The sequence below is a fragment of the Salarias fasciatus genome, chromosome 15 (assembly GCF_902148845.1).
Source record: "Salarias fasciatus chromosome 15, fSalaFa1.1, whole genome shotgun sequence".
NCBI classification, from domain to species: Eukaryota; Metazoa; Chordata; class Actinopteri; order Blenniiformes; family Blenniidae; genus Salarias; species Salarias fasciatus.
Genome location: NC_043759.1, coordinates 28,859,951 through 28,932,039, shown reverse-complemented (window position 1 = coordinate 28,932,039; position 72,089 = coordinate 28,859,951). Strand labels below are relative to the sequence as shown.

Genomic DNA, 72,089 nt, shown 5'->3' with positions numbered 1-72,089 from the left:
GGTACAGGTGACCCCGATAGCAGAAGGTGGAGCTGCTACCAGCCTGGCTTCTCCAGCGGATTCACTGAACTGCTCCGCTTTCCTGGAATTTCATGAAAAGTAAGTAAAGTCAAATGTTGCAAAAACAGGGCTCACAGTGCACCGACAATTTGAAATGAATCAATTCTGAAAATTCAACATTGCTATTAGTTGTTATGATTAGCAGTAGAGATGAGCCAAATACTCGTTTTAAACGAGTACTCGTTACGGATAATGCATTTTTTCCAAATCCGAGTACAGCCCGAGCATTGTCCGTCATTATTCGTCCTCGTGCTGATGGGAGATCCTCATTGGTCCTTCATTCTGCTCCTGCTCCACTGAGACGACAGGATCCTGGTGAGAGAAGCCAATCGGAGCTGATAAATCAAAAATGCGGTATTTTATTTCTTTGTAGCTGCATTGTGCCTGAGGAAAACCTCATAAGGTCGAAACGTCGGGCGATTGTGCATGCTCGGGGTTTTTTTTTTCGGGGGTTTTTAAGTTTCGTTTTCCCTCGCGTTTTTTTTTTTTCCTTTTTTTTCTCTTATTTTTCATAATAATTTGGGCTTGTGCTCCACTGGGAGGCTGTGATCTGTGGGAGAGAGATGATAACTGGACCGAGGTCCACTATGATCGGCGCTGCAGCGGCGGACAGGACCAGGAAGCTCAGCAGGGGGGATGAGAGGTTTCCCTGGACGCCGGGGAGATTCCGGTGGGGGTCGTGGGGGGAGGCATTCATACAATTAAAATATTCATGTTCTGACTCAATAAAAAATACTTGTTCTGTAAATAGTTCCTTGTGACCAAAAATATTCAAATTTTATTTCTGAGGCTTTTGTGTGAATAAATAATCATTTATGTAACTTTAAAAATATTCATGTTCTGACTAAAATAAAAAAAAAATCAGTACATTGCATCACTGAGACTGTTCTGTAAATAGTTTTCAAATGAAGAATCAATATAGCAACTTCTGAGCAATCCATATCAATTTCAGACTTAAAATAATGCACCAATTTCTGCCCCAGCCCGTTTCCTGTTAAACCACGCCCACTTCCGGTTTAGACCACGCCCCCTCAGAGTACAGATACGGATACAGATCATTTGGATGGGTAAACAGATACAGATACAGATAGTGGTGTACTCGCTCATCCCTAATTAGCAGGTTCTCCAGAAGCAACATTGCGTAGAGTTTTTTGACTGCTGCCATGTATCCAGCTCTACCCGGCTCTCCTCTCTGTCCTCTCCTGGCCGTCAAAGTCCTCAGGGACCTTCCTCCTCCCTGGTGAGGTGGAGGCGGTGGACGGGGGAGGTGGTGTCAGCCTGTCTGCTCTGGGAGGTCGGCTGAGCTGCACTGTTCCGTCTGTCAGCCTTCCGATCGCAGGCCTCCATCATCTTCAAGCAAGACGCGGCACTGAAAAAGAAATTAATCCTTCTATTAGCCACATTCTTTTTCCATGTAAGAGGAAGGCAGTGAAAACACTCACTGCTTTAAGATGACAGCTTTTACTTACTAGGAACTGGGGGATTCCCCTGAAATGTGACTCATGGTGATGAACTGATGCTGCACCACCTGACGGGGGGTCAACCGCCACCCAGCATCCAGGTGAAGCAGTCCTTTGAGCATCTCAGCGAACATGTTGAGATCGTGTACTTTGTCACAGGTAGCCTCAATGTCGATCGGGAAGCAACAACACTTACGGTCAGACTGTATCTTCGGTGACCTGCATCCTGCAGCAACAACTTGAAGACGTGACCGTGAAGATTGTGTTTAAAACAAAATGTTCCGATGTAAAGGAATGCAGCGATGCAGCCCAGGGACCAGACGTCAGCGGTGAAGGTGTACGGCAGTGCCAGCCCTGAGATGAATCAAACAAACGAGAATAGGTTAACTCCCCGCCATCACAGCTTCAGTGACTCACCTGAAGTGAAGTGTCTGGACAGATGCCTTCACCTGGCAGTGGAGATTTTATGAGCCAAACCAAAGTCGATGACTTTGACTCAATAAGGCTGCCGTCTCTGGTCCACCAGCATCAATTGTGGGGCTTCAGGTCGGCGTGGACGATGTCCAGACTGTTGGGGTGGTGCAGTGCTGTTGCGACCTGTAAAGACACGGTATTGTGACAATTTAATGTGAGGAATATTTTATCAGCATATTATTAAAGTGCAGATGAGTGAATCTGTGCACAGCTGTTGGATGGTGGGTCTGATAACCTCTAGACTGAGGGGTCTGAAATGTCTTTCGGCCATAAAGTCCCAGAGACTTTTGTCCAAGCACTCAAATGCCAGACAAATGTGGCGTGTGTTCTGGAAGGCTTGGTACCACCGGACCAAGTTACACTTGTCTGGGTCGAGAGCTCGCAGACTTTCCAGCATATTAATCTGAGGGTACAGGATTAAAACACGTGAATTCCATCATGTCGGTTCTTATTTCCTGCAGCAATTTTGAGTTGAATAGACTAATCACGGAGTAGAACTCAAACTCTGGTATCTCCTACCTGTAGAAAAGGCCACAAAGTTTGTACAGTGTGTTGAATGAATGTATTTAGTTGCCACACAGGGTTTAGTTTAGTTTAGTTTATTAAGATTCCCATTAGCTGCTGAAATCTCAGTAGCTATTCTTCCTGGGGTCTATTCAAATTCATTACATACATTGTATTATAATATAGGTGCGCACACACACACACACACACACACACACACACACACACACAGACACACACACACAGACACACACACACCTTGAATATGAAAGCCCAATGTTAATCCTGATCCCATTATTTTCCAACTCTATGGACACACGATATACACAAAACATAAAGCATCAAATACAAAATATAATACAGCTCATTTTAAATATGTAAATACATGTAGCTCTCATTAAAATACATAACAATAACAAAATTAATCAGATCATTGTATAAATAGGAAAAGTATCAACTTTTTCTGAAATAATAATATAATAAGATTCATGAAGATGTTTAAGTCACTCCGCCACGCACCCCTCCACACCTGTAGTTCAGTACTGACACTCTGGAGAAGCAGTGCATGGACAGAGGGATCCATCAAAGAGTTTGTGTGCGTCATTGACAAAGCAAGTTCTCTTACCACTCATTCACTACCGTCGGCTCATGATGTCTGTTGTTGAATGTTAGAGTTTTTACCTGACGGGTCGGCATCTGAGTCAAGAAGTTAGGTTTGTGCCGGGTGTATCTCGGCTCTGGGTACATGAAGTTAGGTTTGCGCCGGGCGTATTGCAGCTAACTGTTAGAACCGCTCAGACGAGCTGCTGTTTTCCTGCTGTTTGTTGTTGGCTTCCGATCATGATCCGAGTCCCAAGTACGATTGCTGCCTTGCTGCACGATCGCTATTTGTATGGAGTCATCCACTGGCATTTGTGGATGACTGACAAGCAACGCGCTAATGGCAATATGATATCCGGTGCCCTTCAAAGTAAAGCACCGTGCCTGTGTAAACATGAGCACCAGTTTATTTGTATAATTGTATTTCCTGTGGTGCTACGGATGCTGTAACTTGATGTTATTGTGCACATTAGACACCTTTATCGCAGCTTTGTTAATTGTTTATTTCTTTCCTTTCTGTTCTAGAACCCCCCCCCCCCCACACACACACACACACACACGCACACAGCTACAGATACAGTTTTTATCTTGCCTGCAACTGTAAGTAAAGCCCCTTTTTCACCTGCAACCGGCGTCTTCATTACTCCTCACCTCTGAAGTGGCCTCAAGTGGTGTTCTGGCCGACACACCTGACATGAACTCAAGATAATCCCAGAACTAGTCCTGACACCAACCGGGATTCCTCCACTACATTTGATGGTCCTTCGTGCCGGATTATCATTGTGTTTATGTTCAAAATGGATCAAGAGTATGAGGAGTATGGCGCACGCCCTAAACGGCTTGTTTGTCTTCCCGCCCGCTACGCTGACTATGAAATGGGCCCACCATATAGAAAGGACACAGAGACGGCTCACATGAAGGCGCAGCCAGGAAGGCCCCCTTCATCCCTCCGATGCTTCTTCCCCGCAAAGTCACAGGCAGAGGCGGGATGCTGTTCTCCAAGAGATGGACATGTGTTACGGAGCTGAGAGCCAACTACACAGCCAGGAAAACGAGCGAGCCCCCATGCTCTCCCTCAAGAGCTCATATCAGGATCAGCTGCATGAGCACTTTATGCACCTACCTTCAGTATGGCCCCCAAGAGACCGACTCGAGGACCTTAAAGCAGAGTAAGACGACATTCGTCGTGAGAGACATCTCCTTCAGCAAACACAGCGGCGCATGTCATCGGATGTGGCAGAAATGAGGACGCTACACCAGGAAATGAGGCAGCTAATCCATGCTGTCCAGAAACTGCAGAGCCTATCTCCCACTCCTGCCAGTAAACCAGAGTCGGTGGCAAAGTCTCAACTGCCACCAGCTAAGACCCAACCCGATGAGGAGGACGAGGATGAGTGGCCTGCACCCCCACCATGGCCAGGTCCCATCGATGACGGATTACAGCCTACTCATCCACAACAGCCTGAGCCCCCTGCCATCCAACCGCTGCCACATCCACCTCCTGAGCCCCCCTGGGTCAGACACGAGTACGCCACCCCAGCACCAGCCATTCTCGTGTTCCAAAGCCAGTAGATGATGCTGCTCATTCCCTCCGTCCCTGGTTTTGACCGATTCAGCAACGAAGTCAGTCCCCAGCTGAGCACAAGCACCCCCCTTCACGCGACGCTCCTGGGAGTGATGTTCATGGCAGTCCATCACCCCCTCAACTACCTCCGAACACACCCTGGATGCAGCCGCCACCACCCAAAGCCCTATGGTTATACACCCATCACTCCCGAGTCGAGCTACTACGGGCCACGACCCACAATCCCCAACTTCTCGAACCGCGACCCAAGTGAGTTCGCCCGCCTTAAGATCTCACTTGAGAATCTGCTCCCCCGCGGCGCAACCGAGTTGCTCAAGTACCAAGTGCTGGTTGATCATCTGCACCCGGAGGATGCTAAGCTGATCGCCGATGCTTACCTCCACTCTCCAACCCCCTTCACTGACACGATGACTGCTTTGAATGATAGGTACTCCCAACCGCACCAGATAGCCCTGAGGCACATCGCTGCGGTGATGGACTCTTCAGACATCAGACGTGGGGATCTCGTAGCATTCGAGAGGTTTGCACTCCACATACAGTCACTTGTGGGGATGTTAAGTACCCTGGGCACTGAGGGAGAAGTGGAGTTGCGGTGTGGCTCCCATGTGGCTCTGTGGGATGTGTCCATGTGGGATTCCTCCACTACACTACCTCTGCTGCAGCTCCCCAAATGTTGTCAGGCTCCTTGTTCAACATTTTGATAGCGACAGGTGTTGAGTCACTCTTCCTTCGGCATTTCATGACTCTCCCAAAGGTTCCCTGCCCCAGAACAGACTCAAAGGTGAAGTCATGTCACGATGTCGACTGAGGGACCTTCTGAAGTGCTCACCACGATGTCGGTGCAGCCATTGCTAAAGAATTCAAATATTGGTGTGTGTTGAAATGTGGATTACAGTCTGGTCGGCACCAATCCAAGTCGGCCCTGGCCAACTCGGCACCGCCCCCGAGATTACAGTGAAGTCGGCATCAAGCCAAGTTGGCATCTAGCCAAGACGGCCTCGCGGAGGGGCTCTCACGTGGCCGAGTTGGTCAGTGCCGACTTGACTGTAAGCTGCTTGCCAACTCGGCCAAAAGCCTCTTTTTTTTGAATCACGATGTGGCTGCAGTTTTTGACGATCTGTTTGAACCGAGTAGCTTAGCTACGAGTGCGCAGCGCGAGCGGCTGTCTGGTCATGTGACCGGTCCCCAAGGCATTCTGGGAATCGTAGTGCAACGATGGCGGCTGCAGCGCGACGATTTTCACAGTTTTTTTCGTGCCAGCTACGCCGCTTCTCCTCACGTAGCAGGCGGGGGACTGGAGGACAGACTGTGTGATGATGGTGACTGACAGGTTAGAGGTGGAGAATGGACCTGGAGCTTCATGTTTGACGTTCTGTTTGAACCAAGTAGCTTAGCTACGAGCGCGCAGCGCGAGTGGCTGTCTCGTCATGTGACCAGATCATGTGAACAGGCGGCGTTTGATCAAACCAGTCGCCTGCATTATAATTATGAAACTGTGCAAATCGACGCACCGCAGCCGGCATCAGCTCCAGGAGTTATAGTTATAATTATAGTGAAAAGCGACTGGTTTGATCAAACGCTGCCGATCACTGAGTGCCCCGTGGCAGCGACCGGCTCACATTTCCCTGGTTCTGCTGTTTCTTCAGGCAGCCAACAGCCCTGTGACCCGCCTCCCCACAGATGAAGCAATGGCCACCGTCTTGACGGTTGTGCTCAACACATGCTGGACAGCCATAAGGCCTCTCCCTTCTGTCTTTGGCTCTGTTCTTGGAATAGGACTTCACATGATCTGGGGGTTGAGCCTTACTTTGTTGTTGCATTCTTTCAACCAGACTTGTAAGCTTAGCCACTTTATCTGTGAGTTCATTGGTTGAGGTCTGTCTTTGCTTTAGGAACTTGACTCTCTTGCTTCCGTTGGTCTTGGATTGTGTTAAGTTCCAGCTGAGCACTATGGGTACTTGCAGGCTGTCTACGAGACGACCCCATCCTCTTTTGTCTCTCACTTTCGTTGCTTGTGATCCTCATCACATGACGCAGGATGGTTTCATCACTCACCTCACAGTTTGATGCTAGAGGTTTTAGCTCCCGTCGAATATCACTGTTTGTATCCTAACCCCTGGTAAACAGTGTGTCGGAAGACATCTTGGACAGTTGCTACATTATAATTCACACCTGCATCTGACAGATGTGAATAAGACTCGCTGTTTCAGCCCAATGACACAGAACAGGAACTGCTGTGGTGTTTCGTTTTCGTCTTGTATGGCACACATCAGTTCCTGAAACAACCTTGTACTGTTTTTCTCTCTCAGGTATGCCTGGAGGGGATTACAGTCAGGTCGGCACCAATCCAAGTCGGCCCTGGCCAACTCGGCACTGCCCCCAGGATACAGTCAAGTCGGCATCAAAGCCAAGTCAGCCTCGCGGGGGGGAGGGGGGGGCCGAGTTGGTCGGTGCCGACTTCACTGTAAGCTGCTTACCAACTCGGCCAAAAGCCTCTTTTTTGTTTTAATCACGATGGGGCTGCAGCGCGTCGATTTGCACAGTTTTTTGACGATGCACTCGGATGTAGGTTTTACCGTTTGTTTTTTGCCGCGGCGAGAGCACAGAGTTGCATTTGCACCAACCTAGTTGTGTCCGTGTGTCTGGCTGCACAAGGTTAAGGCCTCAGTATGCTTCCCCGTCGCTGCGACATCGTTCCTACGACGTCTACGCCGTAGCCCTATGTCGGGCTACGCTAGGGCTTGACGCGCACCTCCCAAAAATCCTAACTTTGTGTCGAGGCGACGCGTGGTGATGTGAACGTCGAGGGGTGTGATTGCTCCGCTTTCGCGTTGTTTGTAGAATGAAGTAGAACTCACCCCGAATGCTTTTCTGATCTGAACAGTGCTTCAGGAGAAATTTAGATCCAAAATTGAGCGGCGCACATCCCTATACTGTTAGCAGACAGGGCTACGTGTATAGCCGCTCCTAAAATGGCTTTAATCATCCAAAAACTCATTAATTTCACCAATATTTCATCATGGTCCGCGCACGCCTCTCCTCCACCACAGCCCGATGTCGCCAGATATGTCATATATGCAGATATATGTTCGGTAAGTGCACGCGTGTCTATAGATCTATGTCTATAGATCTATGTCTAGGTAGCTAGGTAGCTTGTTGCCGATTGCGAAATAAAGACATCGCCACGCCACCAGCGGCTTGGCGGGGAAATTGCAGAGGAGGGCGTTCCCTTGACGCAGAAGCAAGATATGTTCAGTGGCGGCGTAGGGCTGCCGGCGTATGAACGACGTCGCTGCGACGGAAAAGCATACTGAGGCCTTAACTCAGCATCCCCTTTAACTTCTTATGACAACGTAACATCACGTTCCTCAATTACAGCATCAATACAATCTTTTAGCATCAGCAAATGCACCATCCCTCCATCCTCTAATTCTAACAAGTCCTTACTGTACAGGAAAGAACTGATGTAATCAAAGCAGCTTTCCAGATCTTCCTTCTCGAGCTTGGGCTGATCGTGATCTGGCAGTGGACCCACTTGTCTGGTGATTCTGAGGAGCTCTCTCGCTGATAAGGTGAACAGGCTCTTCCAGATGTCCCACACTAGGCTCTTCCTCCCACTCTTCATCGTGGCATTCACTCCGCTCAGCTCAGCAATGGTCCAGCTCACTGCTCTCTCTGCTCACAGTCGTTCTGGTCTAGGTCCCAGATGTCATCCAGGGATCAGCTCCAAACCAGCAGGTGGCGCCGATCCCGGGCGAGCCCCCAAGATTTGTTACGGGTCCCAGCGAATTGGCCGCAGTAACAAAAATAATGCCAACCGACCGGCCGACCTGTTTACAACGGGTTAGAGAGAGAGGAGTCACTAACAGTCTTTCCTCGTGTCCTCCCAGGCTGCATCTATGGATTTATCCTCAAACATGTCAAAACAACAATAATATATAGCTCATAACTTTCATTTTCTTAGGACAGTTCAGTTAAGGTTTGCTGTTCATCTCCTTTCAATTTCCATTTCACATCACTTTACAATAAATGAATTCACATTTCCCCATGTCTTCTCATTTTAAAATCATGGCTGTAAATCCATGATCATCTATCTCAATAAACCAGTAAAATGAATTTATCATTAATGTTTCGCTCAGCACAAACTGAATAAACCTGATATACTATACTGAATAGTGTTAAAACCTTTGCTCATGAATCGGTCTGTCTCTGTCAAAGAGCGTCAAATATCTGAAATAAATGTGCTTATCTTACGCCGGGAACGCACTGGACGTGGAAGGGTAGCGGAGGCTCCGCGCCGGCGCTTGGCTGTTCGCACTGGAGGCGTATCTGCTGCCTGCTCTCCGCTGGTCACATCGGCTGCTCTCGGCTGATCCGGCTGCTCTCGGTTTTCACGTCTGTTCCCTCTGTCTCGCTCTGCCAGGATGGATGTGTGTGTTCTGGTGACCGGTGGAGAGACTTTTTCTGCATCACGTTAATGTCTGTCGCTGTGTGTGTGTGTGTGTGTGTGTGTGTTTGTTTGATTGGGTGCGTACGTGTCTGTTTGTGTGTCCATCTCTCTTGTGATTAGACCCAAGTGACAAATTATAGATGGACGAGCAACACCATCCGTAACTAATCGTCATTTATTTTATTTTATTTTGAAAAGTGACCGGATTCTCTTGCCTTTTCTGTTTCCGACTTCCTGTCTGGTCCGATCTGCTTGATCCAGCTTGACATACGGCGCTCTCGCGTGAAAAATAGAACGAAGCGGAGCGGGCGCTGCAGAGCGCGAGCCGCGGCGCGCTGCGGCGCTCCCCTGCGCGTTGTGTGCGTCCGGTCAGATAGGTTAACATGGGAGGCGATCAGAAGCGCCAGGCACGGTGCTACCGTGCGCGGCGCTTCCGCGTCCAGTGTGTTCGGGCCGTTACTGTTCTTTTCCTTTTCATACACTTTTAATCAAAACTTTAATGAACATACACCAGGCAATAAACAAATACATACATTAGCTAAAACAGAGCGTACAGGAGATCATTGCCATTTTTTTCTATTATATATGATGCAACTGCAACCCGATCCAAAATGGCGGCCGCCTGGGAAAACCATCCGACTCATTAAACTTATTTAACTAAACATAAGCCTTGAAAACATCGTGAAAACTTCAAATAAATATCGGGGGTAATGTCAGGACTGCTTACCAACCTGTTTAAATGGGTTAGATAGAGAGGAGTCACACAGTCACGTGTCTTCCCAGGCCACATCTGAGGATACGGGAGGGACCGCTTCCCTTTAATAGCTTCCCAGTGCAACTGGTCCGACCACAAACGTTCCCCCCTTTCGCTGTTAGCATAAAAATAGCAACTCTGTGCCCAAAATACTCATTAAAAAATAAATAAATATTAACAAAATTAGCTGTCATGTTCAAAATGAAATAAAACCAGTCTAAATTGTGGTTCCCAATTTTGGGGGTGCCACAGTAATATGAAGGAATTTTAACGCTTTTTTCCCCCCGGGGTTTTTCTGTTTTCTCCTCAATGCATTTCGTTCAGGAAGTGGGGAAGTTGTGCATAGAGTCCATTGTGGGTACAACAATTCTTGGCCGATATCTAGGAAGTTTGCTCCATTTCAGAAAGCTTCAACAGTCCGAAAATCAGGATGGCCACCTTTCACCTTCGAACCGATACGGTACCCAGAACTCGTGACGGCTGATCAAGCCTTTGTGGATGCTTCGGCGCTTGATTCAAAAATGGTTTTATTACTATTGGAGACTTCACTGACACAGACCTGTAGAGCTCAGTAAAATGAAGTTCTAATTTATTTTGTTTGGGATTTGACTCACCATGCACATCCTGTTCAACTACACTACCTGGTTGTTAGAAACGCCAGAGAAACTAAACAATTTTTCCCGTTTTTGACATGTTTGTGTTTACTGGTTGTTGTTTCCAATAAAGAAAACTGATTAAAAACACATAATAAAATAATTTGAAGTACAGAAGTAACCAGAGATTTGCAGATGACAAGGGTACACTATTCACACAATAACATTAAAAAAGCAAACACCGGTTTAATTCCCGCTGTGGAGGATCACAGTACCTGCAGCCGTACCACAGACTTGACAGAGGATCACCCCCATTTTACACCGGACGCGTCAGCTGGAGGACGCACTGCGATGTCTGGCGAGATTTCACCCGCCGAGAGAAAGTTCTCCTCAAACGACATCCACATAACAATATGATTGTACAAAATATGATGTTTTTTTAACTTCTACAGTAAAACATTCATTGTCCGTGGTTAAAATAAAAAAAAAAATAGAGACCCCCTAGTAGGCTACTCCGGCTTCCTCCCACAGTCCAAAAACCATGCGTGTCAAGTAAATTGCTTCTAGGTGTGTGTATGGCTGTCTGTCCCTATGTGATGCACTGGGGACCGGTCCAGGGTGGACACAGTCCTCAACCGGTCCAGGGTGGATCCTGCCATTTGGCTCTAGTAACTTTTAAGAGGATCAGTGGTTCAGAAAATGACAGAATTAAAAAGAAAACTTCTATATAAAACACAGTGTGTTGTTGCTGGGATCTGAGGTTCTGCCTGTAATGACCACCAGTGTTTAACAGGCGTGGGATCGTAGTGTACAGCCAGCATGCTGCAGACGGGGTTACAGTGATTTGTTTGCCAGTTATGGTTAACAACTGGTTACAGTTCACGGAAATGTTGTATTAAGGTTGACAGAAGTGTGCCCAAATGGAAGAGAGCGTTTTCTGTACATTTACCGAAATACCTGTTTTAGGATTGATGGAAATGTCAGTAGAAAAACAGACGATGTCCTGGCAGAGAACGTCCAGAACATTTTCCATTATGTTGTGTGTTTTTTTCTTACATTGTGCAGGAAGCATGTATAATGTGAAGAGTTCAGGTCCTAAAACCCCACAGGTGTCAGTTTAGCTCAACTTGTCGCTTGTTGTTCTCTCCTCAGGTGATTACCTGGAAAACACGCAGACTTCAGATAAATCCATGTGTGTGAGCAACCTGGCTCTCAGCTGACTGAGAGAAGCAGGTCTGCTCCAAAGCAGCGCTGTCATTAGGAAAACACCTCTAATCAGCTAAAGACCAGGAGACTTGAAGAGTTTCTGGTCTTTAATAATAATAATGCATTGGTTTTATACAGCGCTTTATTGGACACTCAAAGACGCTTCACATTGCATTACTCATTCTCTCCATACTGGGTGGTGGTGAGCTGCTGCTGTAGCCACAGCTGCCCTGGGGCAGACTGACGGAGGCGAGGCTGCCAGTCTGCTCCATCAGCCCCTCCAACCACCACCATGGGTGGTGAAGTGTCTTGCCCAAGGACATAACAGTTCCACACCTGCTGGAGCGGGGATCAAACCGCCAACCTTCCAGTTATAAGACAACCTGCTCTACCAACTGAGCCACTGTCACCATTCTTTCTCATGGCTCCACTGTGAACCTCTCTGATCCAAGGTGTCCTGTAAAGCTGGACCCTGAGTGTGATGGGTAATGTTCAGAAGTCACCTCTACCCGCGTGGAAGTGAACTGAAGCGAGAGGTCAGGTCCACTTAGCTGCAAATTTACACTGACGTCTGAAATTAATAAAGGAAATTGAGATTCATTTATACATGCCGACCTCAGCAGGCACATCAGCACAACTGTCAGGCAGAGGTCACACGCTGTCCGTCCCGCTCCCCGCGAGCTCCAGGCCCCGAGCCAAGGAGAAAATTGCTTATTTTCAGGCTCCGACAGGATGTAGTATTCTCTGTGGCCGGGAGCAGACATCCAGCGCCGCGCTGAAGCCATAGATCAGCAGTTTCAGCAGAGCCTGTCGGGGCGAAGAGCTGCTGCTGCACACAAACAGACTCATCACTGCAGAGCTTCTGTCAAAACAGGCGTCTTTTATTAAACTCTGGGAACAACAGGCGCTCCGTCCGTCCTCTGGCCTGACGCTCAGCAGCAGGAATCCTTCAATAAACTACATTAGACCAAATGAGCTGATATCTCTTGTTTTCTCATGGTGGTCGTGGTTTCCATTCTCCACGAACAGCAACGAGACACCGGCTGGCCTGTCAGGGCCTTCCTCGGTGGAGTCTGCACATTCTTCCACGGTGTCTGTGTCTTATTTCAGCTCCAGCTCTCTGTGGTTTGCAGGAGAGGAGAAGCAGCTTGTCTGCTCGCAGTGAGACGTGTGAGAATAAACTCTACTGTTATGTCATGCATGGATGGTTTATAAAATGTTTTTTGGGCTTTTGCTTTCAAGTAGTTGCTAAATTAAACCAAGAGTGTAAATTTGATGATAACTAATGATGATGCTAATTAGTAACAACCAGTATTTACGGTGTAGAGGATCTCCCATCCCGGGTATTAATATTCTTTTATTGATTCAACAAAGTTATTTTCAGCTCTCGTAGCTGCTGAACTATTAAAACACAAGTAACAAGATGAAGAAGAAGAACAACCTCACTGCAAAAACTCAAAAACTTGTCAAGTGTAATTGTCTTATTTTTAGTAAAAGTGTCTTAGGCCACTTGATTTAAGATAAAGTCACTTAAAAGTAAAATTTTAGTAAGATACAGGGACTTGTTTTAAGACAATGCATCTTAAATATCTTATTGGGCTCTAAATTGACGGCGCAACTTGGCGATGATCAGCGGCGGAGGCAGCGCATTCCTATTTTCGACAGGCGCAGAAGAGGGTGTCTGGCAGGTCCGCTGCACTTGCGCCGAGATGGGCGTGGCGGCGCACCAGGGGGAGGGGTCGACAGAATCAGCTGGGCGCAGTGAGAGTTTCGTGCAGAAGGTGTGAGCAGGCTGGGGAGCGGAGGATCTAATGACACTGACAGCTTGTCAGTGTCATGAAAGATACACACAATCACTCATGAACCACATAATTGTTTTTATTATCTTCTTTAGCACTAGAACATCCAAGACAATCTGACAGACCATTTGGGTTTTTAGAATTCAAATAAATCTGTTAAAAATAATTCCCCTGTCCTCTAATTCTTTGACTTTTCCTAAATATGTGTCTTGTATGTTTTTCTGAAGCAAATAAGGTCCTAACAATAACACAGATAATATTACAAAGCATTTATACCTCCAAAGGCCAACAGTGGTCTGTGAGACTTATTATTTATTTATTTATTTATTTATTTATTTATTATTATTATTATTATTATTATTATTATTATTATTATTAGACTGATTAAAAAGATGCACTTCACGGGGCTTTTTTTTCTTCTGTGATTGATTTGTTTTGGTTCATTCCCGCATCTGAACAGGGGGCTAGCTCTGACAGCAGACAATCAGACAGATGACCAAAAATATCAAGCAAATCCCAAAAGAAAGATAGTAAAAACAGGCATAAATAAGAGATATAAGGTGGAAGAAGCTTTAGCAATGATACAGGAGGTCAGTGAGGGGGAATCGGATGGCGGAGACGTGTCGGACATCAGCGATCTTGACTGGAGTGAAGAGGAGGAATGTTCTGAATCAGAGTCAGAACAGTCGCGGGACAAACAGCGAAACAAATATAATGCTGCTGCCCCAAAAATACCCGACCGACCTCCAGCTGCTGTACAGTCCAGCGTAGAACCTGCAGTGGCGCATGGAAGCGCTCACGCGTCACCTCCAGGTAGAGAATTACTGTAGGCTGCTGTCAGTTTACAACTAAATAATAATAACATAAAATGGTGTAAAATTATTATTATTATTATTATTATTATTTAAACTAATGTAATAAATCTGAGCACAACAGTGAACACGGTATTGACAGCAGGGGCACTGCAGCGTCTCCAGATGTGCCAGTTACAGATTCAGGTAAAATATTATATCCTCCATTAAAGTACAGCAAACCATGTATTTTTCGTTTCCAAAAATTAATTTTAGAACGAATATATTTTCTGAATAAATACCTTTGTCCTGTTGAGCCTGCAGTCCCAGAATAAAATGAGCAGGGTGAGGACGGGTCGGTGTGGGAAGGTGTCCGTCCTGCACACCAAAAAATGGAGGAACAGGAATGGACCTAAAAAGGTACAAAGGGTTTGTCGCTCCAGCTGTACCCTAATGGAGAACAATATTGTACCTCCAAATACAGGTACATTTTTGTACCATATTGTTTGTACCTTTAAAAGAACATTTCTGTACCTCTAGTGACAAATATGTACCTTTATGTAGAGGTACAAAAATGTACCAGTTAAAAAGGGACCAATTACGTACCCTATGAGGTACAGATTGAGAAACATGTCAAATAGTACCTTAATGAGACAAAAACAAGCCAATAAAACTACAAAATATTTATTGCTCAAAATGCATTTATTTTACATCAGCTCATTTAGATAAAATCACTCTTTTCATACGAACCTGACCATGTTCAGTGCTTTTCATTTATGCCATGTTCTGAAACACTTGAATTTGAAACAAAAGTTTAACAATTCATAACATGACCAAAAAACAGTCTTAGCAACTCAGTAAAAGGTTGAAGATATGATAGTTTACCTCCAGGACTACACAAATTTGCTCTTGCAACCCCTGTATATAGGTCGTTATACCAAACATCTCAATCCAACATACAAATTGTCATCAATGGTGTATGTGTCAAGTGATGTATGGTCCTTTTCATCTCCTGGTTTAAGCAAAATCCACTCACTGTCTACTCTTACACGATACGCGTGAAAATGCAAGTCAAAGGACAATGGATGCAAAATTTTGCTGCAAAGAAACCACATAGTATCAATGTTGAGAATGTATTTTATCTGACCAAATACTGGAATTTTTTCCACATGTACAAGATCTAGGGTTAACACATCTCTAACAGCATATTTAACATTGTTTACAGTTACTTCTGACACGCGCTGTATTACTTTCCCTTCTACACTACTGAAGTTGCCACTTTCTTTTAGTGTAGTTTTAAGACATGAGGGTAGAGACGATATTGGTGTGCTGATGCTTCTCCCAGGCACCTGTTCAAAATCACCCAAGATGTTACTATGGGAAAATTCCCAACATTGTTTGAGCTGGTGACGAGTACTCAGTGTCACAGTTATGTTTCTGAAATTTCGACAGTTGTTAGTCAAACTCTTGAAATATTGATGTTTTCCTTCGAAACGCATACACCATAGAGATCTAAGAGGACCATACACTGACATTAGTCTGGCATAATGAACAAGATAATGACATTTTGGCGTTAATACAGTTCCAAAAACCTCTGTCATTTCAGAAAGAAATGTATGTACAAGCAATTCTAGATATGCCTGGTCATCTTTCCTCACTTTGTCTGCCAAAACAATGTCTGCAATATCTCTGCATAATAAGAACACATGCCAGTATCTGCTCCCAGGTGGAATACGGTGCCCTATTATAAAAGGCAGCAATCTGAAAAGGCACCATTTTTGGGCAGCAGTTCCTACAATCCCTTTATTTTTGAGGACCTGTTCAGAGAATATTACAGGCTTATTGGCCTTGTCATTCTGCCCAACACAAAATCTTTGAAGCTCTTCATTTAGCTCTGCAATACTTATATGCTTTTGTTTGCATGCTTCAACAAGAACATGTTTCATCGTCAGTGGAAAAACTCCTTCCAGCAAATCATGCATTAAATCCGGAGGCAAAGACTTGGTTACGTCAAAATAGTCCAGTGCATCAAATGGACTTCTGCAATGCACACCATACACAGCAGCAGTCTCAACATTTTGCTGGACACACTGGAGATGATATTTGTGAACTTCACTTGTTCGTTGAACAAAGTCTCTTTCTTGGAATTTGTGATTAATTTCTGAATGTGTTGCCATACAGTACCGACAAATTCGACCAGAGTGAAAACACATGCGAAAGCCACCAAACATATGAGCTGACAGATTGTCACCTGAAAAAGTAGCTAAAGCAGCATAAACTTTTTCATCTCTACCATAGACATTTATAATAAAGCCTTCTGTTGAAAGTTGTTTTAGGTCCTCAATCATTGGTTTTAATATGACCTCCATGCCAAACTGTTTCACATGAGAATAACGAACTAGCAAAGCTAAGTGAATATGTTTAAGCTGAGACCGATACTTGCCACTCAAATTTCCGATAGTGTAGTAAAATGCACACAACTTATATTTTGTTCTCTTTGATCCTAAAGGATTTACAATTTCAAATTCGTCTTCATACAAATGAAGTCTTAAAGCATTTGGATGCTCCTTGAAAAATGCATGTTCCTTAAAATAGATAGAATCTCTGTAGTCTGTCAGAGTGTCTGGATCTTTGATTTCATTTTTTTCAGATAAAACCTGATCCCAGACATCTTCATGAGAACAGTACTTTTGTAAAACTTCAGATATAGGAACATAGGAATATGTTCCTATTGGGTTCCCAAGGGAGTCTTTTAATGCATAGTGTATAGGTTCTGTGTAGTCCATCTTGGTCTTGCAGTGCTCTTTTATCATGTATGGGGAACGAACAGCCTCACAGGCTTTATCGAAGAAATCAGGTGAATGTAAAACTTGCTGAAGTTCAGGACATTTTGAAATATCAAAACCACTCTTCTCAAGATGATAAGAGATGAATGCATCATAGTTTTCTTTGAAAAAACTAAGAAGAAATTGAACATCATCAGTAATTTCTTGTTGAACTGATAAGTGCAAAAGATTTTTCTCTCTACATTTTAGGACAAATTTGAACAGATTGTCTCTAAATTCCTCCAGCAGTTTATCTAAATTGGGCTCAACTATTTCAGGAACACATGAATCTATTTCAGAATCTTGCTGATCAAGGTGCAGATTTTGTTGCTCTACAATGGCATCCTCAGTTTGATCTTCAGGATCAGAAGACTGAAAGACAGAGCATCGATGCTTTCTGTACACATGTTTTCTGAAGGATTGGAACTGGGAAAAAGTTGACTGACATTCACTTATACCACAGGTGATACTAAACCCTGCATCATGGGCATGAACGAGCCCAACATGTTGAATCAATTTAACAAGAGTAAAGGTCCTTCGCAAGCACTTAGGACACCGATATAAGTGTGGCATCAGGATCTAGCCTAGTTGGTTAATGATTCTCAGTACAGTTATAGGCAGATTCTTGTTTCCTTCTTCCACAATGCTGACAATCCGCCTCTGAAGGAAGGTCATGGTGTTTTTCAGCTGTGGTGGGTAGGCAATGTTGAAGATGAAGTACATACTGAAGGCTGTTATGAAGGCTTCATCAAGACCTTTGCACTGGCAGACATCGACACCATCCACTTTCACCACACTGGGCCTGGGACTGGTCATCAACATTTTCCAGTCGTTATCCATCAGCTGAATGGTTGGATAGGGTGTAGCAGCATCTCTCTATATAAATGAAACAATAACAAAAAAACACACACACACACACACACACACACACACATGAACTGGCGTGTTATGGGGTTTATAGAGGATATACACTCAAAAATATAAACACAACACTTTTGTTTTTGCTCCCATTTTTCATGAGATGGACTCAAAGATCTAAAATTCATTCCAGATACACAATATTACCCTTCCTTTCAAACATTGTTCACAAATCTGTCTAAATGTGTGATAGTGAGCACTTCTGCTTTGCTGAGATAATCCCTCCCACCTCACAGGTATGCCACATCCAGATGCTGATCAGACACCATGATTAGTGCGCAGATGAGCCTTATACTGCCCACAATAAAAGGCCACCCTGAAATGTGCATTTTTTTTTTTTTTTTTTTTTTTGCTTTATTGGGGGTCTGGGGACTCAGAACCAGTCAGTATCTGGTGTCACCACCATTTGCCTCATGCAGTGCAACACATCTTCTTCGCACATCACCTCATGTTTCAGCAGGATAATGCACGACCCCATGTTGCGAGGATCTGTACACAATTCTTGGAAGCTGAAAATGTCACAGTTCTTGCATGGCCAGCATCTCACCGGACATGTCACCCATTGAGCATGTGTGGGATGTGCTTGACCGCCGTATACGACAGCGTGAACCAGTTCCCACTAACAACCAGGAACTTCGTACAGCCTTCACAGGCCACAATTGACAATCTGATAAACTCTATGCGAAGAAGATGTGTTGCACTGCATACCTGATACTGACAGGTTCTGAGTCCCCAGACCCCCAATAAAGCAAAAAAAAAGCACATTTCAGGGTGGCCTTTTATTGTGACAGTATAAGGCACACCTGTGCACTAATCATAGTGTCTGATCAGCATCTGGATGTGGCATACCTGTGAGGTGGGAGGGATTATCCCCCGATGCACACTGGATGCGGTCCGGCTGCGGAACGACTCCGGTCCGGACACCGCAGCTAATCCGTAGTCATTAAAATCAATGCTGTGATGCACACCGGCCGCGGTCCGGCTGCGGTCCGGCTCCGGTCCAGCTGCGGAGCCTCTGCGGAGCTCCGGTCTCTTTCTGCAAAGATCCTATTTTTCCGCATGCCGGAGCCCTACCGCGTCAATTCCGACAGAAGCAAGTCGGGCGCCGGAAGGAAACGCGATACGTGTTCCAAAATAAGTCACTTCAAAATAAAATCTGTGTCGTGTTTTTGCCTTAATATTCTATTTTTTTTACTTCTTCTGGTAGAATACAGAACAAACAACGTCATGTAGTCACTATAGGCATTAGAAGAATGAACGGTTTTGCTCTTCGTCACTGCTGAAAAGTCAAATGACTCCAAAATGGCTCAAAACAGCTCTGTGACCGGAGCAGCTCCGTGTTGCCAGATTGGGCGGGTTTGTTCCAAATCAAGCATATTTTTTGAACACGTTGGACGGGGTGATGAAATGATTATGTGTTTATGACGTGTTTTTTATCATACAAATACGGTTTTAACGTGCATTTTCATCCGAGGCGGTGGTTTGGGCTGCTTTCTATTGAGTAAAACGGGTTTCAAATTGTCTACGGGGGATAACGACAGATCTGGCAACCTCCTCCGGCTTGACTGCGGAGACACCGCAGGTGGTGTGAATCACAGTGCTCCGGTGTACCGGGCCGGAGCCGGACCGGTGCCGTTCCGTAGCCGGACCGCATCCAGTGTGCATCGGGGGTCACTCAGCAAAGCAGAAGTGCTCACTATCACACATTTAGACAGATTTGTGAACGATGTTTGAAAGAAATGGTAATATTGTGTAACTGGAATTAATTTTAGATCTTTAAGTCCATCTCATGAAAAATGGGAGCAAAAACAAAAGTGTTGTGTTTATATTTTTGTTGAGTATAGTTACAAATTGTTTTTTATATCAGATGAGCACGCTGGGTATATAGATGAACAAACTTCTGTGTCTTACAATTTTTCTTTTTCCTCCTGAAATCTACTAGTTAGCAAAGCAGAACAATTCAAAAGCCTACCTCTCCCAAAGTGATGTAGTGTTCAATCTTTTCTCTGAAGATGGATGGCAAAAGGAGGAGTCCAGCCCTCAAATCAATCCCTTGATATTAAATGCAAAGGGGAAAAAAATTACAACAGTTCAACTACAACGCCATGTTTATAAACAAGATGACTGACTACCTGAATGATCTTCACTCAAGGCATCTTGTCTTGCATCAATGTACTGTTTTGCCAGCGCAGACTTCCCCTGTGCGAGCTGGAGTACACTCGGCAAGACACTGGCAAATCCATCTCTGAAGCGTTTACAGAAGGCAGTTGTTGAAGGATGAATTCTGTCAACCTCCTCCATACACTGTAGAAACATAGACATTATAAATTGAGCAGAATATTGATAAAAGTAACTGCAGGTCATATATTAACATTTTATTTCAGAAAACTATAGGACATATTTACATTTGTGGTAATCGAATGTATAGTTTCTCGTGATAAAGAAAGTGGAATGTGGCAGTTTTTAATTGTAGCAATAAATAATATTGTTATTTTGGCACATTTTTTGCATTAATTTCTTAATATTTTCTAATTATTCTCCCTTTCATTTGTCTGTAATGGCTATTTGAACGTAACCATCAATTTGCTTTGGAGACAATCAATGCACATTTAATTCTGTCAGTGCATAACAGGGTTTGGTCAGTTGCATTACTACTGTCTAATAATTTCCTATATAAGGGTAATAATACATATAGTAGGATATAATAAATCTAGTAATTTTAAATTGGCTGAAAACAGAATATTTTTAAGTTTGTTTCTTTGAAAACAAGTTTTCAATGCTGAATTTGTTCAATCAACTGTTATCAAGTAGGATACTGCATCATCATTGAAACATACATCAAACATCACTTATCAAGCAGTGTATTCTCTCCTTAGTTGATGTTGTCCCACAGGCAAAAAAAAAAAAAAAAAAAACACAAACCAGTGGCTACTGCATCATGCCTAATAGACATTGAATCTATCGCTGTACTTACTATAGCAGGCATCTTTAAGAATGGATATTTGTTGAGTACTTCCTCAACTGGCATCCCTTCCACGATTTCACGTCGTCGCCAGGAGAATGTTCGCGTCATGAGGTCTTTGACAGTGGTCATATCAGGATGCATCTTCCGATACTCACTCTGGAGCACAATAGCATGGGCTTCAACAGATGTAGAATCTTCACCGATACCAATTTCCTTTGGCATAAAGAAAGACAGGGCTTAAGCAGTGGTAAGGAATGACTTCCTGTATTACCTTGTCAGTATAAGGCAATAATGCGGTTGATCTGTAAATGCAACTCTTAAAGCAGGGCTACTCAACCCTGGTCCTCGTGGGCTGCAATCCAGCATGTTTTAGATGTTTCCCTCATCCAACACAGCTGATTCAAATGATCAGCTCATCATCAAGCTCTGCAGAAGCCTGGTAACGATCCTGATCAATTGAATCAGCTGTGTTGGAAGAGGGAAACATCTAAAACATGCTGGATTGCGGCCCACGAGGACCAGGGTTGAATAGCAATGTCTTAAAGTGTGCTATATTATTTTTTAAAGTTGGCTTTAGAACATGTAAAATGCATTCTATAAAGATTATTACAAAAAGTCAAAATGTAAGCAATGAATAACACATGGAGATGTACTCACCAATGACTGACCTGGTGGCCTTCGGGACACATCTGAAGATTTGTTGGTTGTCTTGGACTGTTTTGTATGGCCAAACTTCTCCTTCAGCTTTTTGACTTCAGAGTCACTGACAAGTGGGGCTCGTTCTGCTTTAAATTTCCGTTTCAAAGACATGTGCCAAGTGTGCTAGAATAATTATATGAAACATAAGTAAAATCCATGTACACTATGTTATACATGCTAATATATGTTGATGGACAATAAGAAATACTCACATAGCCATTTCCTTCCATGTCTCTCAAAAAAGGGTATTTCATGATAAGAGCCTTGGCAACCTGAGTGTACTCCGCATTGGTTGGATACCTATCACAAAGACAAAGAGTTACTTTTTTGCATATGCAACACACCAATAATATAGCAATAGTACTAAAAAGTTACTTACAAGGTATATTCTGCCATCATCTCATACAGTACTCTGATAATTTTGTTGCGGAGTTTGGGGACTCTGTGACATGGTTCTTTTGCATCCAGTTTCATCTGGACATCTTTAGGAAACATTGGAATGACGGTCACAATAGGGAGTCTCCTATGAGCTGCTTCTCTGCTAAAATGAAAACAAAGAAAAAAAGTTAGAATTTCTCAAGATTGGCAATAAAACAGCATAATACCACTTAAGTAAAATAAATAAAACAAAATGGGAAAAAATATTTATTTCGTAAAAGATTTTTGCCAAGATCGCTCCCAATGTTAATTTGGCTGGAAAAGGATTTTCTTGGCCACAAAAAGGCATAACTTGATCTGGACCATAAAGTATTACATTACAACTAGTTTTGTTTGTCTTATTTTTTTGTGACATTTTAAAAGTGTTTTGTCTCATTTTTAGGGAGTTTCTGTTTTGTCATTTTTGAGGGTTTTGAGTCATTTTTTAGAGTTTTTCTTCTTTTTTAGAGGATTTTGTGTAGTTTTTAGAGATTTTTTTTTTTTGAGAGAGAGTTTTGCATCACGTTTCAGCAGTGAAGAGGAAACCCTTTTGGCAGAAACACCTTTAGTATATATGATGGTGTTTCTTGGGGGCCCCAAGCAGCTGCATAGTCTGCTTACAGGCTGGGCTGGCCCTGCAAGTGGCAGATTTTTAATTTAAACAGCATCAAACAACAAAGTTAAAACCCAAAGTGCCATGCTGAAGCGTCACATTACATAACACTGAAAAATATTTCAAAACAAATCTCATTCAATACAATTTTGAAGAAATACACTTGCCTTGCATCAGTAGATGGCAGACATTGGAGCTCTGCAGAAGATGTAGAGGGACAGTAAAGTTCCACTGGTACTGGCTCCAGGGTCATCATCGTCTCACCCTCCTTATACTGGCGCACAAACTGTTGAAACTTGACTTGCTTCTTGAATGAACCATCAAAGAGGAAGGCGACCATGGCTTCTGTTAGTCCACAATCCACCGTCTCTCCATCCACATCATTTTCTGCGGAGTACAGGCACGATGAATCACTCACACACACACACACACACACACACACACACACACACACACACACAAACATTCAGATGAAGCACGCATAAGGGTCTGTAAAGTCAATGTCTTGTATCACGTGCGCTCCTCGTTTTCTGACGAGGCTCCCACCGAGAAGAGTGGCGGTGGCAGTGACGGAGCAGTAGCGGGGCTTCGCTGTCGGCTTCGCGGGGAGCTGTGCTCCGCTCCGCACGCCACGGGCACGAGCAGGCCCGCGCACCGAACCAGCCAAGCTTACGGCAAAAACATAAAAAGACCTAACTCACCTAAGAAGCAGAGATAATAGTACCATGCCGCCCACCTTGTACGTGCATAGAAATCCATGTAAAGCCACCGAGTGATACACGATAGGCTGCCGTCTCCCAGTGAAAAGGGCTCGATTAACGAGGAGTCTTCCGTTAGCATGTTAGCTAAATCTGGCTAGCGCCACTGGCACCAAGTCAGCTAATGTTAGGATATCTTGAGTTAGGCGACTACCGGGAAGCTTTTTGAAATAAAATTTGAATTCCTGTTACAAAATTAATCACTAACATTAACACAAGACCCAACATTTACATTTCAAAATTACAAAGACAATAAATTACAGCTTCTAGTTCAAGTACATTTAGTGGATATACCGTGTTTAAACTGAAGGGGCCTGGGAGCTGCCTGCACCACAAAATATAGAGCCCCTAAATTACGAAAACAAACATTTAGCGAAACAAAAATGGTGAAAACACAATCCCGCCATGATAATGATATTCACTGGTAAAAAGTTATAAAGAAAAAAAGAAAAGTCAGAGTAAATTTAGTAATTTCTGTAATACACCGCCAACATGCTGGGCACTGTTTGCAATTAATCTTACTTCAATTCATATAAACTGAGTTTCGCCAAAGACAGAAATAGGTTCAAATACTTACCCCTGAATTTTCTTGCCTCTTCTTCGTTGACTTTGATGCCAAATTCAGATATTTTTGAAAGAAGTTCTTCCGTGGACAGGGAGCACAAACCACCAGGGCTGTCCGCCATTTTATATTTCTGCCGCGTTTTCTGTGGCTGGGAGGAGAAATGCTGACACCTACTGGTACACTTTTGTACCTTTTACTCCGAGGATCGATCTTGTACCCCTAAAATTAAATAAAGGTCTACAGTAAACCACTTCAAGGGCCATATATGTACTTGCAGGGTACTTTTCTGATTAAAGTACCTTTTAAGTACAAAATTTGACCTTTATTTTTCTGTGTGTGGTGCGCAGCCGGGGAGACTTATTTTACTAATTTTAATATGTTCTTGATTATTATTGACAGTTAATAATACAACTATTTTGTGTGTGTTGGCGTGTGTGTGCGTGTGTATCAGGGAAACGAGTGCGCGGAGTGTGAATGAGAGGTACGCTGCGCAAATGCGCACTGTAAAAAGTTCAATACATTTTAAAACCTGATTTTAGGCATTAATAAAGCAGATATGAGGCAGACGTTTTGCTGATCCACTTGATTTAATATTTTGTTTCTTTACCTTAATTTCTAATGCATTAGATTACAGAAAAGCAACCTGTTGGTGTGCTCCTGCGCAAAAACACTGCATATGACAGCCTGGCTGACCATAGCGGCCTTTGGAGGGGGGTAAGAATGCTGGCAACACGTGAAGCAGAGTGGAGGACGGAGCAGATAGCAGATGTCGCCACCATTCTCTCATAAATGATTATCCTTCGTCTGGGATGGCCGGAATGCCATGTGTGTGATAGGAATTACAGGGAATCATTTCAGAGGACATCGATCTGATGACAACTGAACCAGCAGTCCTAAGTAGACTCACCCAGCTCCGCTGTGCAGCTGCGCTGAGTGATTGGCACCTGTAATTCTTTGTGCTTTCCCAAATGTATCTTTAAGAGTTATGATGCACACAAATAAAAACAGATTTTCCCTTTCCCTACAAAGTCTGTATGTAGCCGCTAAATGCAGGGTGTCTGCATTTTTATTTCATTTGTCTGGCTCCCCAAGCTCTACAAGAGATTATTTATTTCAAAATGCAGTCATATACATTGTTGCTTCACTATGGTTTAGTATTGAGGCCAGGAAATAAAATGTATTTCATCATGTTAATGTAGCAGTGTCCTTCTTTGAAAAAAAGGAGAGGTGTTCATTTGATTGGTCAAATTGCGCTCAGCTGGGTTAAACCCACTTTCTCTCCTCTCTCTTGCGCCACCTGCGCCGGTGGGCGGGATGGAGGCGTGACTGCGCCTGGTTCACGAAATTGGGACAATTTTCTGGACACGCCCCGTTGACTTTATCCGCCGACGGCGCACTCTGCCCTCCGCTGACAGCGGGCGGATTCGGCGCAGTCAGCGAAGTTAGAGCCCATTAAGTCAAACAATCTTGAAAATAGCTTGTATTGAGTTATATTTCAGAAGAAACAAGATTTATTTTACATTCCATAGATTTTTCAGGCTGCTGTATTATTTGTATAAGACAGATCATCTTGATTTAAGAAAGAAATGTTACTTGATTCAAGTGAATGCATTTTATTGTAAACTCAACAATAAAGAACATTGTCAGCATACACATGTTTGTAACAGCTTAAAGACAGTTTCTGTTAAATCAAATAAAAATTGACATGCTCATCCTGCACACAAACAATGAAGTGAAAACTTCTTTTAATGAGCAGTATTTACTGGTTTGCATTAAAGCAGTTATGTGCAATGATGTCAGTGAGATCATACTTAGTTGAGACATACTTGGTATTGTTGAAGGTCAAATCATAGTATGCCGTGTGATCAATAATTTTCTTAACATCTACAAAAACATTAGCTTGAGCAAGATGAGGAACTTCTACCTCATAAGCTAAATAATGCTCATTCCATTCAACAGTGGAAAGAGGCTGACATTCAAAACAATACAGTGATCCATTGACAACATACATATTTTTCACAAGTCCAAACTCTGGTACATTATTGATGACATTAGAAATAACCAAAGTTTTTCCACTTATGTACTTATTTCCATGTTGCATAATCCAAGGTACAGAGACAATGTAATCTACTCCTTCAGCTCCAAAAAAGTCTTTTATCTTCCCCTCCACATAGTTAACATTTTTTACCTCAGACATAGGGCCCATTTCTAGTTCACTCGAAAATAATGGATGTTTCTCATGCACATTTAGACTACATTCATACAGCTGGTTATGCTTTACAAGGGATTTACAAATGTTCTTAAAACTGCTTTTCAAAGCCCACTGCTTGAAAAAGCAATGCTTGGACTCAAAACGCATGCACATCTGTCTCACTGTGGGGCCAAGTGCTTGGATCTGTGAGGGAAGATGCAAAAGGTAATGTTGTTTCGGTATAATAGTCATATCTGGAAAAAGTAATTTGAAATCTTTCAGATGTTGCTCTATTAGAAGCTTCAGTCTTGAGAGAGTTGAGAGGGCAATAATAGGTGAAAATAGAATTCGAACAATCTCCAGAAACTTGAGCAGCATTTTTGTGTATTCATTTTCTCCAATTGTGTTTAACAGGAAGGGCAAGATCCTCAGTAAAACCAACATCTGCCCAGCAGACTGTTTCAGTTTATTGTCATTTGATGACAGTGTATTCATTGATATAGGGCAAGGCTTATCTCTTATGTCCAGAGGTGAATAAGGGAATCCAATAATTGCACTGTTGAGCTTATCTAAATCAATCGACCCTGAAGACACAAAATATTTTAAAACACACTTGATTTCATATGGGGCAACACCTTCGAGAATTACATGCATTATGTCTTGTGGGGTTTGATTAATGATATCAAAGTGGGGAAATTCAGTCAATTTGCTTTTTCTGTTTATTCCATATGTTGTTTTAAGACTTTCTTTGAGAAAGTCAGTGCTTGCCTTTTCAATATCTGTGCATTGCTTGATGTGAGATGCCATTGTTCTTTTAACAAAGAGTTCTTCATTAAATAGTTTCTGCATATCTTCAAAGTTGCACTCGCAATGCCGGCATTTACTGTAGGCAAACCCTACGCCTTCCTTAAATCCAGCCACTTCGTGTTGTGCAAGAGTATCACCACACACAGACATAAGTGCTCCGTAAATTTTTTTCTTTCCATTTGCACTCATAACATCAACACCATTATACAGTTCAGTCAGGTCATGATTAATCCTCTCAAGTATCTTATCAATACCACAGTGAGAAATATCTTTTGATTTTACCATTGCAAGCAGACGAATGGCAGAAAGTCTTGATCTATGTTTGGGATTGATGTTACCTAAGGTGTAATAAATCAATAGCAGTCTGTTTTTGGCTGCCCAAGACCCAAGAGGATTGCACAATTCAATTTCATCTGTATATAGAACTAATTGCAATGCCGTGGGAAATTTCAAAAACAGTGGGTGTGACTTAAATATTTCTCCATCAATGAAATCGCCAAAAAATCCAGCCTCGCATGGTTGTGACCCTTGTTCAATTATTTGAAGAATTTGTGGATGCAGCAGGAGTTGCTCCAAACTTTTTAGCAATGGAATATAATAAAAGATTTTGTGTTTAATAGTAAGTGCTCTTTGGTCACCACTTTTAACATAGCATGCCACATTTTTGAGGGTGACTATCTCTGCTTCCACTGGTTTAAGGAGTTCTTTGATTGTCTTATTCTGCAAGTATGTTGTGGAAATTTGGTTGAAAGGGTCATCAAACTGGTCAAATATGCTCATTACTTCACTCTTCAGTTGATTCAGGTCCCCAGAATGTCTCTCGAACACACTACTCATTTGATGTTTCAGGTGCTCCAACAGTGAAGCCTGGTATTGCTGGACTCCATTCACCATCTGGTTAACAGCTCTCTGGAGGGACAAGAAAGGAAAAACAATTATGATCCGATTAATTTTTTTCAGTCTATTTGCTTCAAAATCACAGATTGGCAAAACTTTTGCTGTTAGAAATTGCTCTACTCAAAGTTCAGCAATGAGCTTTCAGAATCCAAAATCCATCAACTGATGTTGAATATCACATGCTCTCTGTGGTCAACATTCCAAAACTAAAGAAGCATCTAGAGATAAGGAGGTCGCTAATATATACAGAAATAAACAGAAACTTAATAAGATAAATGAATGAGCTAATAAGTGAAGAACACATGCCTACAAGGGATAAAAGAGCGATTTTCCCCTCCCGGTTGTTATATTTCAGTCTCTCTGTGTAAGTGTTGTATTAAATTCAACCCTCCACAAGCCAAAAGATTTATCTGCAAACGGACAAATAACTTTATTCATCTGTGTTTTCGTTACCATGAACAGTAATGTTTTTACTCAGTGAACATTTCAGAGATGTAGGCCGACTGTCTAACAATTGTAATATTCACTCATTCATTGACTGAAATATGTTATGGAGCTCTCTGCTTTCTGGAATTTTCTATAAAATTTATGCATTTTTAACTTTGGAAATTTTTCATCATAACAATGTTAGAAGAGTAGCATTTTCAATTACTGATGATATAAATAACTTCCTCAGAATTTTTTTCTGCAATCTGAGCTTGGCCTCCACTAACCAGCAAATACTACTGTTGTGTTTTTCCATCTACAGATGAATGAGCCAATTTACTGAGTATGTGATGTAAACATAATTGTTATCATCACAAACTGGGATCCAATTCAAGAAAACAGCTGAATAAAAAAGACATAATAAATAATAAAGAATAAGTTAAATTTTTTGTATTTTTTAGCCATGCTTTCTGAAAGAAACATCAGTTGGTCACCAAAGACATTGGTCAGTTGGGCATGAGTGAGAACCACATTGCAGCTGAACATGGACCAGGACCAGAGGTTCCTAACATGGACCAAGTACCTTGTGATTATAATGTATTAAATTTTCAAAGTAACCCTTCCAATCCAAAAAATTACAACCCAGACATTGGAGAAAAAAAAAAAAAATTACTTGTGTTAGGCGCTGGGTTTCTCTGGCTTGAAGGAGAAATCCGGTTGCTTGTTTACACAGGTTGATGTGGTCTTGACCTTCTTGAAATCCACTCTGAAACAGATGAACATAAAGGATAATCACAATTGACAATGATGCTATAGCCTTAAGTCTTCATGCCCAGTGACATACAAAATATTTTTATTTAAGTTGGACAAGAAATTTACCGTTTGGTTGATGATGTGTGGACCTCTTTCAATCTCAGAAGAATGTTCTTGTGCTGAACTGGCCATTTCGGGGATGCTCACCCCTGTTTGGTTAATTGTTGCTGCCATTTCGGATGTTTCTGGTGAGTAATGCAGAGTCGATGCCTCTTCCTCCTCCTCCTCTCCTTCAGCTTGCAGAAGGTGGTGTGCATGGTTTCGCTTTATGTGATAATAATAGGAGTTATACACCCGGTACTCACTGGGACAGCCATCAATGCCACATACTACACGAAAGTCAGGACTGCGACTGTGCATAGTATTAATGTGGCCCAGTAGTTTTTTCAGAGTTAGTGCCACAAAAATGTAGCATATGACACAACGCCAAATCATCTCACTGCAGTAAGGTGGTCCAGAAGTGTAGATGGAAGTTGAAAAGATTCTGTTGAGGCAGAAAGAGTAAAAACAAGTAAAAATCTCAGCCATCACACTATTTCATAGCTTACTTCATTGAAACGGTTTCATGAAAAGACTACATAAAATGCACAAATTTCAACTGAATGTTATTCTTGTTACACCTAGCTGCTGATAATATTATAAATGTACAAAACACAGTAAATGCAATACTTACCAAGAATCAACTTATGCTGTCTCGGTCGGGTGGTAAAGCAGGTCTCCAAGCTGAATCCAGCACCAAATGGCCAAAGTTTGAGAGATTCTTTTTCTTTTCCCTCTCTTTTTTTTTTTTTTTTTTTTTTTTTTTGCGCCTTTCTCAGTGCATCCGCACTTTAGTGATGACGTAATTTTGTAGGCACCCTAGACTGCAGAAATAAATTTGTGGGCCAACGGATATTTATAACTGTTGAACATTTGTTTTTCATACATTCCTCACTATATGACAAAAATTTCAATATCTACGAGTCTGAATTTAATTTTCAAGATTAAATTGTGACGATCTACGAACTACAACTCCCGTCGACGGATTATGACATCATTGAGCTGAGACGCTCACCGTGTGGCTTGTCAGACCATGTGCGGACCTGGTGCGGACAGGCTGGCTAGCGCTTTGCGACATATTTTGAAGACTTGCACAATTGTAAGTACATTTATGAAATAGTCATGTGCTTGCATCAATATACCAGAGTTTTTAATACACGTTATCCTTATTAAAATTGTTTTATCATGTTTCTTGTGCAACCAGACCGACGAGGAGAGCTCAAAGCTACCTTGCTAATTAGCTTACCAGCATGGACCAACTTGATGACATTGCGAAATCGACTTTGAAAGGTAAGTTTGCTCAAATGAACTCCAGCTATTATAAAACTTGCTTTTAATTGGTTTTTTTCAGAATGTGTGGTGTTATATAAAATGTCATGTGTATATTTTTATAGTTTATGCATATTTGAGTATGGAACTAAAATCAAAAATTCAACTAAAATATTGTGAAATTTCAGTGCATTTCATTTTTCAGTGCATAATGACAAATGCAGTACTTTTTCGTGATGATATAAACAGCAATTTCGTTGCTCAAGTTATTCGGAGTTAATTAATGACAGTGAGCATGCTTGGGCTTCAAAAAAAAAAGCCTCACCACCCCCAAAATTTACAGGACCCATTGCATCGACAAGCTGTTCAAGTTCACCCAAATTTTATATTGATATTTTTTTCACAGTGCAAGTATTTCTTACATGTGTTACATATACTGCACACATAGTAATGTTTACATTTGAACATTGGTAATATAGAAACCATCATGACCAACATGTACGCTTTAAAAAAAGAAGGGTAGGTTTTGTTGAAATGAAGGATTAAATAATATGATATGCTGGTTCTGGGGTAACGTGATAGCACAAGCCTTGGGTCAGTGAAGTCAAGTTGTTTTCACGCGTGTGCACACACACGCCAATATTTTTTCAGTTTATATACACTTAATATGAAAGTGCAAATATTGCTTACAGTTCAAAAAAAATATTTAAATGTGAACACTATAAAGAAAACACTGCCATCCTATGCAGATAAGGCACATATATTTTTACAGACGTTTAACTATTTTAAAAGCTAGAAATGCAGTGTCTTTGTATCTTTAAAGTGAGGTTTTTTTGCACTTCACATTACATTCTCTTACTTTCTTGTACAGCTGTATCAAGTAGCTTCTTTAATTCGGGCCAGTTATGACTGCAGTACAGTAATGATTCAACTTTTTATGCATTCCAAAATGTTCACAGCTGCAAACATAAGTGAGGAAGTCTTGGGCACCCTGTCTCGTGAGGACCTCCGGGATCTCTTCCCAGGCCCAGAAAATTTCTTTCGGAGAAAAGCGGTCTGGCATGCCTGTCATGCCTGTCGTGATGATTTCGATGAGGTCTGTTTGGAAATGAGACTACATAACAAATTGAACTTCTCATTGTACACAATTTTAAATTTAATTTCGTCATTTTATGCAATTATTATGCTTTGGGTTTTTTCTTTTTTCTTTTTTTTACAGGAAGTTGGCAGAGACAGTGGTACCTCTGTTACCGAATCACCTTTGCCACAAGCATCCATGCCACAAGCATCCACTCCAGTGAAAGAGTGCCCTGCAAAGTGTATGACTCCAGAAAAGACGGTCAAGTTGTCCTTTCCAGAGTATGTGTTGCACACAGACTCTGAACTTGAACAAGTCCGAAAACAATACTTTGAGTTAGCGAAAAAAGGCGAGGAGGGCAACTTTGAAATGTCCAAGGACCTGAGATGTCGACTCATCCGAAACACTATGACAAGCATGATTGCAATCCTGAGGGCAAAAGGTGATGGGGATTCAGACAGATACCCTTCGAAACCAGAAGTAACAGCGATGGCCAAGAGAATAGTCCAGTACTACCCCATGCTCCAGGACAAAGGCAGCAAGAAGACATCGTGGGTAAGTGTTGAAATGTATCCACACAATGGCCATGGTATTTACTGCTTGAAATTGTTGTAGCGGTTCAAAGGAATTAAATTAAACGTTCTGCCACAGATCACAGTGTACGCACAACTGTACAAAAGACTCCAAAATGTGAGATCCCCTCAAAAGGCGAGTCCAGGTGGAAGTCAGCCAAAGAAGCGTCGTGTTGGCCAACGAAGTGACACCGATGATTCAACTGACTCAACCATTATTTTGGATCGCTCCTCAGATGAAGGTGTCCTCCAGGATTTAGGACACAAAGAAAGAGGTGAAACCAAGATCACTAGATCTTTAGCAACGAAACTCACTTAAGTAGGTCTTAATGAGGGGTGGGCCTTCCTGGTCCTGGAAGGCTGCAGTCCTGCATGTTTTCAGTAATCATTGTCTTTAAAAAATGTTTGATGTCACAGTGATGTTCATAGGTTTTCATTGTCGTGAGTACCCAGGACCAACAGATGGTGATTTGAGTGGGTCTCTGGGAAAATCAGTGGGTCTGCAGTTTTTAAAAAGTTTTTTTTTTTTCTTATATTCTATTGTTGTTTGAATTGTAGTGTTAAACTCCTTTGATGGTGGTGTAGTAAGACGTGGTTATAATTGTGTATACATATTAAATTAATCACACGTTATTAATAAAACAGATGCATAGCTAAATAGTGACTGTATCGTCACAGTTCATAATTACAGAGATTTTAAACTGTGTATAAATTTTTCATGGCAAAAATGAGGTGCATCTCAGACTCGCTGGCAGTGAGTTTAATAAATCCTTTCAGATTTGAACATGTTAGGGACGCAGGAAGCATACCTATGAACATCACTGTCATTACACTTAAAAACTTAAAGGATAAGTTCGGTTTAAACAGTTTTCACGTTGTTTATAGAAAGATGTATAACATTAAAGCCGCAAGCGGCATTGGTCGGGACCGAGCCTCCACGCTGGCCAGCGACTGAGACGTCCACCGACTAACATAAAGCTTGTAGAATCTGTCTTCCATTAACACAGAGTTGTTAGCATCTCCCATCCACTAACATGGAGTAGTTAGCATCTCCCATCCACTAACATGGAGTAGTTAGCGTCTCCCATCCACTAACATGGAGTAGTTAGCATCTCCCATCCACTAACATGGAGTAGTTAGCATCTCCCATCCACTAACATGGAGTAGTTAGCATCTCCCATCCACTAACATGGAGTAGTTAGCATGTCCCATCCACTAACATGGAGTAGTTAGCATCTCCCATCCACTAACATGTAGCTGTTAGCATCTACCACCCACTATCATGGAGCTGTTAGCATCTCCCATCCACTAACATTGAGTTATTCGCATCTCCCATCCACTAACATGGAGTAGTTAGCATCTGTCATCCACTAAGATGGAGTTGTTAGCATGTCCCATCCACTAATATGGAGTAGTTAGCATCTCCCATCCACTAACATGGAGTAGTTAGCATCTCCCATCCACTAACATGGAGTAGCTAGCATCTCCCATCCACTAACATGGAGTAGTTAGCATCTCCCATTCACTAACATGGAGTTCTTAGCATGTTCCATCCATTAACATGGAGTAGTTAGCATCTCCCATCCACTAACATGGAGTAGTTAGCATCTCCCATCCACTAACATGTAGCTGTTAGCATCTACCACCCACTATCATGGAGCTGTTAGCATCTCCCATCCACTAACATTGAGTTATTCGCATCTCCCATCCACTAACATGGAGTAGTTAGCATCTGTCATCCACTAAGATGGAGTTGTTAGCATGTCCCATCCACTAACATGGAGCTGTTAGCATCTCCCATCCACTAACATGGAGCTGTTAGCATCTCCCATCCACTAACATGGAGTAGTTAGCATCTCCCATCCACTAACATGGAGTAGTTAGCATGTCCCATCCACTAACATGGAGTAGCTAGCATCTCCCATCCACTAACATGGAGTAGTTAGCATCTCCCATCCACTAACATGGAGTAGCTAGCATCTCCCATCCACTAACATGGAGTAGTTAGCATCTCCCATTCACTAACATGGAGTTCTTAGCATGTTCCATCCATTAACATGGAGCTGGTGGCATCAGTCATCCACTAACATGGAGTTGTTAGCATGTTCCATCCACTTACATGGACTTGTTAGCTTCTCCCATCTGCTTTTGAGAGTCACTGAATGAAGGCAATCAGTGGCAGAGTTTGATTGACAGCTGCTGTCAGCTGTGTAACTGCAATGCATGCCCATATATGGTAATGTGAGTTAGAGTGGAGAGAGGAGAAAATAAAAGTCTTTTTTGGGGAAACAACTGCTCCTTGTTCCTTTGCTGTTTGGCATAACTGAACAAAAAATATCACGTTTGATAGGAAAATTTGTTGTCTTTCAGTTGGTGAGGCTTTCAGAGCAGTCAGACTTTTAGTTTGGACCGTAGAGGCCTCAGTTTGTGAGAAGCGCAAGATTTTTCCCCATCTGGCTCCATTATAACTGAGAGCAAAAAAAATGCAAAGCGCACCCCAATTCTTACCTGTGTCAACATGCATATATCATCATATTTCCCCACTTATGTTACATCATCTTGTTCAGGAGAACCTGCTGGAACTTTACGTGTGCTCGGTTTGTTGATAGGAGTCACGGTTTAGCCGTAGTCGCCACTTGTTCGAGGTGCTGAAAAAAGGCGACTTTTTTCCTTTTTTCCCCATTATAACGGATGAGGGCCGGAGAGAGGCAGGATTTCAGACTTCCAACTTTGAACGCTAATAAAATGCACACCGTTAGACTTTTGACAAAGTTGTTCACAACTTTTGTAGAGAAATTTCTCCTCTTTCACGCCGCGTGACTCTTATGTCTGTACGACAAACGGTCTCGGAGGAGATAATTTTTTCGTGAGGAGTGATTTTGATCAAAATTTTACTTTGAAAGGGAAATAGTGGACTTCCTGTTGGATTTAGGTCAGGGGTGTCAGCGCGTGAAATGTAGATCATGATGAGATGAACGCGTGAGTGTTGGTTTGATCTCTCTACGACATTCCTGCAGGTCGCAGCAACTGTTTTAGACGTTTTTGGGGATATAGGTGGCGCTAGAGAGCTGATAGTTTTTATTTTTGTATTTAATAAAATTTTTCGCCGTTCACGATGTGCGTGCCAAATTTGGTGAGTTTTCGTGCATGTTTAGGGGGTCAAATTTGCGTTTCTTTGGGCGTTAGTATAATAATTAAAGCCGCAAGCGGCATTGGTCGGGACCGAGCCTCCGCGGCAGCCCACGACTGAGACGTCCATACACTAACATGGGAGTTGTTAGCATCTGCCATCCACTAAAATGGAGTTGTTAGCATGCCCAGTCCACTAACATGGAGCTGTTATCATCTGTCATCCACTAACATGGAGTTTTTCGCATGTCCCATTCACTAACATGTAGCTGTTAGCATCTGTAATCCACTAACATGGAGTTGTTAGCATCTCCCATCCACTAACATGGAGTTGTTAGCATCTCCCATCCACTAACATGGAATTGTTAGCATCTTCCATCCACTAACATGGAGTAGTTAGCATCTCCCATCCAGTAACATGGAGTAGTTAGCATCTCCCATCCACTAACATGGAGTAGCTAGCATCTGTCATCCACTAACAAGCAGGAGTTAGCATGTTCCATCCACTAACATGGAGTAGTTAGCATGTCCCATCCACTAACATGGAGTAGTTAGCATCTCCCATCCACTAACATGGAGTAGTTAGCATCTCCCATCCACTAACATGGAGTAGTTAGCATCTCCCATCCACTAACATGGAGTAGCTAGCATCTCCCATCCACTAACATGGAGTAGTTAGCATCTCCCATCCACTAACATGGAGTAGCTAGCATCTCCCATCCACTAACATGGAGTAGTTAGCATCTCCCATCCACTAACATGGAGTAGTTAGCATCTCCCATCCACTAACATGGAGTAGTTAGCATCTCCCATCCACTAACATGGAGTTCTTAGCATCTCCCATCCACTAACATGGAATTGTTAGCATCTCCCATCCACTAACATGGAGTAGTTAGCATGTCCCATCCACTAACATGGAGCTGTTAGCATCTCCCATCCACTAACATTGAGTAGTTAGCGTCTGCCATCCACTTACATGGAGTTGTTAGCATCTCCCATCCACTAACATGGAGTAGTTAGCATCTCCCATCCACGAACATGGAGCTGTTAGCATCTCCCATCCACTAACATGGAGTAGTTAGCGTCTCCCATCCACTAACATTGAGTTGTGAGCATGTTCCATCCATTAACATGGAGCTGGTGGCATCAGTCATCCACTAACATGGAGTTGTTAGCTTCTCCCAGCTGCTTTTGACAGTCACTGAATGAAGTCATTGAGTGTCAGAGTTTGATTGACAGCTGCTGTCAGCTGTGTAACTGCAATGTATGCCCATATATGGTCATTTCAGTTAGAGTGGAGAGAGGAGAAAATAAAAGCCTTTTTTGGGGAAACAACTGCTCCTTGTTCCTTTGCTGTTTGGCAAAACTGAACAAAAAATATCACGTTTCATAGGAAAATTTGTTTTCTTTCAGTTGGTGAGGCTTTCAGAGCAGTCAGACGTTTCGTTTGGACCGCAGAGGCCTCAGTTTGTGAGAAGCGCGAGATTTTTCCCCATCTGGCTCCATTATAACTGAGAACAAAAAAAATGCAGAGCGCACACCTTTTCTTACCTGTGAAAACATACATATAACATGATATTTTCCCCACTTATGTTACATCATCTTGTTCGGGAGAACCTGCTGGAACTTTCCATGTGCTCGGTTTGTTGATAGGAGTCACGGTTTAGCCGCAGTCGCCACTTGTTCGAGGTGCTGAAAAAAGGCGACTTTTTTCCTTTTTTCCCCATTATAACGGATGAGGGCCGGAGCAAGGCAGGATTTCAGACTTCCAACTTTGTACGCTAATAAAATCCACACCGTCAGACTTTTGACAAAGTTGTTCACAACTTTTGTAGAGAAATTTGTCCTCTTTCACGTCGTGTGACTCTTATGTCTGTGCGACAAACGGTCTCGGAGGAGATAATTTTTTTCGTGAGGAGTGATTTTGATCAAAATTTTACTTTGAAAGGGAAATAGCGGACTTCCTGTTGGATTTAGGTCAGGGGTGTGAGCGCGTGAAATGTAGATCTTGATGAGACGAACGCGTGAGTGTTGGTTTGATCTCTCTACGACATTCCTGCGGGCCGTAGCGTCTGTTTTAGACGTTTTTCGGGATATAGGTGGCGCTAGAGAGCCGATGGTTTTCGTTTTTGTATTTTATAAAATTTTTCGCCGGTCACGATGTGTGTGCCAAATTTGGTGAGTTTTCGTGCATGTTTAGGGGGTCAAATTTGCGTTTACTTGGTAGGTCAGTATAATAATGAAGAACGAGAACGACAAACACCGGAAGAACAATAGAGACCTTGCCCTACGGGCATGGTGGCCTGCGGCCACCATGCCCTCCGGGCTCGGTCCCTAATTAAAGCCGCAAGCGGCATTGGTCGGGACCGAGCTTCCCCGCCGGCCAGCGACTGAGACGTCCACCCACTAACATGAAGCTGTTAGAATCTGTCTTTCATTAAAACAGAGTTGTTAGCATGTCCCATCCACTAACATGCAGTTGTTAGCTTCTGTCATCCACTAACATGTAGCTCTTAGCATCTGTCATCCACTAACATGGAGTTGCTAACATGTCCCATTCACTAAGATGTAGCTGTTAGCATCTCCCATCCAGTAACATGGAGTAGATAGCATCTCCCAACCACTAAGATTGAGTACTTAACATCTCCCATCCACTAACATGGAGTAGTTAGCATCTTCCATCCACTAACATGAAGTAGTTAGCATGTCCCATCCACTAACATGGAGTAGTTAGCATGTCCCATCCACTAACATGGAGCAGTTAGCATCTCCCATCGACTAACATGGAGTAGTTAGCATCTCCCATCCACTAACATGGAGTAGTTAGCATCTCCCATCCACTAACATGGAGGAGTTAGCATCTCCCATCCACTAACATGGAGTAGTTAGCAGCTCCCATCCACTAACAAGGAGCTGTTAGCATCTACCACCCACTAACATGGAGCTGTTAGCATCTCCCATCCACTAACATGTAGCTGTTAGCATCTCCCATCCACTAACATGGAGTAGTTAGCATCTCCCATCCACCAATATGGAGTAGTTAGCATCTCCCATCCACGAACATTGAGTAGTTAGCATCTCCCATCCACTAACATGGAGGAGTTAGCATCTCCCATCCACTAACATGGAGTAGTTAGCATCTCCCATCCACTAACATGAAGTAGTTAGCATCTCCCATCCACTAACATGGAGCTGTTGGCATCTGTCATCCACGAAGATGGAGTTGTTAGCATGTCCCATCCACTAACATGGAGCTGTTAGCATCTCCCATCCACTAACATGGAGTAGTTAGCTTCTCCCATCCAATAACATGGAGTAGTTAGCATGTCCCATCCACTAACATGGAGTAGTTAGCATCTCCCATCCACTAACATGGAGTAGTTAGCATCTCCCATCCACTAACATGGAGTAGCTAGCATCTGCCATCCACGAACATAGAGAAGTTAGCATCTCACATCCAATAACATGGAGTAGTTAGCATCTCACATCCACTAACATGGAGTAGTTAGCATCTCCCATCCACTAACATGGAGTAGTTAGCATCTCACATCCACTAACATGGAGTTGTTAGCATGTTCCTTCCATTAACATGGAGCTGGTGGCATCAGTCATCCACTAACATGGAGTTGTTAGCATGTTCCATCCACTAACATGGAGTTGTTAGCTTCTCCCATCTGCTTTTGAGAGTCACTGAATGAAGGCAATCAGTGGCAGAGTTTGATTGACAGCTGCTGTCAGCTGTGTAACTGCAATGCATGCCCATATATGGTAATGTGAGTTAGAGTGGAGAGAGGAGAAAATAAAAGTCTTTTTCGGGGAAACAACTGCTCCTTGTTCCTTTGCTGTTTGGCATAACTGAACCAAAAATATCACGTTTGATAGGAAAATTTGTTGTCTTTCAGTTGGTGAGGCTTTCAGAGCAGTCAGACTTTTAGTTTGGACCCCAGAGGCCTCAGTTTGTGAGAAGCGCGAGATTTTTCCCCATCCGGCTCCATTATAACTGAGAGCAAAAAAAATGCAGAGCGCACCCCAATTCTTACCTGTGTCAACATGCATATATCATCATATTTCCCCACTTATGTTACATCATCTTGTTCAGGAGAACCTGCTGGAACTTTACGTGTGCTCGGTTTGTTGATAGCAGTCACGGTTTAGCCGCAGTCGCCACTTGTTTGAGGTGCTGAAAAAAGGCGACTTTTTTCCTTTTTTCCCCATTATAACGGATGAGGGCCGGAGCAAGGCAGGATTTCAGACTTCCAACTTTGAACGCTAATAAAATCCACACCGTTAGACTTTTGACAAAGTTGTTCACAACTTTTGTAGAGAAATTTGTCCTCTTTCACGTCGCGTGACTCTTATGTGTGTGCGACAAACGGTCTCGGAGGAGATAATTTTTTCGTGAGGAGTGATTTTGATCAAAATTTTACTTTGAAAGGGAAATAGCAGACTTCCTGTTGGATTTAGGTCAGGGGTGTCAGCGCGTGAAATGTAGATCATGATGAGCCGAACGCGTGAGTGTTGGTTTGATCTCTCTACGACATTCCTGCGGGCCGTAGCGACTGTTTTAGACGTTTTTGGGGATATAGGTGGCGCTAGAGAGCTGATAGTTTTTATTTTTGTATTTAATAAAATTTTTCGCCGTTCACGATGTGCGTGCCAAATTTGGTGAGTTTTCGTGCATGTTTAGGGGGTCAAATTTGAGGTCAAAGGCGCGGGGAGTATAATAATAATTAAAGCCGCAAGCGGCATTGGTCGGGACCGAGCCTCCACGCCAGCCCACGACTGAGACGTCCATACACTAACATGGGAGTTGTTATTAGCATCTGTCATCCACTAACATGGAGTTGTTAGCATGCCCAGTCCACTAACATGGAGCTGTTAGCATCTGTCATCCACTAACATGGAGTTTTTAGCATGTCCCATTCACTAACATGTAGCTGTTAGCATCTGTAATCCACTAACATGAAGTTGTTAGCATCTCCCATCCACTAACATGGAGTAGTTAGCATCTCCCATCCACTAACATGGAGTTGTTAGCATCTTCCATCCGCTAACATGGAGTAGTTAGCATCTCCCATCCACTAACATGGAGTAGTTAGCATCTCCCATCCACTAACATGGAGTTGTTAGCATCTCCCATCCACTAACATGGAGTAGTTAGCATCTCCCATCCACTAACATGGAGTTGTTAGCATCTCCCATCCACTAACATGGAGCTGTTAGCATGTGTCATCCACTAACATGGAGTAGTTAGCATCTCCCATCCACTAACATGGAGTAGTTAGCATCTCCCATCCACTAACATGGAGTAGCTAGCATCTCCCATCCACTAACATGGAGTAGTTAGCATGTCCCATCCACTAACATAGAGTAGCTAGCATCTGTCATCCACTAACATGGAGGAGTTAGCATCTCCCATCCACTAACATGGAGTAGTTAGCATCTCCCATCCCCTAACATGGAGAAGCTAGCATCTGTCATCCACTAACATGGAGGAGTTAGCATCTCCCATCCACTAACATGGAGTTCTAAGCATGTTCCATCCATTAACATGGAGCTGGTGGCTTCAGTCATCCGCTAACATGGAGTTGTTAGCATGTTCCATCCACCAACATGGAGTCGTTAGCATCTCCCATCCATTAACAAGGAGTAGTTAGCTTTTGCCATCTGCTTTCCTGAGTCACTGAACGAAGTCATTGAGTGTCAGAGTTTGATTGACAGCTGCTGTCAGCTGTGTAACTGCTCTGCATGCCCATATATGGTCATTTCAGTTAGAGTGGAGAGAGGAGAAAATTACAGTTTCCTTCTGCGAAACAACTGCTCCTTGTACCTTTCCTGTTTGGCAAAACTGAACAAAAAATATCACGTTTGATAGGAAAATTAGTTGTCTTTCAGTTGGTGAGGCTTTCAGAGCATTCAGACTTTTAGTTTGGACCGCAGAGGCCTCAGTTTGTGAGAAGCGCGAGATTTTTCCCCATCCGGCTCCATTATAACTGAGAGCAAAAAAAATGCAGAGCGCACCCCAAATCTTACCTGTGTCAACATGCATATATCATCATATTTCCCCACTTATGTTACATCATCTTGTTCAGGAGAACCTGCTGGAACTTTCCGTGTGCTCGGTTTGTTGATAGGAGTCACGGTTTAGCCGCAGTCGCCACTTGTTCGAGGTGCTGAAAAAAGGCGACTTTTTTCCTTTTTTCCCCATTATAACGGATGAGGGCCGGAGCAAGGCAGGATTTCAGACTTCCAACTTTGAACGCTAATAAAATCCACACCGTTAGACTTTTGACAAAGTTGTTCACAACTTTTGTAGAGAAATTTGTCCTCTTTCACGTCGCGTGACTCTTATGTGTGTACGACAAACGGTCTCGGAGGAGATAATTTTTTCGTGAGGAGTGATTTTGATCAAAATTTTACTTTGAAAGGGAAAAAGCGGACTTCCTGTTGGATTTAGGTCAGGGGTGTCAGCGCGTGAAATGTAGATCTCGATGAGACGAACGCGTGAGTGTTGGTTTGATCTCGCTACGACATTCCTGCGGGCCGTAGCGACTGTTTTAGACGTTTTTTGGGATCTTGGTGGCGCTAGAGAGCAGATGTTGTTTTTTTTTTCCATTTTATAAAATTTTTTGCCGGTCATGATGTGCGTGCCAAATTTGGTGAGTTTTCGTGCATGTTTAGGGGGTCAAATTTGCGTTTACTTGGTAGGTCAGTATAATAATGAAGAAGAACGAGAACGAGAACGAGAAACACACGAATAACAATAGAGACCTTGCCCTACGGGCAAGGTGGCCTGCGGCCACCTTGCCCTCCGGGGCTCGGTCCCTAATTAAAGCCGCAAGCGGCATTGGTCGGGACCGAGCCTCCCCGCCGGCCAGCGACTGAGACGTCCACCCACTAACATGAAGCTTTTAGAATCTGTCTTCCATTAACACAGAGTTGTTAGCATCTCCCATCCACTAACATGGAGTAGTTAGCATCTCCCATCCACTAACATGGAGTAGTTAGCATCTCCCATCCACTAACATGGAGTAGTTAGCATCTCCCATCCACTAACATGGAGTAGTTGGCATGTCCCATCCACTAACATGGAGTAGTTAGCATCTCCCATCCACTAACATGGAGTAGTTGGCATGTCCCATCCACTAACATGGAGTAGTTAGCATCTCCCATCCACTAACATGGAGTAGTTAGCATCTTGCATCCACTAACATGGAGTAGTTAGCATCTCCCATCCACTAACATGGAGTAGTTAGCATCTCCCATCCACTAACATGGAGTAGTTAGCATGTCCCATCCACTAACATGTAGCTGTTAGCATCTACCACCCACTAACACGGAGCTGTTAGCATCTCCCATCCACTAACATTGAGTTGTTAGCATCTCCCATCCACTAACATGGAGTAGTTAGCATCTCCCATCCACTAACATGGAGTAGTTAGCATCTCCCATCCACTAACATCAAGCTGTTAGCATCTCCCATCAATTAACATGGAGTAGTTAGCATCCCCCATCCACTAACATGGAGTAGTTAGCATCCCCCATCCACTAACATGGAGTAGTTAGCATCCCCCATCCACTAACATGGAGTAGTTAGCATCTCGAATCCACTAACATGGAGTAGTTAGCATCTCCCATCCACTAACATGAAGTAGTTAGCATCTCCCATCCACTAACATGGAGTTCTTAGCATGTTCCATCCATTAACATGGAGCTGGTGGCATCAGTCATCCACTAACATGGAGTAGTTAGCATCTCCCATCCACTAACATGGAGTAGTTAGCATCCCCCATCCACTAACATGGAGTAGTTAGCATCTCCCATCCACTAACATGGAGTAGTTAGCATCTCCCATCCACTAACATGAAGTAGTTAGCATCTCCGATCCACTAACATGGAGTTCTTAGCATGTTCCATCCATTAACATGGAGTAGTTAGCATCCCCCATCCACTAACATGGAGTAGCTAGCATCTCCCATCCACTAACATGGAGTTGTTAGCATCTCCCATCCACTAACATAGAGTAGCTAGCATCTGTCATCCACTAACATGGAGGAGTTAGCATCTCCCATCCACTAACATGGAGTAGTTAGCATCTCCCATCCACTAACATGGAGTAGCTAGCATCTCCCATCCACTAACATGGAGTAGTTAGCATCTCCCATCCACTAACATAGAGTAGCTAGCATCTGTCATCCACTAACATGGAGGAGTTAGCATCTCCCATCCACTAACATGGAGTTCTAAGCATGTTCCATCCATTAACATGGAGCTGGTGGCTTCAGTCATCCGCTAACATGGAGTTGTTAGCATGTTCCATCCACCAACATGGAGTCGTTAGCATCTCCCATCCATTAACAAGGAGTAGTTAGCTTTTGCCATCTGCTTTCCTGAGTCACTGAATGAAGTCATTGAGTGTCAGAGTTTGATTGACAGCTGCTGTCAGCTGTGTAACTGCTCTGCATGCCCATATATGGTCATTTCAGTTAGAGTGGAGAGAGGAGAAAATTACAGTTTCCTTCTGCGAAACAACTGCTCCTTGTACCTTTCCTGTTTGGCAAAACTGAACAAAAAATATCACGTTTGATAGGAAAATTAGTTGTCTTTCAGTTGGTGAGGCTTTCAGAGCATTCAGACTTTTAGTTTGGACCGCAGAGGCCTCAGTTTGTGAGAAGCGCGACATTTTTCCCCATCCGGCTCCATTAGAACTGAGAGCAAAAAAAATGCAGAGCGCACCCCAATTCTTACCTGTGTCAACATGCATATATCATCATATTTCCCCACTTATGTTACATCATCTTGTTCAGGAGAACCTGCTGGAACTTTACGTGTGCTCGGTTTGTTGATAGGAGTCACGGTTTAGCCGCAGTCGCCACTTGTTCGAGGTGCTGAAAAAAGGCGACTTTTTTCCTTTTTTCCCCATTATAACGGATGAGGGCCGGAGCAAGGCAGGATTTCAGACTTCCAACTTTGAACGCTAATAAAATCCACACCGTCAGACTTTTGACAAAGTTGTTCACAACTTTTGTAGAGAAATTTGTCCTGTTTCACGTCTTGTGACTCTTATGTCTGCACGACAAACGGTCTCGGAGGAGATAATTTTTTCGTGAGGAGTGATTTTGATCAAAATTTTACTTTGAAAGGGAAATGGCGGACTTCCTGTTGGATTTAGGTGAGGGGTCTGAGCGCGTGAATTTTAGATCTCGATGAGACGAACGCGTGAGTGTTGGTTTGATCTCTCTACGACATTCCTGCGGGCAGTAGCGACTGTTTTAGACGTTTTTCGGGATATAGGTGGCGCTAGAGAGCTGATGGTTTTCGTTTTTGTATTTTATCAAATTTTTCGCCGGTCATGATGTGCGTGCCAAATTTGGTGAGTTTTCGTGCATGTTCAGGGGGTCAAATTGGCGTTTATTTGGGCGTTAGTATAATAATTAAAGCCGCAAGCGGCATTGGTCGGGACCGAGCCTCCGCGCCAGCCCACGACTGAGACGTCCATACATTAACATGGGAGTTGTTATTAGCATCTGTCATCCACTAACATGGAGTTGTTAGCATGCCCAGTCCACTAACATGGAGCTGTTAGCATCTGTCATCCACTAACATGGAGTTTTTAGCATGTCCCATTCACTAACATGTAGCTGTTAGCATCTGTAATCCACTAACATGGAGTTGTTAGCATCTCCCATCCACTAACATGGAGTAGTTAGCATCTCCCATCCACTAACATGGAGTTGTTAGCATCTTCCATCCGCTAACATGGAGTAGTTAGCATCTCCCATCCACTAACATTGAGTAGTTAGCATCTCCCATCCACTAACATGGAGTTGTTAGCATCTCCCATCCACGGACATTGAGTAGTTAGCGTCTGCCATCCACTTACATGGAGTTGTTAGCATCTCCCATCCACTAACATGGAGTAGTTAGCATCTCCCATCCACTAACATGGAGCTGTTAGCATCTCCCATCCACTAACATGGAGTAGTTAGCATCTCCCATCCACTAACATGGAGTAGTTAGCATCTCCCATCCACTAACATGGAGTAGTTAGCGTCTCCCATCCACTAACATGGAGTAGTTAGCATCTCCCATCCACTAACATGGAGTAGTTAGCATCTCCCATTCACTAACATGGAGTAGCTAGCATCTCCCATCCACTAACATGGAGTTGTTAGCATCTCCCATCCACTAACATAGAGTAGCTAGCATCTGTCATCCACTAACATGGAGGAGTTAGCATCTCCCATCCACTAACATGGAGTAGTTAGCATCTTCCATCCACTAACATGGAGTAGCTAGCATCTCCCATCCACTAACATGGAGTAGTTAGCATGTTCCATCCACTAACATAGAGTAGCTAGCATCTGTCATCCACTAACATGGAGGAGTTAGCATCTCCCATCCACTAACATGGAGTTCTAAGCATGTTCCATCCATTAACATGGAGCTGGTGGCTTCAGTCATCCGCTAACATGGAGTTGTTAGCATGTTCCATCCACCAACATGGAGTCGTTAGCATCTCCCATCCATTAACAAGGAGTAGTTAGCTTTTGCCATCTGCTTTCCTGAGTCACTGAATGAAGTCATTGAGTGTCAGAGTTTGATTGACAGCTGCTGTCAGCTGTGTAACTGCTCTGCATGCCCATATATGGTCATTTCAGTTAGAGTGGAGAGAGGAGAAAATTACAGTTTCCTTCTGCGAAACAACTGCTCCTTGTACCTTTCCTGTTTGGCAAAACTGAACAAAAAATATCACGTTTGATAGGAAAATTAGTTGTCTTTCAGTTGGTGAGGCTTTCAGAGCATTCAGACTTTTAGTTTGGACCGCAGAGGCCTCAGTTTGTGAGAAGCGCGAGATTTTTCCCCATCCGGCTCCATTATAACTGAGAGCAAAAAAAATGCAGAGCGCACCCCAATTCTTACCTGTGTCAACATGCATATATCATCATATTTCCTCACTTATGTTACATCATCTTGTTCAGGAGAACCTGCTGGAACTTTACGTGTGCTCGGTTTGTTGATAGGAGTCACGGTTTAGCCGCAGTCGCCACTTGTTCGAGGTGCTGAAAAAAGGCAACTTTTTTCCTTTTTTCCCCATTATAACGGATGAGGGCCGGAGCAAGGCAGGATTTCAGACTTCCAACTTTGAACGCTAATAAAATCCACACCGTCAGACTTTTGACAAAGTTGTTCACAACTTTTGTAGAGAAATTTGTCCTCTTTCACGTCGTGTGACTCTTATGTCTGCACGACAAACGGTCTCGGAGGAGATAATTTTTTCGTGAGGAGTGATTTTGATCAAAATTTTACTTTGAAAGGGAAATGGCGGACTTCCTGTTGGATTTAGGTGAGGGGTCTGAGTGCGTGAATTTTAGATCTCGATGAGACGAACGCGTGAGTGTTGGTTTGATCTCTCTACGACATTCCTGCGGGCCGTAGCGACTGTTTTAGACGTTTTTCGGGATATAGGTGGCGCTAGAGAGCTGATGGTTTTCGTTTTTGTATTTTATCAAATTTTTCGCCGGTCATGATGTGCGTGCCAAATTTGGTGAGTTTTCGTGCATGTTCAGGGGGTCAAATTGGCGTTTATTTGGGCGTTAGTATAATAATAATAGAGGAGAACGACAAACGAACGAATAACAATAGAGACCTTGCCCTACGGGCAAGGTGGCCTGCGGCCACCTTGCCCTCCGGGGCTCGGTCCCTAATAATAATAGAGGAGAACGACAAACGAACGAATAACAATAGAGACCTTGCCCTACGGGCAAGGTGGCCTGCGGCCACCTTGCCCTCCGGGGCTCGGTCCCTAATTAAAGCCGCAAGCGGCATTGGTCGGGACCGAGCCTCCCCGCCGGCCAGCGACTGAGACGTCCACCCACTAACATGTAGCTGTTAGCATCTGTCATCCACTAGCATAGAGTTGTTAGCATGTTCCATCCACTAACATGGAATTGTTAGCATCTCCCATCCACTAACATGGAGTAGTTAGCGTCTGCCATCCATTAACATGGAGTTGTTAGCATCTCACATCCACTAACATGGAGCTGTTAGCATCTGCCATCCACTAACATGGAGTAGTTAGCATCTCCCATCCACTAACATGGAGTAGTTAGCATGTCCCATCCACTAACATGGAGTTGTTAGCATCGCCCATCCACTAACATGGAGTAGTTAGCATCTCCCATCCACTAACATGGAGTTGTTAGCATCTCCCATCCACTAACATGGAGTAGTTAGCATCTCCCATCCACTAACATGGAGTTGTTAGCATCTCCCATCCACTAACATGGAGTAGTTAGCATCTCCCATCCACTAACATGGAGTAGTTAGCATCTCCCATCCACTAACATGGAGCTCTTAGCATCTGTCTTCCACTAACATGGAGCTCTTAGCATCTCCCATCCACTAACAAGTAGTTGTTAGCATGTCCCATCCACTAACATGGAGTAGTTCGCATCTCCCATCCACTAACATGGAGTAGCTAGCATCTCCCATCCACTAACATGGAGTAGTTAGCATCTCCCATCCACTAACATGGAGTAGTTAGCATCTCCCATCCACTAACATGGAGCTCTTAGCATCTGTCTTCCACTAACATGGAGCTCTTAGCATCTCCCATCCACTAACAAGTAGTTGTTAGCATGTCCCATCCACTAACATGGAGTAGTTAGCATCTCCCATCCACTAACATGGAGTAGCTAGCATCTCCCATCCACTAACATGGAGTAGTTAGCATCTCCCATCCACTAACATGGAGTAGCTAGCATCTCCCATCCAGTAACATGGAGTTGTTAGCATCTTCCATCCACTAACATGGAGTAGTTAGCATCTCCCATCCACTAACAAGGAGTAGTTAGCTTTTGCCATCTGCTTTCCACAGTCACTGAATGAAGTCATTGAGTGTCAGAGTTTGATTGACAGCTGCTGTCAGCTGTGTAACTGCAATGCATGCCCATATATGGTCATGTGAGCTAGAGTGGAGAGAGGCGAAAATAAAAGTGTTTTTTGGGGAAACAACTGCTCGTTGTTCCTTTGCTGTTTGGCATAACTGAACAAAAAATATCACGTTTGATAGGAAAATTTGTTGTCTTTCAGTTGGTGAGGCTTTCAGAGAGGTCAGACTTTTAGTTTGGACCCCAGAGGCCTCAGCTTGTGAGAAGCGCGAGATTTTTCCCCATCCGGCTCCATTATAACTGAGAGCAAAAAAAATGCAGAGCGCACACCTTTTCTTACCTGTGTAAACGTACATATAACATGATATTTTCCCCACTTATGTTACATCATCTTGTTTGGGAGAACCTGCTGGAACTTTGCGTGTGCTCGGTTTGTTGATAGGAGTCACGGTTTAGCCGCAGTCGCCACTTGTTCGAGGTGCTGAAATAAGGCGACTTTTTTCCTTTTTTCCCCATTACAACGGATGAGGGCCGGAGCAAGGCAGGATTTCAGACTTCCAACTTTGAACGCTAATAAAATTCACACCGTTAGACTTTTGACAAAGTTGTTCACAACTTTTGTAGAGAAAATTGTCCTCTTTCACGTCGCGTGACTCTTATGTTTGTACGACAAACGGTCTCGGAGGAGATAATTTTTTCGTGAGGAGTGATTTTGAGCAAAATTTTACTTTGAAAGGGAAATAGCGGACTTCCTGTTTAATTTAGGTCAGGGGTCTGAGCGCGTGAATTTTAGATCTCGATGAGACGAACGCGTGAGTGTTGGTTTGATCTCTGTACGACATTGCTGCGGGCCGTAGCGACTGTTTTAGATGTTTTTCAGGATATAGGTGGCGCTAGAGAGCTGATGGTTTTCGTTTTTGTATTTTATAAAATTTTTCGCCGGTCACGATGTGCGTGCCAAATTTGGTGAGTTTTCGTGCATGTTTAGGGGGTCAAATTCGCGTTTATTTGGGCGTTAGTATAATAATTAAAGCCGCAAGCGGCATTGGTCGGGACCGAGCCTCCCCGCCGGCCAGCGACTGAGACGTCCACCCACTAACATGTAGCTGTTAGCATCTGTCATCCACTCGCATAGAGTTGTTGGCATGTCCCATCCACTAACATGTAGCTGTTAGTATCTGTAATAGTGGACTTGTTAGCATGTCCCATCCACTAACAAGTAGCTGTTAGCATCTGTCATCCACTAACATGGAGTTGTTAGCATCTCCCATCCACTAACATGTAGCTCTTAGCATCTGTCATCCACTAACATGGAGTTGTTAGCATCTCCCATCCACTAACATTGAGTAGTTAGCATCTCCCATCCACTAACATTGAGTAGTTAGCATCTCCCATCCACTAACATGTAGCTCTTAGCATCTGTCATCTACTAACATGGAGTTGTTAGCATCTCCCATCCACTAACATGGAGTAGTTAGCATCTCCCATCCAGTAACATTGAGTAGTTAGCATCTCCCATCCACTAACATGGAGTTGTTAGCATCTCCCATCCACTAACATTGAGTAGTTAGCATCTCCCATTCACTAAAATGTAGCTCTTAGCATCTGTCATCCACTAACATGGAGTTGTTAGCATCTCCCATCCACTAACATGGAGTAGTTAGCATCTCCCATCCAGTAACATGGAGTAGTTAGCATCTCCTATCAACTAACATGGAGTAGTTAGCATCTCCCATCCACTAACATGGAGTAGTTAGCATCTCCCATTCACTAACATGGAGTAGTTAGCATGTCCCATCCACTAACATGGAATTGTTAGCATCTCCCATCCACTAACATGGAGCTGTTAGCATCTCCCATGCACTAACATGTAGGTGTTAGCATCTCCCATCCACTAACATGGAGCTGTTAGCATCTCCCATCCACTAACATTTAGTAGTTAGCATCTGCCATCCACTAACATGGAGGAGTTAGCATCTCCCATCCACTAACATGGAGAAGTTAGCATCTCCCATCCACTAACATGGAGTAGTTAGCATCTCCCATCCACTAACATGGAGTAGCTAGCATCTCCCATCCACTAACATGGAGTTCTTAGCATGTTCCATTCATTAACATGGAGCTGGTGGCATCAGTCATCCACTAACATGGAGTTGTTAGCTTCTCCCATCTGCTTTTGAGAGTCACTGAATGAAGGCAATCAGTGGCAGAGTTTGATTGACAGCTGCTGTCAGCTGTGTAACTGCAATGCATGCCCATATATGGTCATGTGAGTTAGAGTGGAGAGAGGAGAAAATAAAAGTCTTTTTTGGGGAAACAACTGCTCCTTGTTCCTTTGCTGTTTGGCATAACTGAACAAAAAATATCACGTTTGATAGGAAAATTTGTTGTCTTTCAGTTGGTGAGGCTTTCAGAGCAGTCAGGCTTTTAGTTTGGACCCCAGAGGCCTCAGTTTGTGAGAAGCGTGAGATTTTTCCCCATCCGGCTCCATTATAACTGAGAGCAAAAAAAATGCAGAGCGCACACCTTTTCTTACCTGTGTAAACGTACATATATCATAATATTTTACCCACTTATGTTACATCATCTTGTTTGGGAGAACCTGCTGGAACTTTGCGTGTGCTCGGTTTGTTGATAGGAGTCACGGTTTAGCCGCAGTCGCCACTTGTTCGAGGTGCTGAAAAAAGGCGACTTTTTTCCTTTTTTCCCCATTATAACGGATGAGGGCCGGAGAAAGGCAGTATTTCAGACTTCCAACTTTGTATGCTAATAAAATCCACACCGTTAGACTTTTGACAAAGTTGTTCACAACTTTTGTAGAGAAATTTGTCCTCTTTCACGTCGCGTGACTCTTATGTCTGTACGACAAACGGTCTCGGAGGAGATAATTTTTTCGTGAGGAGTGATTTTGATCAAAATTTTACTTTGAAAGGGAAATGGCAGACTTCCTGTTGGATTTAGGTCAGGGGTGTCAGCGCGTGAAATGTAGACCTTGATGAGACGAACGCGTCAACGTTGGTTTGATCTCTCTGCGACATTCCTGCGGACTGTAGCGACAATTTAACTGTTTCTAGGTGGCGCTAGAGAGCAGATGGGGTTAATTTTTCCATTTTATAAAATTTTTCGCCGGTCATGATGTGCGTGCCAAATTTGGTGAGTTTTCGTGCATGTTTAGTGGGTCAAATTTGCGTTTCTTTGGGCGTTAGTATAATTAAAGCCGCAAGCGGCATTGGTCGGGACCGAGCCTCCGCGCCGGCCAGCGACTGAGACGTCCACCCACTAACATGAAGCTGTCAGAATCTGTCTTCCATGAACACAGAGTTGTTAGCATGTCCCATCCACTAACATGCAGTTGTTAGCATCTCCCATCCACTAACATGGAGTAGTTAGCATCTCCCATCCACTAACATGGAGTAGTTAGCATGTCCCATCCACTAACATGGAGTAGTTAGCATCTCCCATCCATTAACATGGAGTAGTTAGCATCCCCCATCCACTAACATGGAGTAGTTAGCATCTCCCATCCACTAACATGGAGTAGTTAGCATCTCCCATCCACTAACATGGAGTAGTTAGCATCTCCCATCCACTAACATGGAGTAGTTAGCATGTCCCATCCACTAACATGGAGTAGTTAGCATCTCCCATCCATTAACATGGAGTAGTTAGCATCCCCCATCTACTAACATGGAGTAGTTAGCATCTCCCATCCACTAACATGGAGTAGTTAGCATCTCCCATCCACTAACATGGAGTAGTTAGCATCTCCCATCCACTAACATGGAGTAGTTAGCATCTCCCATCCACTAACATGGAGTAGTTAGCATCTCCCATCCACTAACATCAAGCTGTTAGCATCTCCCATCCACTAACATGGAGTAGTTAGCATCTCCCATCCACTAACATGGAGTAGTTAGCATCTCCCATCCACTAACATGGAGTAGCTAGCATCTCCCATCCACTAACATGGAGTAGTTAGCATCTCCCATCCACTAACATAGAGTAGCTAGCATCTGTCATCCACTAACATGGAGGAGTTAGCATCTCCCATCCACTAACATGGAGTAGTTAGCATCTCCCATCCACTAACATAGAGTAGCTAGCATCTGTCATCCACTAACATGGAGGAGTTAGCATCTCCCATCCACTAAAATGGAGTTCTAAGCATGTTCCATCCATTAACATGGAGCTGGTGGCTTCAGTCATCCGCTAACATGGAGTTGTTAGCATGTTCCATCCACTAACATGGAGTCGTTAGCATCTCCCATCCATTAACAAGGAGTAGTTGGCTTTTGCCATCTGCTTTCCTGAGTCACTGAATTAAGTCATTGAGTGTCAGAGTTTGATTGACAGCTGCTGTCAGCTGTGTAACTGCTCTGCATGCCCATATATGGTCATTTAAGTTAGAGTGGAGAGAGGAGAAAATAAAAGTGTTTTTTTGGGGAAACAACTGGTCCTTGTTCCTTTGCTGTTTGGCAAAACTGAACAAAAAATATCACGTTTGATAGGAAAATTAGTTGTCGTTCAGTTGGTGAGGCTTTCAGAGCATTGAGACTTTTAGTTTGGACCCCAGAGGCCTCAGTTTGTGAGAAGCGCGAGATTTTTCCCCATCCGGCTCCATTATAACTGAGAGCAAAAAAAATGCTGAGCGCACACCTTTTCTTACCTGTGAAAAGATACATATAACATGATATTTTCCCCACTTATGTTACATCATCTTGTTCGGGAGAACCTGCTGCAACTTTCCATGTGCTCGGTTTGTTGATAGGAGTCACGGTTTAGCCGCAGTCGCCACTTGTTCGAGGTGCTGAAAAAAGGCGACTTTTTTCCTTTTTTCCCCATTATAACGGATGAGGGCCGGAGCAAGGCAGGATTTCAGACTTCCAACTTTGTACGCTAATAAAATCCACACCGTTAGACTTTTGACAAAGTTGTTCACAACTTTTGTAGAGAAATTTGTCCTCTTTCACGTCGCGTGACTCTTATGTGTGTGCGACAAACGGTCTCGGAGGAGATAATTTTTTCGTGAGGAGTGAGTTTGATCAAAATTTTACTTTGAAAGGGAAAAAGCGGACTTCCTGTTGGATTTAAGTCAGGGGTGTCAGCGCGTGAAATGTAGATCTCGATGAGACGAACGCGTGAGTGTTGGTTTGATCTCTCTCCGACATTCCTGCGGGCCGTAGCGACTGTTTTAGACGTTTTTTGGGATCTAGGTGGCGCTAGAGAGCAGATGGGGCCAATTTTTCCATTTTATAAAATTTTTCGCCGGTCATGATTTGCGTGCCAAATTTGGTGAGTTTTCGTGCATGTTTAGGGGGTCAAATTCGCGTTTATTTGGGCGTTAGTATAATAATAGAGGAGGAGGAGGAGGAGGAGGAGAACGACAAACGAACGAAGAACAATAGAGACCTTGCCCTCCGGGCATGGTGGCCTGCGGCCACCATGCCCTCCGGGCTCGGTCCCTAACGAGGAGGAGGAGGAGAACGACAAACGAACGAAGAACAATAGAGACCTTGCCCTCCGGGCATGGTGGCCTGCGGCCACCATGCCCTCCGGGCTCGGTCCCTAATAATAATATAGAACGACGACAATAAACGAACGAATAACAATAGAGACCTTGCCCTACGGGCAAGGTGGCCTGCGGCCACCTTGCCCTCCGGGGCTCGGTCCCTAATTAAAGCCGCAAGCGGCATTGGTCGGGACCGAGCCTCCCCGCCGGCCTGCGACTGAGACGTCCACCCAGGAACATGCAAGTTGTTAGCATCTCCCTTTGTCTAAGATGTAGCTGTTAGCGTCTGTCATCCACTAACATGTAGCTGTTAGTATCTCCCATCCACTAACATGTAGCTGTTAGCATCTACTATCCACTAACATGGAGCTGTTAGCATCTCCCATCCGCTAACATGTAGGTGTTAGCATCTACTATCCACTAACATGGAGCTGTTAGCATCTCCCATCCGCTAACATGGAGCTGTTAGCATCTCCCATCCACTAACATTGAGTTGTTAGCATCTCCCATCCACTAATATGGAGTCGTTAGCATCTCCCATCCACTAACATGGAGTAGTTAGCATCTCCCATCCACTAACATGGAGTAGTTAGCATCTCCCATCCACTAACATGGAGTAGCCAGCATCTCCCATCCACTAACATGGAGTAGCTAGCATCTCCCATCCACTAACATGGAGTAGTTAGCATCTCCCATCCACTAACATGGAGTAGTTAGCATCTCCCATCCACTAACATGGAGTAACTAGCATCTCCCATCCACTAACATGGAGTAGTTAGCATCTCCCATCCACTAACATGGAGTAGTTAGCATCTCCCATCCACTAACATGGAGTAGTTAGCATCTCCCATCCACTAACATGGAGTAGCTAGCATCTGTCATCCACTAACAAGCAGGAGTTAGCATCTCCCATCCACTAACATGGAGTAGCTAGCATCTCCCATCCACTAACATGGAGTAGTTAGCATCTCCCATCCACTAACATGGAGTAGTTAGCATCTCCCATCCACTAACATGGAGTAGCTAGCATCTCCCATCCACTAACATGGAGTAGTTAGCATCTCCCATCCACTAACATGGAGTAGCTAGCATCTCCCATCCACTAACATGGAGTAGTTAGCATCTCCCATCCACTAACATGGAGTAGTTAGCATCTCCCATCCACTAACATGGAGTAGCTCGCATCTCCCATCCACTAACATGGAGTAGTTAGCATCTCCCATCCACTAACATGGAGTTCTTAGCATGTTCCATCCATTAACATGGAGCTGGTGGCTTCAGTCATCCACTAACATGGAGTTGTTAGCATGTTCCATCCACTAACATGGAGTCGTTAGCATCTCCCATCCATTAACAAGGAGTAGTTAGCTTTTGCCATCTGCTTTCCTGAGTCACTGAATGAAGTCATTGAGTGTCAGAGTTTGATTGACAGCTGCTGTCAGCTGTGTAACTGCTCTGCATGTCCATATATGGTCATTTCAGTTAGAGTGGAGAGAGGAGAAAATTACAGTTTCCTTCTGCGAAACAACTGCTCCTTGTACCTTTCCTGTTTGGCAAAACTGAACAAAAAATATCACGTTTGATAGGAAAATTAGTTGTCTTTCAGTTGGTGAGGCTTTCAGAGCATTGAGACTTTTAGTTTGGACCCCAGAGGCCTCAGTTTGTGAGAAGCGCGAGATTTTTCCCCATCCGGCTCCATTATAACTGAGAGCAAAAAAAATGCAGAGCGCACCCCAATTCTTACCTGTGTCAACATGCATATATCATCATATTTCCCCACTTATGTTACATCATCTTGTTCAGGAGAACCTGCTGGAACTTTACGTGTGCTCGGTTTATTGATAGCAGTCACGGTTTAGCCGCAGTCGCCACTTGTTTGAGGTGCTGAAAAAAGGCGACTTTTTTCCTTTTTTCCCCATTATAACGGATGAGGGCCGGAGCAAGGCAGGATTTCAGACTTCCAACTTTGAACGCTAATAAAATCCACACCGTTAGACTTTTGACAAAGTTGTTCACAACTTTTGTAGAGAAATTTGTCCTCTTTCACGTCGTGTGACTCATATGTGTGTGCGACAAACGGTCTCGGAGGAGATAATTTTTTCGTGAGGAGTGATTTTGATCAAAATTTTACTTTGAAAGGGAAATAGCGGACTTCCTGTTGGATTTAGGTCAGGGGTGTGAGTGCGTGAAATGTAGATCGTGATGAGACGAACGCATGAGTGTTGGTTTGATCTCTCTCCGACATTCCTGCGGGCCGTAGCGACTGTTTTAGACGTTTTTTGGGATCTAGGTGGCGCTAGAGAGCAGATGGTGCCAATTTTTCCATTTTATAAAATTTTTCGCCGGTCATGATTTGCGTGCCAAATTTGGTGAGTTTTCGTGCATGTTTAGGGGGTCAAATTCGCGTTTATTTGGGCGTTAGTATAATAATAGAGAACGAGGAGGAGGAGGAGGAGAACGACAAACGAACGAAGAACAATAGAGACCTTGCCCTCCGGGCATGGTGGCCTGCGGCCACCATGCCCTCCGGGCTCGGTCCCTAATTAAAGCCGCAAGCGGCATTGGTCGGGACCGAGCCTCCCCGCCGGCCAGCGACTGAGACGTCCACCCACTAACATGAAGCTGTTAGAATCTGTCTTCCATTAACACAGAGTTGTTAGTATCTCCCATCCACTAACATGGAGTAGTTAGCATCTCCCATCCACTAACATGGAGTAGTTAGCATCTCCCATCCACTAACATGGAGTAGTTAGCATCTCCCATCCACTAACATGGAGTAGTTAGCATGTCTCATCCACTAACATGGAGTAGTTAGCATCTCCCATCCACTAACATGGAGTAGTTAGCATCTCCCATCCACTAACATGGAGTAGTTAGCATCTCCCATCCACTAACATGGAGTTCTTAGCATTTCCCACCCACTAACATGGAGCTCTTAGCATCTGTCATCCACTAACATGGAGTTGTTAGCATCTCCCATCCACTAACATGTAGCTCTTAGCATCTGTCATCCACTAACATGGAGTTGTTAGCATCTCCCATCCACTAACATGGAGTAGTTAGCATCTCCCATCCACTAACATGGAGTAGTTAGCATCTCCCATCCACTAACAAGGAGTTGTTAGCTTCTCCCAGCTGCTTTTGACAGTCACTGAATGAAGGCAATCAGTGGCAGAGTTTGATTGACAGCTGCTGTCAGCTGTGTAACTGCAATGTATGCCCATATATGGTAATGTGAGTTAGAGTGGAGAGAGGAGAAAATAAAAGTCTTTTTTGGGGAAACAACTGGTCCTTGTTCCTTTGCTGTTTGGCAAAACTGAACAAAAAATATCACGTTTGATAGGAAAATTTGTTTTCTTTCAGTTGGTGAGGCTTTCAGAGCAGTCAGACGTTTAGTTTGGACCGCAGAGGCCTCAGTTTGTGAGAAGCGCGAGATTTATCCCCATCCGGCTCCATTATACCTGAGAGGCAAAAAAATGCAGAGCGCACACCCACTTATACCTGTGAAAACTTACATATAACATGATATTTTCCCCACTTATGTCACATCATCTTGTTCGGGAGAACCTGCTGGAACTTTCCATGTGCTCGGTTTGTTGATAGGAGTCACGGTTTAGCCGCAGTTGCCACTTGTTCGAGGTGCTGAAAAAAGGCGACTTTTTTCCTTTTTTCCCCATTATAACGGTTGAGGGCCGGACCAAGGCAGGATTTCAGACTTCCAACTTTGTACGCTAATAAAATCCACACCGTTACACTTTTGACAAAGTTGTTCACAACTTTTGTAGAGAAATTTGTCCTCTTTTCCGTCGCGTGACTCTTATGTCTGTACGACAAACGGTCTCGGAGGAGATAATTTTTTCGGAAGGAGTGATTTTGATCAAAATTTTACTTTGAAAGGGACATAGCAGACTTCCTGTTAGATTTAGGTCAGGGGTGTCAGCGCGTGAATTCTAGATCTCCGTGAGACGAACGCGTCAACGTTGGTTTGATCTCTCTACGACATTCCTGCGGGCCGTGGCGACAATTTTACTGTTTCTAGGTGGCGCTAGAGAGCAGATGGGGTCAATTTTTCCATTTTATAAAATTTTTCGCCGGTCACGATGTGCGTGCCAAATTTGGTGAGTTTTCGTGCATGTTTAGGGGGTCAAATTTGCGTTTACTTGGGCGTAAGTATAATATTAAAGCCGCAAGCGGCATTGGTCGGGACCGAGCCTCCTCGCTGGCCAGCGACTGAGACGTCCACCCACTAACATGAAGCTGTTAGAATCTGTCTTCCATTAACAAAGAGTTGTTAGCATGTCCCATCCACTAACATGCAGTTGTTAGCTTCTGTCATCCACTAACATGGAGTTGTGAGCATCTGCCATCCACTAACATGGAGTTGTAAGCAGCTCCCATCCACTAACATGTAGCTGTTAGCATCACTTATCCACTAAAATGGAGTTGTTAGCATGTCCCATTCACTAACATGGAGCTGTAAGCATCTGTCATCCACTAACATGGAGTTGTTAGCATCTCCCATCCACTAACATGGAGTAGTTAGCATCTCCCATCCACTAACATGGAGTAGTTAGCATCTCCCATCCACTAACATGGAGTAGTTAGCATCTCCCATCCACTAACATGGAATTGTTAGCATCTCCCATCCACTAACATGGAGTAGTTAGCATCTCCCATCCACTAACATGGAGTAGTTAACATCTCCTATCCACTAACATGGAGTAGTTAGCATCTTCCATCCACTAACATGGAGTTGTTAACATCCCCCTTCCACTAACATGGAGTACTTAGCATCTCCTATCCACTAACATTGAGTAGTTAGCATCTCCCATCCACTAACATGGAGTAGTTAGCATCTCCCATCCACTAACATGGAATTGTTAGCATCTCCCATCCACTAACATGGAGTAGTAAGCATCTCCCATCCACTAACATGGAGTAGTTAACATCTCCTATCCACTAACATGGAGTAGTTAGCATCTCCCATCCACTAACATGGAGTTGTTAGCATCCCCCTTCCACTAACATGGAGTACTTAGCATCTCCTATCCACTAACATGGAGTTGTTAGCATCTCCCATCCACTAACATGGAGTAGTTAGCATCTCCCATCCACTAACATGGAATTGTTAGCATCTCCCATCCACTAACATGGAGTAGCTAGCATCTCCCATCCACGAACATGGAGTTCTTAGCATCTCCCACCCACTAACATGGAGTAGTTAGCATCTCACATCCACTAACATGGAGTTGTTAGCTTCTCCCATCTGCTTTTGACAGTCACTGAATGAAGGCACTGAGTGTCAGAGTTTGATTGACAGCTGCTGTCAGCTGTGTAACTGCACTGTATGCCCATATATGGTCATTTCAGTTAGAGTGGAGAGAGGAGAAAATAAAAGTGTTTTTTGGGGAAACAACTGGTCCTTGTTCCTTTGCTGTTTGGCATAACTGAACAAAAAATATCACGTTTGATAGGAAAATTTGTTGTCTTTCAGTTGGTGAGGCTTTCAGAGAAGTCAGACGTTTAGTTTGGATCGTAGAGGCCTCAGTTTGTGAGAAGCGCGAGATTTTTCCCCATCCGGCTCCATTATAACTGAGAGGCAAAAAAATGCAGAGCGCACACCCACTTATACCTGTGAAAACTTACAGATACATGATATTTTCCCCACTTATGTTACATCATCTTGTTCGGGAGAACCTGCTGGAATTTTGCGTGTTCTCGGTTTGTTGATAGGAGTCACGGTTTCGCCGCAGTCGCCACTTGTTCGAGGTGCTGAAAAAAGGCGACTTTTTTCCTTTTTTCCCCATTATAACGGATGAGGGCCGGAGCAAGGCAGGATTTCCGACTTCCAACTTTGTATGCTAATAAAATCCACACCGTTAGACTTTTGACAAAGTTGTTCACAACTTTTGTAGAGAAATTTGTCCTCTTTCACGTCGTGTGACTATTATGTCTGTACGACAAACGGTCTCGGAGGAGATAATTTTTTCGTGAGGAGTGATTTTGATCAAAATTTTACTTTGAAAGGGAAATAGCAGACTTCCTGTTGGATTTAGGTCAGGGGTGTCAGCGCATGAATTCTAGATCTCGGTGAGACGAATGCGTCAACGTTGGTTTGATCTCTCTACGACATTCCTGCGGGCCGTGGCGACAATTTTACTGTTTCTAGGTGGCGCTAGAGAGCAGATGAGGTTAATTTTTCCATTTTATGAAATTTTTCACCGGTCATGATGTGCGTGCCAAATTTGGTGAGTTTTCGTGCATGTTTAGGGGGTCAAATTTGCGTTTACTTGGGCGTAAGTATAATAATAGAGGAGAACGAGAACGACAAACGAACGAATAACAATAGAGACCTTGCCCTACGGGCAAGGTGGCCTGCGGCCACCTTGCCCTCCGGGGCTCGGTCCCTAATTAAAGCCGCAAGCGGCATTGGTCGGGACCGAGCCTCCCCGCCGGCCAGCGACTGAGACATCCACCCACTAACATGAAGCTGTTAGAATCCGTCTTCCATTAATACAGAGTATTTAGCATGTCCCATACACTAACATGGAGTAGTTAGCATCTCCCATCCACTCACATGGAGTAGTTAGCATCTCCCATCCACTAACATGGAGCTGTTAGCATCTCCCATCCACTAACATGGAGTTGTTAGCATCTTCCATCCATTAACATGGAGTAGTTAGCATGTCCCATCCACTAACATGGAGTAGTTAGCATGTCCCATCCACTAACATGGAGTAGTTAGCACCTCCCATCCACTAACAAGGAGTAGTTAGCTTTTGCCATCTGCTTTCCAGAGTCACTGAATGAAGTCATTGAGTGTCAGAGTTTGATTGACAGCTGCTGTCAGCTGTGTAACTGCACTGTATGCCCATATATGGTAATGTGAATTAGAGTGGAGGGAGGAGAAAATAAAAGTCTTTTTTGGGGAAACAACTGCTCCTTGTTCCTTTGCTGTTTGGCATAACTCAACAAAAAATATCACGTTTGATAGGAAAATTTGTTGTCTTTCAGTTGGTGAGGCTTTCAGAGCAGTCAGACTTTTCGTTTGGACCTCAGAGGCCTCAGTTTGTGAGAAGCGCGAGATTTTTCCCCATCCGGCTCCATTATAACTGACAGGGAAAAAAATGCAGCGCGCACACCAACTTACACCTGTGAAAACGTACATAAATCATGACATTTTCCCCACTTATGTTACATCATCTTGTTCGGGAGAAACTGGTGAGACTTTACGTGTGCTCGGTTTGTTGATAGGAGTCACGGTTTAGTCGCAGTCGCCACTTGTTCGAGATGCTGAAAAAAGGCGACTTTTTTCCTTTTTTCCCCATTATAACGGATGAGGGCCGGAGCAAGGCAGGATTTCAGACTTCCAACTTTGAACGCTAATAAAATCCACACCGTGGGACTTTTGACAAAGTTGTTCACAACTTTTGTAGAGAAATTTGTCCTCTTTCACGTCGCATTACTCTTATGTCTGTACGACAAACGGTCTCGGAGGAGATAATTTTTTCCTGAGGCGTGATTTTGAGCAAACTTTTAATTTGAAAGGGAAATAGCGGACTTCCTGTCGGATTTAGGTCAGGGGTGTCAGCGCGTGAATTTTAGATCTCAATGAGACGAACGCGTGAGTGTTGGTTTGATCTCTCTGCGATATTCGTGCGGACTGTGGCGACAATTTTACTGTTTCTAGGTGGCGCTAAAGAGCAGATTGGGTTATTTTTTCCATTTTATAAAATTTTTCGCCGGTCATGACGTGCGTGCCAAATTTGGTGAGTTTTCGTGCATGTTTAGGGGGTCAAATTCGCGTTTAGTTGGTAGGTCAGTATAATAATGAAGAAGAAGAAGGAGAAACGAACGAATAACAATAGAGACCTTGCCCTACGGGCAAGGTGGCCTGCGGCCACCTTGCCCTCCGGGGCTCGGTCCCTAATAATAATATAGAAGGAGAACGAGAACGAGAACGAGAACGACAAACGAACGAAATACAATAGAGACCTTGCCCTACGGGCAAGGTGGCCTGCGGCCACCTTGCCCTCCGGGGCTCGGTCCCTAATAATAGCTAAGAAGAAAAAGAAACGAACGAATAACAATAGAGACCTTGCCCTACGGGCATGGTGGCCTGCGGCCACCATGCCCTCCGGGGCTCGGTCCCTAATAATAATATAGGAGAACGACGACAATAAACGAACGAAATACAATAGAGACCTTGCCCTACGGGCAAGGTGGCCTGCGGCCACCTTGCCCTCCGGGGCTCGGTCCCTAAATATACTCACCCAGAAGGGTTTTCTGATCCGAAAAGTGATCCGGGAGAAAGTTAGATCCATAGTCTGAAACTGAAAACTACAACAGTAAACTGAAGTACATTCACCAAGAGACACAGTAGGTGGCGCTGTGCACCAAAGTTGGTTCCCAAAGAAAAAGAAGCAGAACTCTGAACTGCAAACATCATCTTCTTCTTCTTTGGAGCAGGTGGCGATCAACAACTTAGGTGCACAGCGCCCCCTTCTGTCTCTCTCAGTGAATGTACTTCAGTTTAGTTCCTGATCACCGTATTCACTTCAGAGATCTGTAAAACCGCAACAGCATGTATTTTGCGACACCAGAATGTGGTGGAGGAGAGGCATGACCAGACCATGAGGAAATATTGGTGAAACTAATGAGTTTTTGGACGATTAAAGCCATTTTGGGAGCCGGCGCCACGGATGCCCCATTGGCTAACAGTATATGGAGGTCTGCAGCTCCACTATGGATCTAACTTTCTCCCAGACCACTTTTCAGATCAGAAAACCCTTCTGAATGGGTATATTGTAATGCATCTTTCTATAAACAATGTGAAAACTGTTTAAACCGAACTTATCCTTTAAAAGTCAAAGATTCATTGCTCGTGTTTCCTATTTTTGTTTGTGCAGAATTTCACAGTCCAGACACTGGAAGCCAAGCGACCACACCCACCAGGAGTTTGTCGCCGGCTGTCTGTGAGTATTGGAAATGTGTTCAAATCATCAATTGACTGTGTGGCCTTATAATTCAATCTGATTCTGTTTCAAAAAATCTTATATTTATTTTTGTGTTTTGCAGCTAATAAGCCTGCAGATGTCAGTCCTCCAAAAAGGGACAGTCCAGCAATCATGGCCAAGCACTACAAGACCCTCCAGGCTTTGTATAAGAAAAAGAAACCAAACCACGAGTCTGTCTCTCAGCTCCTGGACTTGGAATTTCCAGCCAGACGAGCATTCATTGATTCTGATGCAATTAGTGAGGAGAACAGACCTGGACAAATTCTGGAGGCATATCCTTGTTTTAAGGAAATTGGACATGTAAGTTGTATTAGCAAGGCATAAATAACATAGAAATACCAAGCAGAACTATATTTTATATTGCAATTTCAGTGGACTAATATATATTTCTGGCTGGTATATTCAATGTTTCATAGGTGATGGAAGAGCTTCGGCGCATCTTGGACAAGGACAACACCCAATACATCAACCAGGTGAAGGAAAGATGGCACGACTTCTCCCAGAACGTGCAGTTTTTTGGGATGTGGAAAAAGCTGCTGAAATCCCCAATGGGAATGGAGAAAAGTAAGCAATGCGAACTTAATGTTAAAGACCTGAGAACATGTTCATTACTGTATTTCTGTGGTATTGCCTTCTTTTATATATATACATACGTGTGTGTGTGTGTGTGTGTGTGTGTGTGTGTGTGTGTATATATATATATACACATATATATATACACACACACACACCTTCTGATGGCAATTAAGCATAGTCTTTGTTATAGCCATCACATGGAGTCTAACTCATATTTGATGTGATACCTTTTGTCTTGTCTATCTTCCCTAACAGCTGAACAGGCTGTTGGAATCCTTCGTTTGCTGCCATTGTTGTTCCCCTCTGGATCTGCTCCGGTTAAGAAACGTGGAGATCCAAGTGAAGCTCTTGTGCATGTTCTTGAGGTGAGCTGTTCTATGACTCTTGTTATTATGACTGACTAAAAGCAACGAAAAGTGCAGTAAAATGAAGGAAAGCACAGTGTGTGCGCATGTGTTTTCTCTCCACTTTCTGGTTCTTCTGGAAGACATTCTGGATGTATTGTTTATGCACCCTCACACCTGCACCTCACAAACCAGATTTTAGGCAATACATTATATATAAACTGCAGTTCTGACTCAATCAAATGTGATACCACTATTAATACAATCTAAGAACTTCAGACTAGTCCATGTTAAGTCATTCTATTTGTACATAAAACATATTTAAACATATTTGCCTTTGTAAACCTGATTATTATGTTATGAATTGTTATTGAAGGATATGTAATTTGTTAGCCTCGTAAACCAGCCCCGCCCACTTAGTAGCTGGATTTAGTAGATTTAGTAGCTGGGGTGGACCACCGAAAATTGGTCTGGCTTTGCAAATAACACGCAAAAAATACGTTATTTTTAAATTAAATGAAGATTGCAACTTGTGTACAAAATACAGAATCATTTTCATATTCCCACTGAATTGACATTTGGTTAGAAAATACTCCGTATTAAAGGAAGGCTTTGAACTGATGCGAGAAGAAATGCATCCTCGGTTCTGAATAACCAAGACTGTCTTGATTAAAAGTCCATAATTCTAATGAAAGGTTTATGTTTTATAACTTATAGGACAATGAAGACCCCGGCACCTACTTGACGAAGCGCCCTCTCTCCTGTCCAGTGCTGATTGTGAGTCCATGCAACTGCCTCCTGGCCGTGGGAGATGTGCCAGTGACGACGTTCCCAAAAGAGCAGGTCACCGAGGGTGCTTTACACCTCATGGCCTACTATTATGCTCTACACCTCACTTACCCCAAGTGCATAGCCACACTGCTTTCCATCATACAAACGGAGGTCCTTCATGACGCCATCCATGAGAAAGACCTCACACCAGGTTACAAAAAGAGCCTGGCTGAATGGAAAGATTTTATTGGCAAATAGAGCAGAGCACCACTGTGATGGCTAGTTATTTGTGTTTGTAAATAACGAGCCACATGTTCAGACCCTGTTTTTGTTTTTCCCATTGATCAGAAAAATCACAATGTTATTTCATTCTCTGTTGTGCTGGGGGTTTTTCGTTGTTTTTTTATTACTGTGCAAAAAAAGCAAATTTTCAGTTTGATGTTCTATTCAAGTTATTAATGAAGTGTTGTTCTAAATGTGTTTTACATGGTGTTTATATGGTATAGTTATCTGAATGGGGAGTTAAGAATAATTTTTCAACTGCATTTTCAAACAACGGTATCTGAACTATTTAAAATGAACACTTTTTAATCTTGCTTCAGGTATTATGGAAAATGCATTTTTTTCTCAACGTCAATTGGGGTAAAAGCAAATGTCTGTTTTTGAGTTAAAAACGCCTACTTTCAAGCATAGCTGGTTTATCCTAAAATACAACACTTCTGCCATAAAGTGACTAAATATAAGTATATCCTGCTTAGTGTGATTAGACATTCAAGCTCAAAATGCTTAAATTAATTATTGTAATCTTATTTCAAAAACAAGGCAGTCTTAAATCTGGAGAAAGTGCCAGATAATACAGCTCAAAATTAGTTTAATGTATCTCAAATGGAGAAGCTGAGACGAAAGTTATGAAATCAAAAATCTTATTCTGAGTGAAAAAATACCTCTTTTTAGCATTTGTGACTTATTCTAAGACTCCAACCTCAAAAATTCTGATAAAATATGGCTTAAAACAAGTTTTCACAGCTAATTTTAAGAGTTCATTATTCCGAATATCACATCTTATTCCAAGATATCTTACCAAGACAATTTTCACTTGTTCTATTGGCAGATTTTTTCACTTATTTCAAGGTAAAAGTGCCTTGATATAGGTTTTTTTTTCTTGTTTTGAGATGGGCATTTTTTCCAGTGCTCGGCGCCCTTTCAGGTGATCAGTTATCCTCCAAGACATTTCCACACTTCTGCAGCTATGCATGTCTGTAACAGGATGCATTTCTTCTTAATTTAGATTAGATAACACTTTGCTGTCAGGACAGTGAAATGTTAGCAGGTTTAGCAGGAAACTGCAGTTTAAAATCACACATGGGATTCTAATGAAAAGGTGTGTCTGCTTTTCCATTTAGTGCCTTTATCTTCAGCAGGTTGAGGTGAATGTTCTGGAGGAGGCTTGTTTCCTGCGCGGGCCGCCTCCCTCTCGGGCCGCCGGCCGCCGGCGTTGCAGTTCTTCTGCACGCCTCAGTGTGGCGCCGCAGCCGGCCTCGCACCGTCAGCCCCATCGAACGCTGGACTCCAGCAGGAAGAGCGTAACCCAGTTAGCTTCCCTGCAGTGGCAGAGTCAGCGTTTTCATTCCTCTCTTTTCATTTCCTGCGTCTCGCCGTCGCATGAAAAATGAAATGAAAACTTTTGCCCGACTTTTTCTCCTTCTGCGCGGCTTTAATTGAATTTCTCATTTCTTCAGATTCAATCAGGCAACTGGTGGGCAGCTTTAAACTGATCTCAGGAACGGGGTCAGCAGCGTATATGAAACATATTCTTATAAATGAATAATGTTTTTCAAATCAAGATGTTTTTATGTCTTATTAAAGTGATTCATCTGCTCCAGACAAACAGAGGCTGTGCTGAGAGCTGCTTCCTCTGACTGGAATCTCTTTTCCTCCATTCTCTCTGTTTCAGAGCCGCTTTCCATCCTGGACGGACAAACATAAGGTCCACGGGCCAAACCTGGCCCACCAGACGGTCCAGTCCAAGACTGCTCTGGCCGAACCACTGGCCCTCTAGTCAGAGTGTTCGTTCCCCTCAGACTGAAGTCAGGATTCGTCTCTGATCATTTGTGCTGCTGCTTCATTTCGGGGCCTGGTGAGCTACTTCAACATGTCTGCTGGCGATAAAGCTGAGATGGAAATCATGGATGCTGTCGTTCCCTACATGCTCTCCTTCAGGAAGCTTCGGCTCCGTGAAGAAACGGCAGCTGGTCCGGTCCAGACGGAGAGCGGCTGACATTCTGAGGACTCACTGTGTTTAGACCTGGGAACAAACTGAACATGGAGTGAGACCAACAGGAAACTTTGAAAGTTTATTTTCTGATGTACTTTCTGATGTTATTCATTTGAAACCAAATATCTAGGTCCTTCATTGTTGCAAAGTTTACTTTTTCAGCCCTTCATTTGGTTTCCACTGCATGCAGACATGAGGAACTGGGAGTCTGACGATCAGAGCGGTTTTTGGTTGATATTATATTTACAGTGGGACTGGGGTAGTCAGTATTTCAGGATGCAGTCTGGACAGCTGCCTGCAGTGGCGTGCGGTCAGGTTCCTACCTGGTGAAGAACAGGATTCTGGGTACTAAGTCCATCAGAGTCAGAATGATGAAGCTAAGTCCCCAGCAGAGGAAATGATTAGTGGTTTGACTGGCAGCAGCTAAAGTCTTATTGTATGTTTCAGATCTCACTGAAGCATCGTTTCAAATACAGAGAAAATACTTTATTAATCCATCCGTCTGATCAGTCCATCCACAGGCGTGTTTGGAAAAGATCACCTTGTGTCACACTGGCAGAAGAATTTCTCTCCGTTAAAACACTAAGTAGTAGTTAAGTAGCTCATACTTTTATGTTTACATCAGGCAAAATGTTCCACTCCAAACAGAAAAGGAACATTTTAAATAAACGTCTTGTTCAAATCTTTGCCTCCTCTGAGTGTCTTTGGGTATTTTTGCAGTATTTCCAAGAGGCAGGGTGGGGAATCCTCATGAATAACGTCAGATTTGTCCTCATCAGGTCCTGTCTTCAGCGAGTTCTCTACAGATAGATGGTGCTTCATGCAGATGATGAGAGACAGTTGCATCTAAAATATTAGCAATAGAAAATACTAACTGGCTGTGCTTTCAAAATGAGTAGTTTCATTAAAGTCTGAGCAAAGCTGCTGAAGGACGTCAATGATGTGTACAGTCTGGACCAAGACAGAGGAGGAGACGGACATGTCTCCACGGTACTGTAGCGTATAGAGTCTGTTAGCTTTAGCAGCAGTAAGTCTCTAATGCCTGCTCAGTGTTTTATCCCAGACGAACAGTTACTGGGAATAAGACGTGCCTCTGGTGGACTGACCAGCTGGATCACCTGGACCACTACCAGCCAAGTCCTCCTCGTCCTCCCCCTCGCCACACCCATTCATTTTGAATTGACTGGAAGACCAACAACAGCCAGTCAATAATCGTTAATTAGAGGAGCTACGCTGCTTCTCTTCAAACACACTAAGTAAGTAAGTAAGCTTTATTTGTATAGCACTTTTCCCAGACCAGGGTCACAAAGTGCTTCACATAAAACTAGTCTATACAAAATACAATCACTAAAATAACATAGAAATATGCAAGATAAAACGGTACCATGCAGGCTAAAAGGCTTGTTCAAAGAAAAAAGTCTTTAGCTGCTTTTTAAAAGAATCCACATTGTCCAGAGACCTGAGTGAGCAGGGAGGCTCGTTCCAGAGACGTGGTGCCACTGCCTTAAATGATCTATCCCCACCAGTTTTGAAACATGTGGGGGAACCATAAAGCTTTGGTTAGAGGACCTCAAGCAGCGAGTGGAAACATAGGGCTGGATCAGGCCCCTGATGTAGTCCGGTGCCTGCCCGTGCAGAGCCCGAAACGTCAAGACCAAGATTTTAAAATTTATCCTGAATGAACCAGGGAGCCAGTGTAGGTCCTTGACAACTGGACTTATATGGGCTCTCCTACGAGTGCGAGTCAGGAGCCGTGCAGCGGAGTTCTGGACTACTTGAAGGCGCCAGTTCTTTCTTGTTGAGACAGGTGAACAGACTGTTATTATAGTTGAGGTGCGATGAGACAAACGCATGAACAATCATCTCCAAGGACACCATTTTGCGGAGTTTAGCAATATTCCGAATTTGGAAAAAGCAGTTTTTCACAAGCTGATTGGTGTGGTGTTCCAAGGACATTCCTTCATCAAAAATAACACCCAGATTTCTTAGGCTGCCTTTCACTGAACAGTTCAGGTCACCAAGATGATGTTTTATGGCAGACATGGTGCTGTCTGGGGCAACAATCAGAGTCTCCGTTTTGTCTGAATTCAGCTGCAGACTGTTTTCACTGAGCCACTCATTAATTCTGGCCAGACATCTCATCAGCGACTTAAGTTTTTCTGGCTCAGATGACTTAAAGGAGCAGTACAGCTGCAGGTCATCAGCGTACAGGTGGTAGGACACGTCACTGAACTGCTGGATCAACTTGCCAAGAGGGAGGATATACAGCAAGAACAAAATAGGTCCAAGAACAGATCCCTGTGGCACCCCCCCCACAGGATCAGACATCGCATTGTCAACGGAAACACTGAAAGTTCTACCAACCAGGTATGACCTAAACCAGTCCAAAACAGGACCTGACAACCCAACCCAGTCCCTCAGTCTGTTGATCAGGATCCTTGGTCGACTGTGTCAAAGGCAGATGATGGGTCTAGTAAAACCAGTACAGTGCATTTGCCACAGTCCGCAGCCATCATAATGTCACTAGACACTTTCAACAGGGCCGTCTCGGTTGAGTGAGACTCACGAAAACCAGATTGAAACATGTCGTGTATGTTGTGTGTCTTCAGAAAGGAAGCAAGTTGGACACAGACCACCTTCTCCAGGACTTTAGTCAGAAATGGAGTTTTTGATATTGGCCTGAAGCTCTTAGCATCTGTTGGGTCCAAACGTGCTTTCTTTAAATGTGGCTCCACAATGGCATGTTTGAAAGAACGTGGAAACACACCGGTTGACAGTGACATGTTGAACATTTCTACAATACAGGCCCCAATCAGATCAAACACATTCAGGAGGAGTCTAGCAGGAAGAACATCAAGACTACTAGAGGATGGTTTCATTTTGTGAATGACAGATAAAATGTCGTCTTGCGTGACGGGCTTAAAAGATGCCCAGCATTGAGGGGGGGTCCCAGATGCTGAGGTCCTTGGCATGGGGCCAATGACAAAGGCAAACCATCTTTAATAGCTCTGACCTTCTCAATAAAAAAGTTCAAGAACTCATCACTACTGATTTTACAGTGAGCTGCGGTGGCAGGGACAACAGGTGATACAATGGAACTGATTGTATCAAAAAGCACCGTAGGATTCTTTTTGTTGGAGCAAATCAGCTGATTAAAATAGGTCGCTGGTCACTGCTGTTTTTTATCGGTTTGACACGGACAGCTCAGAGGTTGTCAAGTCAGCAAAGTACCTCTTAGATTTATTGACGAAAATACATCGTCTGGATCTGGTGGACCTGCTGGACCTGCTGGACCTGCTGGACCCAAGCATTTTATAGAAGAACTCTTATTTACGACTAAAGCACAGAAACTTCACCTGACTTCTGTACACAGAGCAGTAGAGGGACATTTGTGAAAAAATGCAAGTATAAACAAATAACGTCCAAATCAACTGCTTGCTTTGTAACATGTGTTTTTAGAAACACAGATTTCTGATCTTTCTGCAAATTTGGAGAGCCAAACAATAGAAATGGGCAGGATGAGCATCTGTTCCCCTGGAAGACCCTCAGCAGGGTGGAGGAACCTCCACCAGGAAGCAACCTGCTTCATTTCAATATGGTTGAAGGTTGTGTTCTGCTCTGGACTTGAGGGTCTGCTTTTTGAGCTCCTGATTGACTTGACACTTCAGAACTCATCGGAATGTAGAGACTCTTTTATTTTGTACTTCCATGGCTACACTGAGATTAAAGTGGAGCTCAGGTCTCAGATGTGAAGTGAAAAAGCTCTTCTTCACACTCCAGAAGTATTTTAGAACACGAGTCCACTCTCTAGTCAGTAAGATGATTAAAAGTGCTTCATGTATTTATCTTTACAGATCTTTAAAATAAAATCTGACGGCCCACCCAGGAGCAGTCTGACTCTTGACCTGATCGACCAGGACGGCAGACGAGTCCAGTCTCAGCTGCTTTCCTTTGACCTCTAATGACTTGTTGCTTTCTTTAAACTCTGAACCCTCAGTGACACTCAGACTGAAGGAAACCAGCCGCAGCAGTGAAAAGATTTAACCAGTAATCACATGAGCTCAGGAAATATGGAGTTCTGAGAGGACAGGTGAAGACAAACGCATTTCCACCCGGGGACACGTTATTGTGACCATCTCGCCTCACCTGCATGTTTCTGGAGGAAACCTGTCTAACAGTGCCGTGAACACACAGGGAGAACATGCATGTGCCGTGAGGCTGAGCGGAGAAGCAGCCGGTTCGGCCGGCCCGGCGCCGGAGGAGGGGAGCTCTCTGTTTCCCATCAGCCATCAGCCTGACAGTGAGCGGGCCTGTAATTAGAGACGAGTGTCCGGGTGGAGCCAGGCGGCGGCGGCGGCGCTCCGCTCTGCAGCCAGCATCATTAGCAGCACATTCATTCTCTCCTCCAACCAAACGGAGGCCGAGGGTGACGGGCACACATGCTAATTGGGCAATTTGGAACACATATTAGGGATTAATTGCCGTTTGATATGTAAGAGTAAAGTGCTGCGGAGACGATGTCCCTCGGCTTATTACCATCATTTTTTTTTTTGCAGACTGAATGGCTCAGCCTGCTTCTTCAACACCTTTTTTTTTTGTTGTTCTGTTGTATTATTTTGGAGCACAGATTTGTTTGTTTTTTTTCTTTTGTGTATTCAAAATCCAAATATTCCTCGTCCTGGAGACGTATTTGCGTGGTGCGCACACCACCAGATGCCTGCAGGCCCTTCAGCACTCGCCGCTTCCCTCCAAACTGCTGCTCGGTCCAGGAAAAGTGTTAATTTTGTCTCACCTCTGCTTTCCTCTCACACTCGCACTCACACTGCGATCGCTTCGTTCTCACACGTCTCGTCCACACTGGATGCAGGAGACGACCGCAGACGTTCAGAAGAGAGCCGGAGCTGCTGGGAACAGAAAGAGGCTGATGGCTGGGGGCCGGTGCTGAGAGGCGGGAGCAGGCCTGGCTTCAGGGGGTTTCAGGTCCAGACCCGCTCAGGCGCCTCCGCTCAGAGCGCCGACCCAGCGGTGGAGGCTGGGAGCCGGGTCGCTCCTCTCTCCCATCAGGATAGAGAGCAGAGGAAATGTTCAGTCTCAGCCGGCTCGTCTGGCCAACGCGGATCAAGCGAAGCAATTCTGAGGTAAATAACATCATTTCCTCCCCTCTGGCTATCAAAACACCATCTCTGTGAAAAACAACACCATCCCACTCCACTTGATTGCCCTCCATGTTTTCCTTCATCTTCCCTCCGTCGATTGAAGGTGTTTGTGTCTCAGTTCGAACAGGAGGAGGGAGCAGAGAAGGCAGACTTTGTTCCTGTTGTGGCGTTTCCTCTTAATTCAGCTCATTACAGCCACTTCTCATGAGCTTTGAGTTTGAGTACAAACAGAAAAACTAAAGGCCACTCAGTTTGTAGACATGTGCTCTTTTTAAGCTTTTTACCGCCTTT

General features: G+C 43.7%; 1 protein-coding gene and 1 long non-coding RNA gene across 2 annotated transcripts; one reads left to right on the top strand and one right to left on the bottom strand.

The window, feature by feature from the left end:
- Positions 1-27,749: 27,749 nt before the first annotated feature.
- On the bottom strand, positions 27,750-30,000 carry LOC115401903 (uncharacterized). Its single transcript, XR_003933032.1, has 3 exons — positions 29,237-30,000; positions 29,031-29,123; positions 27,750-27,943 (listed from the first exon to the last, which is right to left on the bottom strand). It is a non-coding gene; the product is annotated as an uncharacterized LOC115401903 (long non-coding RNA).
- On the top strand, positions 30,000-64,837 carry LOC115401902 (uncharacterized). The gene is made up of 10 exons (XM_030110282.1): positions 30,000-30,308; positions 30,414-30,499; positions 31,438-31,574; positions 31,698-32,111; positions 32,208-32,403; positions 62,569-62,634; positions 62,738-62,976; positions 63,093-63,240; positions 63,508-63,617; positions 64,314-64,837. Exons 2-10 carry the CDS (start codon positions 30,460-30,462, stop codon positions 64,623-64,625), a joined length of 1,662 nt encoding a protein of 553 aa, XP_029966142.1. The 5' UTR covers positions 30,000-30,308; positions 30,414-30,459; the 3' UTR covers positions 64,626-64,837.
- The last annotated feature ends 7,252 nt before the right edge of the window (positions 64,838-72,089 follow it).

Excerpts from the sequence above, each read along its gene's own strand:
- LOC115401902 (XM_030110282.1), top strand. The coding sequence starts at position 30,460 with ATGGACCAACTTGATGACATTGCGAAATCGACTTTGAAAG. Across the intron at positions 30,500-31,437 it reads TGCGAAATCGACTTTGAAAG|CTGCAAACATAAGTGAGGAA; the intron begins GTAAGTTTGCTC and ends AAATGTTCACAG. Across the intron at positions 62,977-63,092 it reads GTTTTAAGGAAATTGGACAT|GTGATGGAAGAGCTTCGGCG; the intron begins GTAAGTTGTATT and ends AATGTTTCATAG.